We start from the raw sequence: 70,855 nt of genomic DNA on the forward strand, positions 1-70,855 counted from the left end.
TACAACCCCTACTACATACATCAATCCTTTCAACTGGAAGACCTAAGTTATCCACTAACTTCTTCATATCGTAAAAATCACTTGGCATTATGTTATCAGGAGGCATTGCTTCTCGCATTACTTCAACAAAAGAGTTAAAGCAATTCTCGGACACATTATGCTCGCTTTGATATTTAACAATCTTCTTGTCGCGATAACCGAGTATGATTGTCACAACCTCGCCCATAAAGGTTCATCTGTTGCTTTCAACACTTCCAACCGATTAGATGGAAACGTTTCATTACACACATTCTCATCAAAACCTGTTACTCCTATCTCTTCAAATTGTTCAAGTCTTGGAGTAAAACTAGTACTTGCATGGTTTGGATCTGAATTATGACCAGCTGCATCAATCACCATCCTCTGGTATGGGTTCATTTGGTCATAATAGTTACATTCTTCCCTAACTGAAAATTGGTCACTTATTCGATATCCTTCATCATATATAAATGGTTCACCATGACAAGTCCAATTATATTAGTTCGGAGTAAACCCAAATCTACAAAGATGTTCTCTAACTGTATCACATACATGAAATTTACCATTACTGCACTTTCTACACGGACACCTTAACTTATTTCCATCCATCAACTCATATTTACTACTAGCAAAGTCCAAAAATAGTTCCAACCCAGTACGAAACTCATCGGTCAATCCTCGACGTCCAGGTAAGTTCTTATTATACATCCAAGCCATGTCTCTTTGCATTGTCTATATAAAAATAACAAAATCTCGTAAAATATTAATGCCAAAAAAATTTCGATATTAAAACCATAAAATTCTAAAAATTAAAATTTTATTTTTGCCTAAACAATTATTTTGAAATTGAAAAAATTAAAACAATTGACTTACCCAAGTATTTGACTGAAATCTGCTCAATTTGATGAGAATTGCAACGTTCACTTCATCCGCGAGACTTTCAAACGAATACGTACCTACAAAAAAAAATTGACTTCAGATTTTATTTTTTTATAATAATTTTTTTCCCCAATTTTTTTTAATAATAATTTTTTTTTCGAATTTTTTTCCCAAATTTTTTTTCCTTCATTTTTTTCTTCGGTCGCCGGTCGGCGCGCCGGCGAGTTGGACCTCGCCGGCCATGGCCAATCTGGACCTCGTAGCCGGATCCGGACCTCGCGGCGAGGTCCGCGGCCGCAGCTCGACCTCCTCGCCGCAAGGTCCGGCGGCGGCCATGGCGCTCGACCTTGCCGCGAGGTCCAGGCGCCGCCGCTCGACCTCTCGCGGCGGCCATGGCCGCTCGACCTCGCCGCGAGGTCGGCCGGCCGCCGCTCGACCTCTCGCGGCGGCCATGGCCGCTCAAGCCTCGCCGCCCGGATCCGGGCGGCGAGGTCAGCTTGGGCCGGCGCCCGGATCCGGGCGACGAGGTCGAGCTTGGGCCTCGCCATGGCCGCGCCGAACCTCGCGGCGAGGTCCGGCGGCGGCCATGGCCGCCGACCTCGCGCCCGGATCTCGGGCGGCGAGGTCGAGCTTGGGCCTCGACGCCCGGATCGGGTGGCGAGGTCGAGCGCCATGGCCGCCGCCGGACCTCGCGGCGAGGTCGGCGGCCATGGCCGCCGCCGGACCTCGCCGCAAGGTCCAAGACTCGGCCCCATGGCGAGGCCGATCGGCCTCGCCCGGATCCGGGCGAGGTCGGCGGCCCCGCCCATGGCCGGCGAGCCTCGCCGGTCGCCGGTTGCGGACCGGCGACCGGCGACGAAGTCGAAAAAAAAAAAGAAAAAAAAAAACTCAATAAAATAACAAAAATTTGAAAATAGTTTTGCCCAAATTAATCACACCACTTACCAGTAGAAAAGGTTCACCGAGATAGATTTTTGCGCGTGCGGAGAGATTTATCGAGAGGAAGGGATAACAGCGAATAGGGAGAGGAAGGGAGAACAGCTAATAGGGATAAGAGGAATTAGCAGAGAGAGAGAAATTGGGTCTACAAGTAGAGGAGAATTAGCGAAGAATAACAATTCGTCGCTAATTCCGTCGCAAAATAACCACGAATTTTTTTTCGTGGTAAATTTCGTCGCAAATTAGCAACGACATTTATTTTTCGTCGCAAATTAGAAACGGAAAAATATTCGTCGGCAATTTCGTCGCAAATTAGCCACGAATTTTTTTTCGTGGCAAATTCCGTCGCAAATTAGCGACGAATGTTTTTTCGTGGCAAATTCCGTCGCAAATTAGCCACGAATTATTTTTCGTGGCAAATTCCGTCGCAAATTAGCCACGAATTTTTTTCGTGGGAAAATCCGTCGCAAATTTTCCATGAATTTTTTTTCGTGGTAAATTTTGTCGCAAATTTGCGACGATTTTTTTTCCGTGGCAGATTCCGTCGCAAATTAGCCACGAATTTTTTTTCGTCGCAAAATTCGTCGGAAATTTGCGACGAATTATTTTTCGTGGCTAATTTGCGACGGAAAATATATTCGTCGCAAATTGCATCGCAATTAGCCACGAAAAATAATTCGTCGCAAATTTCCGTGGCTAAACCCTTGTTTTTTTGTAGTGTTGCTTGCTTTTGGTTTAAGTTTCCTGCAGACAAAAAAAGGAAAGAAATGGAGCGTTGCTTAGCAATCATTTAGACATGCGATGCTTCTGCTTGTGGTTATGTAATTCTGTGAGCATGTACGCATGTGCTCTTGTATGAAGTCATGCATGCATTGTAAGCGCGATCTTTTTATGTTAAGGTCTGAAAAATACTAGATAACATTCTATTTATCGTTCCTTTTTTCTTTTTGGTACGGACTTAGGACTACAAGAAAAGGAGCTACTCCTTAAAGAGTCAAGTGCTACAATGACTCATGACAGACAATGTTACTTTTAGTTTTTGGTCATTTTCCTTGAGCATCCCTTGGCATGTATTTGTTTTTTCCCTTTTCCACTCTGCTCTTCTCTTGAATAATAGATGTGAATGGATATCATCAGGAAACTTTGTTGTGACACTATTAAGTCATTTTTTACAAATGAGGGTAAACACGGCGGTGAAGTGACCGGCTGTTCGATTGATTGCATATTATGTGAAAGCTCATAATTGTCAGATGCATCCTAACTCTAGTCAAGTATGTTTAATAGGTCACTATTTTTAACTTTTGCTTTTAAATTACTTTGTTACCCCTCTCTCTATTATAACTATCGAGATGCTTTTTCAAGTACTTATGTCTCTGTCATTTGACGAGGATCTTGGTAGATCTGCAGAACCATATAAGGATAAAAATGTTAGAAATAAGAAAAATAAGAAAGGAAACCGATCGGAGGAATCAAGCCATCAACAACCGACTGATAGAAAGAAATCTAGGCAAGAAATGATGTCGAAAATGACGGAAGAGGTAGGCATTCGTATGCAACAACAATTGACTACTTTCGCAGATTTTCTGCTTACGGTATCGTCCAGTTGAGGTGCTTGGTGCTGTAAACAGGTTGCTGCTGATTATAAAGCAGCTAGTTTTGCTCCAGATATTATGGAGCGTCGAAGGATGCAGTCAGAGACACTTTCTGCCGTACTTGAGATATATTTTCGTGTTCTGAAGCACACCATGCAGTCAATTGTGCCCAGGTGATTTCATGTGTCAAATAAATTGTTTATGCTTATGATACTATAGAGGAATATTCAAACATGAAAGGGCATATTGGTCTTGGTGCGCAGTACTGTGTCAAAGCAAATGTTTTATCAGACACTGAAACTTGGGTTTCAATATAGGCCAGGTCTTCAGATTGACATAAGAAAATTCGTAGGACAATATTAAGCTGTAGTTCTCAATTATGAGTGATGCTGTCCATTTGCTGTATCGGTTTACTCTTTCTCTATAATCAACCTAATATTTGTACTTAAAGTTGAATTCGAAATTATCTTTGGGGATGATGTCTAACGGGATACTGTGATCACTTCATTCTTTTTGTTTGTTTTGCAGACCTAATGGAGATACTGGTACAACTCATGTGACTGAGGCTCACCCACTCCTTGGACCATGTTTGGATGGTCTAGCAAAATTTTCTCACCTGATTGACTTGAATTATATTGGAGATCTCATGGATTACCTTAAAAAGCTCGCATGTTCTGGTGGAAAAACAGACAGTTCTGGAAAATGCCTGACTGTATCGGAAAGACTTCGCTGTTGCATCAGTGCTTTCAAAATGATGAAAAACAATCTTGATGCTTTGAATGTTGATTTGCAAGATTTTTTTGTTCATCTATACAACCTCATACTTGAATACAGGTCTGGAAGGTTAGCACTTCTATGTTGGGTGCTCAGTACCTTGCTCTCAAGTTTGTTTTCTGAACTCATGCTCTCATGCACTTTCAGTTACCTGATTTTATTATAAAAACCACAGTTCTTGATGCCGATGACTTTGTTTGGAGAAAAAATAGCATTCTTTTTATCATGACCACCACACTTTTTACTGTGATTAATATCTGATGTCTGAAGCAGAGATCATATACTTGCTATCAAGTTCGTTTTCTGGGTTCATCTGCTCATGCACTTTTGTTCACATGACTTTCTTTATAATAGTAGTCCTAGATGTTAGGCAATGACAGAGAAACGCGTGAAACCAATAGTGACTTTTTTATCATGACCACCAGAATGGCGAAAGCATCTTTCTCCCTTTGTACTGTTGCTCATTGATATCTGATGTCTAAAGCAGAGATCGGGGTGAGGTGCTAGCTGAAGCTCTAAAGATGATGTTGTGCAATGATAGGCAACACGATATGCAGAAGGCTGCAGCATTCATAAAGCGTTTGGCCACATTCTCTTTATGCTTTGAGTCTGCAGAGTCCATGGCCGGTATCCTCTTGGTTTATGCAATGCCAGTTACTTTTTTTCTGTTGATACTATGATTATCATTCTAATTGTTTACTTGTTTGCCCTTACATTCAGCCTTGGTCACTTTAAAGCTTCTTCTCCAAAAGAATATAAAATGTCGGGTTTTGTTGGAAAATGATCCTGGAGGTGGCTCAGTATCATGTTCTGTTGCGGTAAGCAATTTACTACCATGCAAAACCTTAATCGATGAATGATATTGGATTTAAAATGGGGATGGACATACTTATGCATGTATATGTGCAGTCCGGAAATCAGGAAACATCTCCTCATGTACGACTTGAGTTTTAACCTCATGTCTTGTAGCAGAGTGAGATTGACTTTCACCATTTAGCTCCAAGCTGGGCCCCTGGAGAATGTTGTAGCTTCCAGCCTTACTACAAGTGTAGCTGTTAATGGAGCCTTCACCACCATTTCTTGGTTTAAATTTTTATGATTTTTGCTTTGCCTACTGACCACGGTCCGCATAAAAGAAAAGAAATCTGGAACTTTACTAAGCGTTCTTGAACAAGATGGCTGCTCAATTAAATTTGTTGTTGCTTTTTAGTTCCATGTTTCTAGTTGTCATTGTAAATGTCTATTGAGAAGCTATAGTGGTCGTTTTTCTGACGAGCACTGGGCGAGCTTGACTTACATGACTAGAGTGCACTCTTATACGCTTTACCCTCTGTTTATGCTCTGCTCAATACAGGACCAATTTCTTGCATGATTCTGACATATCAGATCACTTAGGGTGCGCATGGCAACGATTCTGTGCCCGAAAACTGATTCTGCTCAGAAATTATTATTTTTTATTTGATGCCCGAGAACAATTTCTAAGTATTTGAAGGCGTTTGGTAACTGCCCAAAATTTCTATTCTTAGAATAGAAAAAGAACATAAATGCGTTTGGTAACTATACAAAATTTCTTTTTATTAACAATATTTTGAATTTTTTTAATATTTCTTTCTTTTTTTTCCTTTTTTTTTCTTTTTTTCTTTCTTTCCCTTCCCTTCCTTGGCCATGGTCGGTCACCGACGATCGGCCACAGGCCAGAGCCGACAAGGGCGTCGTAGCCGCCGCCCTTGCCGTTATGGCCCTCACCACCGCCCTCGCCGTCACAACCCAGGCGATGGCGAGGTTGGCCTCGCCGGATCTGGGCGAGGTCGAGCCTCGCCCAGCTAAGGCGAGGCTAACCTCGCCGTCGCGACCCCTTGCCTGGGTCGAGACGGCGAGGTCGGCCTCGCCATGGCTGGGTGAGGTCTCACCGTCGTGGCCGCGAGCCGCCCTCGCCAGCCCTGGCCTATGGCCAATCACCGGTGGCCAGCGACAAGTCAGGAAGAAGAAGAACAACAAACCAAAAGGGAAGAAGAAAATCAAGAAGAATCAGAAATAGAAAAATTGTTCCCAAAATCAAGAAGCTACTTTTTTTTGCTTCTTGATTCTGTTCCAAAACTGATTCTGGGAACAATTTTTTGCAAATTTGTGCCCGGGCACAAAAATTTTAACAAACGGATTTCTGTTCCCAAACTGATTTTGGGAATAAAAGAATAGAAATTTTCACTATTTGGCAACTTGTCAAACGGGCCCTTAGTTTCATTTTTCCCCCTTGAAATGCTAAGTAAATTACGAACAATCTCTCTAATAGCAATTACTGTTTTGCAGAAATATCAACCATATGCCTCGGACCCTAATCAAAGTGGTGCACTAGCTTCCGTGCTTTGCGAACTCAACCTTCTAACAAAACATTATCATCGGACTATTTCAACTTTGGCTTCCGGCATCTCTAACTTGAGTGTTGCTCCTACCCAAGCTCATCTCTCCATGCTCTCCCCACAACAAACTTTTCTAAACTTATCACTTGAACGGGAATCCTTCAGCGTGAAGAGCAATGCTGTGAAGTCGAGCAACAAGAGGAAACGTGCTAGTGAAAGAGTGGCAGCATCCAGTGTGGCCCAAGTTCTGGAGGAAGCAGGTTCACTCGATGAAGATGAGGTGAAAAAGAAGCTATCAGAGCATTATATGCTCCTGCGCGACATTAAAGAGAATGAGAGATTGAGGAGTGAGTTAGATCGTACAACGAGGGCACTGAGTTTTATATGACAAATACAAGAAGCAAAAGAAGCAAAAGAGAAAGCGAAAAAACCATGTATCTTGAATTTATAGAAAATCGGCCTCTGCCTACTGCCTAGATGGTAATTTTGGTAATGGTTTATTTTTTAAAAAAATTTTGGGTCACTTGACTGCATCCATTCATCTATCTTTTGCTCCCCTAACTAAGTTTCTCTTATTGGTGTTCAATTTAAATCCCCAAACTATATTCACCATTTGATATTGTAAGAGCTGGACAGAATCAGCAGATTGTTGCGAGAATAACGGGTTCTGAGAGACGTGGCGTATATGCCTCCCTCACTTTGTATGGCACGGGCAGCCCGTTTCCTCGACCCAATTGTTAGTGTAACTGTGTAATAGAAACTTTAGCTAATGTCGAGTAGAATCTCATATATCACTTTTGTAAGTTGGGTACCCTAAGAATTTGGAAATGATATTGATCACCTACGTAGATACTAAGGCAAGTTTCTGATTGATAGAACTTATAATTGCATGTAAGGCAGGAACTTTATCGTCCGGAGGGGACTGGTCCCTCCGATTCAGCACGATATGATTCTATTACTGATGGCAGTAATTCAGCAATTGGAAGAAAGACTGGTAAGTTTCAACGTCTCCTCTACCGATGAAAAGCCTCTTCTACATTAAGGATTATGGATAATGATATGGTTAAAATTATGCGATAAACACCTGTTCGGCATCATGAACCTAGTAGAATTCGACATTCAGCAGGTAATTAGATTGACCTGGAAAACTCAAGAATTTCTGTAACCCTACTACAGTGAAAATTACTCTCTAAAGGCAAATCTCATTTTCGAACTTATTCTTCGACAGCATAATATGTATAGTTGCTGGCAATAGTGACTGCGATAAAGAATAGCTGATCGCACGTGACACAACATGGTCAGACCCTGCTGGCGTCCCTTGGAACGAATATGCTTGCAACGCAAGTCGTGGTTGTACTCGTACTCTTCTAATTCCAGCATCTTGCTTCAATAAAACAGGCACGGAAACTGAGGTCTCAAGGTAGGGCCGCCGGAACTCACGGACGCTTCGCTTAAGTGATCTGCGCCAGGTTGCTGTAGATCGACGTCCGGCTCGGTTTCGATGCGAAGCATATGATGTCGTCAGCCACTCGAACGAAGGTGTTCCCTGCGTCCAGCTCCACGTCCGCGCCCTTGAAATGGAACGTTACAGTGGGAATGCCGGGCCCGACGTCTGTCCCGGCCCGGTAACAAAGTGAATCAAGAGTTGAATGTTGATAAGGTGGCAAATTGTAGAAAAATTAGAAAGCCCTCAGTTTTGGTTTGCATGAAATATTTATTGAGCAAAAGTTTTCTTGTTTTCTAGTGATACGTTATTTTTCTAAGATACACGGTACTCTCCAATCAATGACAGGAAAACTACCACCAGGGATTGTTTTTTATTTGGTCTGTACCACCAGGGATAGTTTAAGCATCACATTAGATGAATTAAGATATCTACTTTTCTTGCATGTGCGCTATCCATGCTAAAATCACATGCTATGATTGTCATAACAGGCCACGGAGTTAATTTTGAATCATAAAATCTTAAGAGAAGCTTTGTGGGGGTTATGCACAAGCTTGTTGATATATTCAGAATTTTTGCATGTATTTCATATGTCAATTTTGCATCAAGATGTTGTGACTTATGCAAAAAGAATCTCTCTCTCCCTCTCTCTCTTTGATTGAAACTTTTGTATGTGCATATGGTAAAGAATTTAGAACTTTCAACTCTGAAAAAAGATATTTGTTATATTTACTTGCATTTCTTAATGGGATGTCACTTGAGAGCTAATCTAGAGTAATTGATTTATAGTGTTCAATCCCCGAGCTTGATCAAATTTGCGTACTGAAATTTCTGCAAAGGTAGTGGTTCTGTCAGTTTGATAGATTTTATCAGTTTCTATGATTAACTCATATCCTAGATGGACTCAACATCCCTTGAGCATCTTTTATCTTAGCCATCGCTAAAACTTTCTGCAGTTCCTTGGTAACTTGAGGAATCTCAGAGATTCATATGCAGCTCTGGCTGTTGGGTTGACTGAAACGGCTTCCGGCGAACCCTCCTCTGTCACGAGAATAATCTCAGAATGTGAATCTGCATTAACATTCTTAAATCGCGACCTTGGTATTCTTTCGGCCTCCATCACACGTGAAAGAGATGAGGGTGTGCTCTCATGATTAAGTTGTCTAGGGAGAAGTTACACTCATTGTTTTTTGCTAATGAGTTCTAAATTGCGCCACCTTATTCCTATTTAGAAAGAGATGCAATTTCGTGCTAGAGCGACCACATTTGTATAGTTGGTGAGATTGTCAATTCCCTGTATATTGGACTTGCTGCTCGTTGGCCTAAAGAAAGAAATTAGGTGGGCTTGATTTGGACATGGATTGTCACATTTTTATGTAGATCTTTGGACTTCGTTTGTGAGAACTGCTCACTATCACGCATTAGAGCTTGTTGTGCTAGGACTCGCCAACTCCGGCTTTGAATTGGAGATGAGAATATCGGAAATACCCGCCTTACCTTTTATTTCGATTTTGCAAACGCCTTTTCTATTTCTTGAGTCCCAAGCTTGCATCCAAAGGCTGTGTTTGTTTGGAGGAAAACATTTTATTGGAAATTGTTTTCTTCATTCGGGAAATGACTTCCGCAGATAAGAAAACTTAGGCCTTACTAAAGAAAAGAACTTTTTAATTGAAAATGTGGGAAGTCATTTTGCAAGAAGAACACAAAGGACGTCTCGTAGGCTCATTGGAAACAGTCCGACTGGAGCGACTCATCTTCCATGGGGAACTGTGGCCGCCAGGTCCGAGTCCAGACCCGCTCGATCTCGAACCCGAAGGAGCTCTCATCCATCGCCTAGATGTGCATCTCTCTCTCTCTCTCTCTCTCTCTCTCTCTCTCTCTCTCTCTCTCTCTGTATTGGATTTTGTTGAGCCCCATGATTTCTTCATGCTCTTATCCATTTTCTGGTGAAAGATACATGGAAACTCGTTCATTTGTTCATTTGCTCTCTACTGTTGGTTCTGCGGATATTGGTGGAGCTGGAAGATCAATTTGGATTGGTGATGCTTGTTATTAACATGCCCACCAACTGCTTGTGAAAATTTCTCAAACAAATCTGAATTAAAATCGTGGTTATCTTGCTGAAGTAGTTATTCACTTGAATTGGAGATGTGTCAATCCAACTCGTAACTATCAAACAAAGCATATAGATCAAGCAATGCAACAAAGTGCTCCAGAAAAGAAAATTCGTTCTTTGAGAGAAAAACACAAATCGATTTCCTATTTCAAATGTTGGAAATTATTCTCCCAACTCGTTTTTGTAATTTTGCCAAACATAGGAAAATAACGTCATTTTCTTGAAAAATAATTTCTTAGAAAATAATTTATACTTCATTGTGCTTTCCATGAAATAAACAGAGTCGAAATTTTGTTATGGCACGCCAAGTCACATCTTACAAAAGTTTATATTGTGCTTTTACAAATGGAATTGAAGGCGTGGAGTGAGATAGGGGCGGAGGCAAGGCTGTCGTAAGATGAGAAGAGGCGTGGAGCGAGGGAGGGCTGGCGGAGGAAAGGCTGACAAGACTAGGGTTTCTTTCTTCTTTCTCCCTTTTCTCTTTTTTTTTCTTCTTTTTTTTTTATAGATTTACATTTTCACCCTTAATATTTTGAAAATTTATAAAATTGACACCGCGCGTGTCAGAATCACGTGTCGGCAGCGTGTCCGGCACGTTGACCACGTGTCGGAGCGTGTCCGAGTGTGTTGGATGCGTGTCGGACACGTGTCGGTATCCGAAACCGACACGGAGGCCTCCTGAACGTGTCGGTGCTTCATAGGTGGTTATAGTCATATCCCTGCACGTCTAAATTTAAATCAAGCATACGGTTGTCACGATATCTGTCCCAGTAGGTGATCCGAGGCAAAAAGAGAAGAAAAGGAAATCTCGGTTTTCCAGTAGAATAATGATGCCGTTCCCTTTAGCTGACATTCCAACAAGAAGTTGGTTGGCACGTCTTAGATGGAAATTATTCGAACATATTCACAATTCACATAATCTATAAATTATTAGTTGTGTCAAAAAATGCACTGCTGATATTTCATCAAAAGATTCAGCAACCTCACCCATCTAAGAGAAATTTTAAGGCTTGTTGGTGATGCTTTCTTCAGTGACCGAAGTGAGGCATGGATCCAATCATCTACCTTATTCGTGGCTTCTCGCTCCTGCAAAAGGGAGATCGAGGAAATGTTGAATCAAAATAATGTGCATAGATCAGCATTGACTAGTTACCCCATGCATGTACACATGCAGAGGCCCCTTCTCATGAATACAATAAGGACTCCAGATGGAGAACAAAATCACCATCAGCTTACAAGAGCAGATATGAGCAGATAGAATGTCTTCCCCTGTTCTTCCCGAGAAGCACCTATTGATGACATCCAACCTGTCAAAAACAGAACTTTTTAATGATAAATATGACATTGATTGAGAGAGTGAGTTAGCCGGGATTTACTGCTAGCCACTCAAACTGTCAACATAGCAGGACTTTATACCCTCTTTTATCCACTGGTAACATGTGTGTAGACTTATACCTTTAAAGAGGGAATAAAGTCCTGCTATGTTGACACATCCTTGGTTCGGTAAAAATGCACTTTTTTCACTTGATTTTCTTTTTTTCTTTCATGTTGTTTTGTTCTATATAACCAATTCATCATCTTTCCAAATAAGAAAGTTTTGGAGGTTTCTTGGTATTTTCAGGATAAGAACATTTGTGCATGGACTGCTAGACAAAACCAAACAGAGAACTCAACAAGAAGATGGAGGAAATGGTAGGTCAAAACTAACCGACTTTGCTCTTTCAACATAGGCAGCTCAGAGTATTGACCAATGATTGCTGAAATTATCGCTTTATCACTAGAATCTACTGTGTGTAGAGCTGCTTCTAGGGATGGCAATTTCTGAACAGTGTCAAGAATATACAAAGAGAAATTAGACAACCTTAGGAAACGAGAGCGAAGATGAACATCTGTTGTCCGCACAAGAAACACAGGTCACTCTTACAAATTTAGCATTGGCTTAGCATTCCCAAATTAGCTACAACAATATAACAAAGCGTTTTCACTTCTATCTGAGGTTAATTTCCATGAGCATTCCTTCTTACATATTTCATCTAGGAAACATGAGGAGGCCATCGTTCGACAGGTCTAAACCATCTTAGGTTGAATTTCCCTGGTCTTACCGCAAACAGGTATATACTTGAAGCTTTCTTGAATGTGCATTCACTTCTAACTCTTTCATTTGGGCACATCCACCAAGCAAGCAGTTCTCTCAGCTACACTGTCTAATTTCCACATCTGATGTTTTATCGCGCAATATTCACTGATTTTCTATGTCACTATAGCTATCGGTATCAATGTGGTCCTGTATTTCCAGCCAACATAAAAGACCAAGACTCCAAATGCACCTCACCATTAGGAAGAGAACCACCGCATCTCAATCCCCTCCCCTTTCTCCCAGGGAAAAAATAAAAGTACTTGAAAGCAAAGGAATTCATTTTGTGACGAAAGGCTTCATCAGGTATATGGAAGAAAAAGAATCCATCTACATTTGCTAGGACATCTACCACTTGTGTCCCCCATAGATTTTGAACTGCACTCTCCGTCAATTTAAAGGGCAATTTCTTGCCAACGAAATAGCCAACAATACACTCCAACCACATCGGGTTAGTATCCTCTAGAATTTCCTCTGAGATTCTAACAACCGGTTTTCCATCTACCATAGATGGAGGAATATAGGACAGGGAATACCCCTTCACCGCTGACTTAGCAACAGCTGCCAATGAACGTTGGGTTTGCTGTGTTGGGTCCCTACTAGGTGGCTTAGCCACCACTTCATCTCTGCTATTTTGCCTAGCAACAGCTGAGTCATTTCGAGGATGCTTATACAGATTTCTTCCCCGGCTTCTGCTTCGCCTAGAAGGCTTCTGTACCTGCTGGGTTTGGGCATTAGAGGTACCCGGGACATCTAAAGCAGTAGGGGGATTTATTGCCATAGCTTCCACCGCGACCGATTGGGGCCTGCTACGTCCGCGACTACCGGGACGTTGTGACTGACGAGCCACAGCATCGGAATTACCAGTTTCCATTGAAGCACCAGGGACATCAACTTTCGCAATTTCCACAGAAGGTGCGATTCTCTGAATGGCTTTGGATGAGCCAGTCTTAGCAACAGAATGATGCTTAGGGATCTTTGAGAGTACCTTGCCTTGCACAGGTTCTGCCAATTCCATAGGTGCCTTTGATTGAGGGAGAGACTCCCCAATGCACTGATTTCCAGCCATGGCCAAGCTTAGAACAGAAATGCCATGAGCAATTCGAAGGGCAAACCAGAAGGAAGGCCACAGAGAATCTTGACACACCGATTAACAGGGGTCTCGAGTGAATACCACCGATACAACACAGCAACTGGCCAAGCCCAGAACCAAAATCAAACAGAAATGCCAGTCTGAATGACTAGAATCGAAGAGAGACCAGTCGGGTGAACAGTAGCCGAAGAACAGCAACGAAACCCAGAAAAACCCAGAACTGCAGACCCAACTACCAGAGGCCACCTTATGAGAAATCCTTCGGACAAGAGGCAATCTAGCAACTGGCGAAGCCCAGACCCAGGGAACAACAATATTCGACTATCTGAACTACCAGAATCAGAGGAAGAAACCAGTCGAGTGAATAGGGACTAAGAACAGCGAAGAAACTAATTCCCAGATCTGTTTACCCGAATAACAGGGGCTTCCTCAAGCGAAATCCTCCGGTCCAGAGTTAGAACAGCTGCTGGCGAGGCCCAACACCAAGGAACAGCAAGAACCGTCGGTCAAAGAGCCCAACCGTCGAAAAATATTGGACAGTGGCAAGATCACTATCCTTAGGGTGCCTATGATACTCCAACAGTGGAACCCGGCATTGAAGCTCAACAAAAACCAACACCAGGCTCTCCCGGTCTGGATTAAATTAAGGAACTTCCCTTATGCCTTGTGGTCGGCTTCGGGCATCAGCGCGGTGGCCAGTCCAATTGGTAAACCGCTGCATGTTGATATGCAGACGGAAAAAATGAGAATGCTTTCCTACGCTAAAGTGTGTGTAGAGATCAAGGCGTCCCAGCCTCTTCTTGATTCTGTGGATGTTATCTTAAATGGGGAAACTTGGTCGATAAAAGTGGAGTATGAGTGGCGCCCAATATCCTGTATGACCTGTGATACTTTCGGCCATAGGTGTGCTACTCCCACTGAGGCGCCCATGGAGAGTCCTAAAGTCAGTCCAATTCCTGATGCTGCTATTAACAAGCCCTCTCTCGTGGATGGTGCTTGGCAGACGGTTAAAAAGAAGCGGCAACCAGGGAATCCGTCCTCTGCATTGGTGCCCCCCCCCCCCCACCCGGTCTCTAATGCGCCCACTCTAAGTCGTGCTAATGAGGTTGTTAATACGTTCCCTGTCCCAGAACCTGATCTGTCCTCTCGGGATTCTTCTGACGCCTCCTCTGTATCAGAAGCTAATGAAGAGGACTCAGCCAGCAGTGTTGGTAGTGATAAGGAGGGGGACTCTTCCTCCCCTGGCCCGACAGTTAGATTGAAGGTGCCCCTACGTGATTCTGTCATTCCCGCTCAGTCCAGGGACGCCCCTAATGCTGACGGTAATGCGCCCAGGGGTATTGACCCTATCCAAGGCGATTTTGTAGCCCCAGTGTCTGCTCCAGTGGAAAACCCCAGTGCAGCTTCCAATCCTCCTTCCACCAAGGTGGCCAAACCGAAACCAAGAAATCGGGGCGGCTCTAAAAGGCGGTAGTCCCATCCTCTTATCTCTATATGTTTTTTGGTATTTGGAATATTAGGGGCCTTGGCGCCCCCCTTAAGCAGGCCGAAATTAGAGCCCTTGTTAGAGCTCATAATATCTCTTGTATTGGTATACTTGAGACAAAAATTAGTCCGACTCTTTTTGAAAAAGATCTCTACTGGGCTTTTACCTGGCTGGGTGTGGACTGCCAATTATAATTGTTCTCCTCGTGGAAGAATTTGGATTGGGTGGAAACCTCATGAGGTAGACCTGGAAGTTATCTCTTTGTCCTCTCAAGTTATCCACGGCCATGTCCGTATTTTGGCTCTCAATAAGACTTGCTTCTTCTCGGTTGTGTATGGGGAGCATACCTTTATTGCTAGGCATTCTCTATGGGCTGATCTTATTAGGTCCAGCGAACTTTTTGAGGCTGAACCTTGGCTGGTAGCAGGCGATTTCAATGCAATCATATTCAACTCGGATAGATTGGGTAGTTCTAATACCTGGATACCGGCGTTTGATGAACTTGGCCATTGTTTAGATCAAGCTGGCCTTGATGACTTAAGATATATTGGCCATCAGTTTTCTTGGGCGACATCTTCTGGTGTCTCTCGCAAGCAAAGGAAAATTGATAGAGCACTGATTAACGATCAATGGCTCAGCTCGTTCTCCTTCTCGGAGGCCAACTTTCTAGCCCAAGGAGTCTCTGACCATACTCCCATAATTGTTAGAATTGCTCTCGCCACCTTCTCAAGGAAACCATTCAAATTTTTCAACTGTTGGATGACTCATCCTTCGTTTCCTACGATTGTAGCTCAGGTTTGGGATTCTCGCATTGGTGGAACCCCCATGTATGTCCTCTGCCAAAAACTTAAACTGCTCAAAGGGCGTCTCAGGCAGCTCAATAGGGATTCTTTTTCGGATATCTCAACGCGTACTTCTCAAGCCAGGGCTGATCTTACGTCCACTCAAGACGCCCTCGCTTTGGACCCTCTTAGCATGGACTTGGCAAACCTGGAAAAGGAGCATCTTCAGGTATTTTCGGATCTTAGACTCCAGGAGGAAAGTTTCTTTAAACAGAAATCAAGGATTAAATGGTTGAAAGAGGGGGACATGAACTCCAAATATTTCCACCATTTCGTTAACAAGAGACAACTTCATAATCGGATCCTTTCGGTGTCGGATGATGATGGAGCTGTTCTCTCTGACCCGAGATTGGTTCACAGTCATATCGTCTCATTCTTTGAGACTCTTCTTAAGGCGAACTCTCCAACCTTGCATCCTACGTGTGTAGAAGTTCGGGCTGTGGTGGATCGTGCCCTTAGTGCCGATCAGATTCTCTTTCTCTCTAGAGAAGTAACTGACATTGAAATTCGGAACTCTTTGTTCTCCCTTGCAAAAGGTAAGGCCCCTAGGCCCGATGGTTTTAATGTTGATTTCTTTATATCTTCCTGGGAAACTGTGGGTCCTTCAGTTGTGCTGGCCATTAAGGATTTCTTTCGGTCAGGATCGCTTCTAAAGGAGATCAATACTACGATTCTCACTCTTGTGCCGAAGATTCCTAATGCCTCGTCTATGAATGATTTTAGGCCTATTGCTTGTTGCAACACAGTCTATAAATGTATTACCAAGATCTTGGCTAATAGGCTAGGCTCTATTCTGCCGTCCATTATTAGCAACTCCCAAAATGCTTTTGTTAAGGGACGGAGGATAGGAGACAATATTCTTCTTGCTCGGGAGCTCTTTGCAGGGTTTCATCATGAGCCTTATCGGCCAAAGTGTGCAATTAAGGTTGATTTTCAGAAGGCCTATGACACAATAGATTGGGCTTTCTTGGAAACGGTTTTGCAAACCTTTGGTTTCCCTCAGTTGTTTGTTAAACTTATCATGGAGTGTGTTACCTCTCCAAAATTCTCCATTGCTATTAACGGGGAGTTACATGGATTCTTTGCAAGTGATAGAGGTATACGTCAAGGGGATCCTATGTCTCCCTACCTTTTTACACTAGTGATGGAAGCACTCTCTGGGATTCTCGACACTCAGGCGCGGCGTCCGGGTTTCAAATATTTTTGGAGGTGTAAGCCCATGGGTTTAACCCATTTGTTCTTTGGTGATGATGTCCTATTATTTATTGAGGGGAATATAAACTCTTCTACCTTGTTGAAGGAAGGCCTTGACCTATTTTCTAAGTGGTCTGGATTGAAGCCTAATGTCAACAAAAGTGACATATTTTTCTCTGGTGGGACACCGGAAATTCGAGGACAGATCCGGAATGTGTTTGGCTTCAATGAAGGTATGATTCCCTTTAGATACCTTGGGGTTCCTATTATCTCGACCAGGTTGAGTAAGGCGGATTGTATTTCATTAGTGAACTCCATTACTGCACGTGCTCGTTCTTGGTCCCAAAGATTTTTATCCTTTGCTGGCCGATTACAACTCATTAAGTCAATCCTTCATGCTATTCAAGTATTCTGGGCAAGTGTATTCATGCTCCCACTGTCTGTTCTGTCTAGAATTGAATTGATCCTTAGACAATTCCTCAGAAAGGGTCCGAACCTTGGCGTTGGTGGGGCTAAAGTCCCCTGGTCTGATGTTTGTCTCCCTAAAGAGGAAGGTGGCTTGGGTATTCGTAGACTCCTTGATTGTAATCATTCAGCAATGCTCAAACATATATGGACTCTTTTCACAGATAAAGAATCTTTATGGTGTAAGTGGATTCACTCCACCTTTTTGAAGAACAAGAATTTTTTAATAGCGCCCAAGCCGACTTGTTGTTCTTGGGCTTGGAAAAAAATTCTCGACATCCGCCGGGATTTTCAAATGTTCTTCAAATGGCAAATTGGTGATGGTGCAACCACATCATTCTGGTTTGATTCTTGGCATCCCAAAGGTCCTCTTTCGGATCTCTTTTCCAATAGGGACATTTATTGCTCTGGTATCCCGAGGGAGGCCTCTGTTCGGGAGTTCTTTTCCGGTTCCTGGCATAGCTCGTATATGCTTCAAACCTTCAACTCCTGGCCGGATGCTATCCCTGATCTGGATGTACAGAGACTTGATCGATTACTGTGGAAGGGCCACTCGTCGGGTATCTTCTCTGTGGCCTCGGCATGGGAGCTGATCAGAATCAGCAGACCTATTGTCCCTTGGTGTTCCTTCGTTTGGGACCAGAGCATTGCGCCGAGGTATGGCTTTTTGTTGTGGCTTATATCACTGAATAGGCTCCCAACACAGGTCGTTTTGCTTAATTATCGCAGAATATCGGAAGGTGTTTGTGCCTTTTGTAAATGTAGACCTGATTCTGTTGATCATCTATTTTTTGGGTGTCCTATCACGGGTACCCTTGCACTACTCTGGGCGGATAAATGTAATCTTTCTTGGAGAAACCAGTCATGGCAAGATCTCCAATGAGCCGTCCGTTTCATAGGCGGTCACAATTTCCACCAGCGAATTGCTCGCTTCTCATTTGGAGCATTATGCCATATTATCTGGACGACACAGAACAATATCCTCTTCAGAAATCAACCCCTCTTTGTGCCGGCCCTACGGCAACATCTTGCTAAGCTCATTAGGGATAGAGGTTTGTCATTCAAACCTGTTGAAGATAATCCTCGCAACAGAAGGATCCAAGTCAATTGGGGCATCTCGCCTACCATCTTTGATTAATCCTCATCGGTTGTTGTTGACTCTCTTTTGTAGTCGGTTGGTCGTTTTTCGGCCCTGCTGTATTTTGCGTTTGATGCTTTTGAGCTCACTATCCGTTACACATTTGCACCTGTTAGGACACCTTGGGTGTTGTTTCAGGTACGAGGTTTTTGTGTTTCGGTTACATCATATGTAGGTTACGCTTTGAAAAGTCAATATACATCTTACCTTACCAAAAAAAAAAAAAGGAATTCATTTTGTTGTTGTAAAACATTATGAAGAAATTATCCACCTTTCAGCATATCTCATTCCGTCTAAATGACAAGCTTCATAAACACCTCACCTAAAGAAACAAAAGTAATGTATGTCCCCTTCTATAAGCATAGTAGAAAACTATTCTGTGAGCCCATCAGTCGATAAATATTTATGCTTGTATGAGAGATCAGCCATAAGCTATCCATTTTGCACTCCCCCAGACAATCTGTAATGGTCCAAATTGATTCTTCTCTTGATCTCTATTCCAACCTTGCCATTTCCCATAAAACATGATTATATGGAGTGATGTCAAGTTCAAGCCCATGTAGCGATGAAACCTCTCTTTCTAATTTTATTCCACCTTTTCTACAACACTCTTCCGGTAAGCAATCTGACATTTCCCTAGCTCTGAGTAATTAAATGAATCGAAGGACAAGGCAAGATAGATGCTTTCCCTAATAAGCGCTACTTGTAAAGGTTCTATTGGTCTTCTATACTTCGTTTTTCCTTTTTCTCTGACAACTTCTTCACCTTTTCCTTTGGCCACTACAAAAAAACATGTTTTTTGTGACAAATTTTGCGACGAAAAAATTGCAAAAATCCGTCGCAAATCGATTTTGCGACGAATTTAGCGACGGAAAAAATTCCGTCGCTACTAGGTCGTCGCAAATTTTTGCGACGGAAAATTTCAATTTCCGTCATAAATTTGCGATGGAAAAAAAATTCGTCGCAAAGTTCGTCGCAAATATTTCGTCGCAAAAATTTTCCGTCACAAAAATTTTCCGTCACAAAAATTGCGACGGATTTATTTTTCCGTCGCAAAATTTGTCGCTAATTTGGCGCGAATTTTTTTTTTTTTGTAATTTGCGACGAACTTACTCGTGGCAAAATTCGTCGCAAATTTGTCACGAAAAATTTTGATTTTTGCCATGAACATTATTCATGAACAAATTTAGCAATGATTTTTTATTAATTCTTTAGCGACAAACTCTGCGACGAATATCGTTTAGGGACGAAATTAGCGACGAAATTTTATTTTTGTAACGAACTTTTATAATTTGTGATCGTACGATAAAATCATTTATTTTATTTTTCGATTTTAAACTTAATTAAAAGCAAAATTAATTTCTGAAATTTATATTTAACATTGATTAAGCACTTAATAACATCAAAATATTATAATAATATGAAAATGAAATACATTCATCTACATTTTCCACAAGAATGACATAAATATTTTTCTTTATAGTACACATAATGAGAGAATAAATAATCTTGCACAATAACTAATCTTGCACAATAAATAATGACGACAGAAATGAATCAAAAAAGAATATCCGGCTTTTAGCGATAATCCCCATCATATAAATACTAAACAAAACTACTAAAGATACGGTCCATGTGTGATGCTCACTTCCTGTTCTAGTTTTAACAGATGCCGGTTGAAATGTTGTTGCAACCTCTCATTTGCATAACTTATGCAGAAATTGCATCAACAGCCTCTTCACTGTATATGCTGTACTTCCGAGGTTCTACCTGCACCAAAGTGTTATCTTAGCCATAATTTTCTGGAATAGATAACCAAAAAATAAGAGTAGGCTTCATTAAATCTGCAAATTCACACTGCATCTTCAAATTCCAATACCAAGTTAATCACCATAAAATTTCATCATACTCACCGAGGCATATCTTACAGATGCAACTCAAAAATGGGCAAGAAGAGAAGTTACAAATATCAAATTCAAAATCCAATAAAATCCCAAAAACTACAAAATGAATAGTCAAGAAAGTATACCAGTAGATCAAAGTGCAGCATAAGTATGGCAACCAAAGGTTTTTCATCATCTGGAGCACTTCGTAGATACAAAAGCAGAACATGCATTGCATTGACCATCTCTTCATTGGCCTACTTACCCAAGAAAGATGCAACATCCTTCCTCCTGTTATTTCAAACAAGAATACTAAGTATCATGCCAAAACAATGTAGAATAGCTTAGGTTCAATCTGCTACTACAGGTTCTCGATATGTTTAAGTTACTTCCTCAAAACCAAAACCACACTCTCCAACATAATCAGGGGAGACCAAGGTACTAAAGATATATAGATATATTATAAAAGGACATCCAGGTATTTCATACCTTGTAATCCCAATCCCTTTACCGTGAACCCTTCAAAGTACATAAGTGAAAATCCATTGCTACTGAAATGAGATCAACAACACGAAATGGTTATGACAATCGCCATCTGTACTAAATGATTACTTCACATAACATTTTAGACAAAATATGTCCATCCTGATATGTCTAAGTTCACAGTATATTCTCTGTAATGATTGACTACAAATTACATCTAAAAGTACTTTAACACATGAGACAGAATAAATTCTATAGAGAGCGGAGTCTGCAAGATAGCCTAGATCTAAATTAAATTGCAAACACTGCATCTTTAACTAAACATAGATTTACTTGCAACTCATACTCTATAGATGGACTCAACAGAGTAAGCAAATCTTCACAATTTAACCGGTGGTCTGATGAGTTTTACTATAGGTCCCATAAATTTGTAGTAGATCCTCAATAATCAGATAAAGTATATAAAAACAAATGCCAAGCGCAATGTCTATACCTTGAGCTTAATGCCATTTCCAAACTACACATCACCAGTGACTTTCAAGCTATCCAACTCAACTACACTGGGAATAGACTCGAAGCGGCTCACAAAACTTCCCAACTGAAAAAGGCAGATATAATGAAACATGACATTAATATTCGTAATAGGCGGAATAAGAATACACAACTAAAGTAACCTTCACCTTATCAAATTCAGGTCCCAACTCGATAGAAGGATCTTTGGGATTAGTTCTGGCAGCATTTCTAATTAGAACTCCATTGGATGCGGTATATAGATCCAACTGCATATGAACATTAGAGTAACATAGCCTTCATATCAAGTACAAAATGCAGATTGGAGAGTGTTCTGTAGTTTGTAATACCTGGAGAAGAAGTACATCTGAAGATGCATTCAGTGGAAAATAACGGGATGAAGGGACGGAAATCTGACGACGTGGTCGTCACCGACGCGGTCCCTGGCCTCGGTGACGACCACGTCGGGGGCCTTGTCGCGGTGCTTCGTGGTGAGCGCCTGGGCGATGCAGAGCCCGCTGATCCCGCCCCCGACCACCACGCAATCAACCAGTCCCCCGCCGGCGGCCCTCGGCTGGGAGATCGCGGGGCCCTCGGCGACGAAGCACCGGATCCCGGCCTCGCCCATGGCCGCCGCTCGCCATCGCCGTCGCCGTCGCCCAGATCTGCACGAGGTCGAGCGGCGGCCGACCTCGTCCAGATCTGGGGCGAGGGAGGGCTTGTGGGCGCGGAACGAGCGTATGGCGACGGAGGAAGAGGCAACGGCGGCGGTGGCGGTGACGGAGGCCATCACGGCTGGCGGAGGGGAGGAGGGAGCGACGTAGAGGTATTTGGCGGAAGAGGGGGGATATGAGGAGTAGCAGAGAGAGAGAGAGAAAAATTGGGGTTAGGGCGGGCAGATTTGAGAGATTGGCGAGCAGCTTGCGACGGATTTTTTTTTTTCGTAGCAAATTGCGACGGATTTTTTTTTCCGTCGCAAATTTATAACGAATTTTTTTTTCGTCGCAAATTTGCGATTTTTTTTTTTTCATCGCAAATTTGCGACGGATATTTTTCCGTCGCAAATTTGCGATTTTTTTTTTGGCGCAAATTTTGCAATATTTTTTTCGTCGCAAATTTGCAACGGATTTTTTTTCCGTCGCAAATTTGCGATGGAGTTTTTTTCCGTCGCAAATTTGCGACGAATTTTTATTTCGTGGCAAATTTCGTCGCAAATTAGCGACGAAAATTATTCGTCGCTAATTTGCGACGGAAAAAAAATTCGTCGCAAATTAGCGACGAAAAATTCTCCGTCGCAAATTTCCGTGGCAAAATTCATATTTTTTTGTAGTGGGCGGAATTTCTGTAACAACTTCTAGTACCAAGCAATAATCACAAAACTGAAGTAAAAGCAGATGGATACCGCTGAGGGGACAAAGTGAGTTGCAAGGCCACATGCAAGCATCTCGGCTCCATCCAATCTAGCGCCAGTAAGACCAAGACACTCCCCTGGCACAGATAACAAAGAAGCATGGTGGAGTTTAATATTTAGACAAGACAATGGGGTAACAAGTCCAACAGAATACCAATAACATGAATACGTGTAACTTCCCCAAGAAAGTACGAGAATGTATGAGCTGAAATCTAGTGCATGACATTTATCTTTATTATTACAAGATATATGAGCTGAAATTTAGTCCGCAGGAAAAATGCTTCTTGCATGTCAACATCAGATTCAGTTGCAAACCAGGTGAATCTATTATTTTGATAGAAAAGGATAAAAGATCAGCGTAATCGACAAAAAATATCAGATTAAAGATGTGCATATTAGATTCTTCTCTCTTCTCAAAACTATATTCAATAACATAGAATCTTAGATCTAAATCTATCAAAATCAACAACGGGAATCTCTTCAATAAGTTCTCTTGTGCAATTTCTAAATGCTATTAACAATTCAAGTCAATCCATCAATGGGATAATTTATGATTTATAACATCCAGATCCCAAAGCCACAAATGGAGCGGCAGCAGAAGCTCAAAACATCTGAACACAGCCCCACTTATGTGATTCATCTTTCAGCTTTAAATGGAAAAAAAGAGAAAAAAGAATCAATGTGTATCTTCCTGGTGGGAAATTATCCATCTTCTATAAAGGAGGGACTGAAATCAAGGTTTTTCTCAAAACACCAGAAAGAATGTTGTTTTCTTCTCATCACCATCCAGGTTATAATCAAAGTGTAAAAAATGGATGGTCGCTGAAGTGTGCCAACCCTGCATTTCATTAAGTAGCATCAACGAGCCATATAATCACTATTATGTATCATTTGTTGCCTCCATCGATCGCAATGTTTGTCATCTCAACACGGTAGCAAATCTGCTACATCTGCAGAATATTAGATGGATGCCCACCAGCTTAAGATATGTTGATTCAAGAACTCAAAAGTTTTGGTTGTTGCCTAGGTTTTTGAAGTCATCCGTAGTACAGACTAGCACTAGCAGTAGAATGCTCCTGTTAACAACCGCACCTCTAACTAATAAGGATTATAACATACTTCCAGAAGTTAGAAACTTTTAATCTTCAATGAATATTGATTGGTAAAACAGATATGACAATAAAGGGCCATTGTCTATTGTTGACCATTACCAAAATGTCCCAGGAGCCTTGACAGGAAATATGAGGCACCTGTGTCTGGCAAGAGACACAGAGCTGTTTCAGGCATAGCAAAAACCTGCAATGGGATTAAGCAAGCAATGCTGATAAAAAAACTGCTGGAAATCCTGCTAAGAATGATGTTTAGGGAACAAGAAGCTGGAAAATAAACAACCACAATAGCACCCACCAATTGCTTGCTTACAGGAAGCACTCAATTCGACACATATCTGCAGTATTGGTTAGATACTCCAGGTTATGTAACCAATTGCTTAAAAAGTGGTAAAAGGTACTGGGAAAATAACCATTTTATGCATTTTAAGAAATGCCAATAGATATATACCGTCTCTTATCCATTAAGCAAACGACAATTTCAAACTCGTTAAGTGGAGTCAACTGAGTGGATCCTTTCAAGTCACTATTTCAGATAACATAAAGGTACATTTAAGTGCATGTACAGTAAATTTAAGCTAGTCTTGTGTTGACTTCTGTGGAATCTTGCCCACCTATATATGTATATCATCCTAGTATAAAGCCAGGGAAACGTTCTCTATTCTAATACGTGCTCTTGACGGACTAAGCATGTTCATGAAATTCCCGGATGTTGCCCAATAGTAGAAAATGGCAAGCTATGCTCCATTGTACATTCTCCCCAAGAACCCCTAACCTTCAATGACACTAAAGTTTGTCATTCAAGGTATAAAATTAGGGTCTGTGCTTGAAGAGTGCCGAACAATGTAAGGATAACCACTTAACTATGTATTTTCCTTCATGTTCAGTAATTACTCTTTTGAGCATCCAAACTCTCATATTCTTCTGCTGTCACCTTATTTGTGGGGAAAAGTGCCACAAAAGTCCTAAACCTTTTGCATTAATGCCAATTTAGTCCTAAACCTTTTTTTAATGTCAATTTAGTCCTAAACCTTTTTTGGTGTCAATTCAGTCCTAAACCTTTTAAATTGGTGCCAATTCAGTCCTAAATCTTTTGTTTTTGTGCCAATTTAGTCCTTCCGGCCAATTTAGACCGGAATTTGCCGACGTGGACGCTTGCCAGCCGGCGACCGGTTACCGGCGCCGACGTGGCACTGACGTGGACAAATTAAATAATATTTTAATATTTTTTTTGAATTTTTTTTTTTTCCTTTTTTTCTTTTTTTTCCACTTTTTTTTGGGTTTCTCCTTCCTCTGGCCGGTCGCCGGTCCGGCGACCGGCCAGAGGCCGGCGAGCTCGACCTCGCCGGCCACTGGGGAGGGCGACCTCACCCGACCATGGCGAGGCTCGCCCTCGCCGCGGCCTCCGACGAGGGCTCGAGCCTCGCCCGACCATGGCGAGGCTCGCCCTCGCCGCGGCCTCCGACGAGGGCTCGAGCCTCGCCCGACCATGGCGAGGCTCGCCCTCGCCGCGGCCTCCGGCGAGGGCTCGAGCCTCGCCCGGCCCGCCGGCGAGGCCCAACCTCGCTAGATCCGGCGAGGTCGGGCTTCCCCCAACCATGGCGAGGCTCGCCCTCGCCGCGGCCTCCGACGAGCTGCCGCGGGCCTCCGGGGCCGAGCCTCGCCATGGTCGGGGAGGCCCGACCTCGCCGAATCTGGCGAGATCGAGCCTCGCCCGACCAAGGCGAGGCTCGGTCTCGCCGGGCGAGGCCGCCCTCCCCAGTGGCCGGCGGGGTCGAGCTCGCCGGCCTCTGGCCTCTGGCCGGTCGCCGGACCGGCGACCGGCCGGAGGAAGGAGAAACCCAAAAAAAAAAGTGGAAAAAAAAAGAAAAAAAAGGAAAAAAATAAAAATTCAAAAAAATATTAAAATATTATTTAATTTGTCCACGTCGGCGCCGGTGACCGGGCCGCCGGCAGGCGTCCACGTCGGCAAATTCCGGTCAAAATTGGCCGGAAGGACTAAATTGACACAAAAACAAAAGGTTTAGGACTGAATTGGCACCAATTTAAAAGGTTTAGGACTGAATTGGCACCAAAAAAAGGTTTAGGACTAAATTGGCATCAATGCAAAAGGTTTAGGACTGAATTGACACCAAAAAAAGGTTTAGGACTAAATTGGCACTAATGTAAAAGGTTTATGACTTTTATGGCACTTTTCCCCTTATTTGTGTACCTCCTATCATCCTCCTGCTTCAAACACATGTTGACGACAGTAGGAATGACTGATTTATTTGGGTCTCCGACTCTGTGTGCTTCACCGAATCTAATTCACCTCACTTCTAGTGATAATAATCCTAAATTCTTTTATTTGCTAAACCAAACCCCACATGATTGGGCAAACGATCATATTATTTCAAAATACATCATGATGATCTTTTCTCAACCAGAATATACAACAAGGGACAAAAGTTCTATTCTATGGGAGCCGTCAGTTAATAAAAAGAAATGCACCAGCATTTTTGGTAAATAATTAAGCTGCAGATCAGCCAGAACTAGTGAAACGGAAAGCGAGATAATGACATCAGCAAAGCGCCTAACGCCAAAGAGATTCTTTTTTCAAGGAATGCACTCTCTAAATTGGACAAGCTGAGAAGTAACCTGTGCGCTACCACTCACCATTGACTGCCACAATACAACAATCCCAACGTTTTTTTTTTGGGTCAAGCAACAACCATCCCAACTTGACTATAACAAAAGGTTTTTTTAACAAATAAAAAAGAAATGTAAGCCAACATAAAGAGGGAATACCGAATTTTCTGTTGCCACGCGTAAACTACCATGTATGGAACAGCCAGCCCCTACTCCCACGACAATGCCATTCAATATTGAAACCTTCATTAAAACCAGCATGTGAAAAGTAAGACTGAACATGTAAGTTCAAATGAAGATTCCCTAGATATACTGACATCAATGTCTCTATTATGAACTCCCAAATAGATACGCACGACAATATCAAATTACCTGAGGTTTACTCTATGTGGCCATCAGATAATTTAAAGTAAAACACTTTCCAAGAGACAATTGCACATGACTTCCAATTTCCTAGCACATTAATAAAAACCAAAATTATCATTGACATACCTTTTCCCAGTCCGAATGAACACCATATAAATTGCATATAACAGAGATCAAGCCTGGTCTAAAACTGATGGACGGCATGATCTTTTTCATAGGTTAACGAAGGATGGATTGACAAGATTGACGCTATAGACAAGTGAAACTTCACCTTAAAACAAGGGAGAACTGGATGCTTAAGCGCATCTACTTATAGCGAGATATAATTCGGCCCTATTTCTGATTCGCAGTTAGTATGAGATGAACCATAAAACAACTAAAATGATCTGTACCATTGTTGATATCATGCACAAGAGCTGCAACATCACCACCAGCACAAAAAGCTCCCCCCTTGCCCTACATAAACAAAAACACCAACAAAACAGTCATCACCGAGCTCAGAAAATATGTAGGATTTTCAAATTGAGAAAACAAAGTATAATTCCATATGTACTTGATGGGAACTAGATTTGGATACCGACTAAAAGCTTTAGTTTCTTTTATCAGATAAAAAAAAGTTTGGATTAGAATTATAACTCGAGCTAAAATTGATGCTTTTTTATTAGGAAAAACAGTTCAGGCCAAAGTTGGACCCGAGTTAAAGTTTGTACCTTTTTATAATATTAAATAAAATTCATACCAAAATTGAAACTCGAGTTAAATTTTGATACTTTTACAAGGGAATTGAGCCTCCGGTAAATTTGGAAAATGAGTGTGAGACGAAAGCGATTGATGCTCCAGATGCATGCTCTGAATTCATCCATGAATATGACATGCCACTTTGTGAAATAGTTTAGAGAAGAATTAGATTTGAAGGGTTGATATGTGAATTAGCCCCACATCTTATGTTGACCAAAATCTCTTCAAGATAATTATTCCCACTCAAACCGTGAATTATCAAATGAATTCATCTCTAGAATACTACCAGAAAAACGTTTTTTTATAGTGTGAAATATAAAGTTAATTACTTTTCCAAATAAAATTGAAAAAAAAAAAATATATATATATTTAAATATATATATACAAAAATAATAATAATAATAATAATAATCGTGTACGCGTCTAGCGAGTGCTTGAGCACCGGTATGTAAGTCCTGAGGAAACTTGTCTCCTCCTATCGGGAGCAACACTCAGATGAAGCGGATACACATGAGTTCGGCCAATTTCAACCGTCGGGATCACGTGGGTCCCACATGGAGCCCACACAAATCAACGGCCCATATACAATGGGGCCATAATCACTGATCTCACTCCGCGAGTGCTCTTCTGCCGCGGGGAGGCCAGAGGTTTGTCCACGCGTTGGCGCATCGCATTGGCGCCCCCAAACTCCACTGGAAAGTTCCGAGCCTTTTCATCCCTCTCTCTCTCTCTCTACGCTTTGAACTTTTCCACGGGAGACTTCTATCCATTGACTTGGAAGGACACTGTCCAGAAACGAGTACTCCTCCATGGATGAGAGAATGACTCCCCAGAACGTCCGCGTCTTCTTCAGTTCCTCCTCTCTCGATCCCTAAACCCCAACACACACACCTCTCTCTCTCTCTCTCTCTCTCGAACATGGCATCCGATCACTCCCCTCGGCTCAAGGGCGTCGTCATCATCACCCTCCCCCCGCCGGACAACCCTTCGCTGGGCAAAACCATCACCGCCTTCACCCTCTCCGACGACCCCCCTCCCTCGCCGGCCCAAGAACCCGATCGCCCCCTGACCCGTCAACCAGATCTCCCCGTTCGACTCCCCCCACGAAACCCCGAGCTTCGGTTCTCTCTCAGGAGCCTCTTGCTCGGCAGCCCGAGAGCGGTCTTGGGGTTCCTGGGTGTCTCCCTTTTCGCCTTCTTTCTCTTCGCTTCTCTGTACTCGAGGACCCTCCAGGAGCTGCGCGACTCCGACGAGGACAGAGAGAGGGATACGTTTGTTTTCCCTCTGTTCCCTAAGTTTGGTGAGGGTGTTTTGTCGGGGGATGACGTGCAGCTCAAGGTAGGGAGGTTCGTGGGTTTTGATGAGGAGAGATTCATGGCGTCGATCGATGGTCGCGCGAAGAAAAACCAGAGGGGGCCTAATTTCGTCGATTCCGAGGATGTAACTGATTCATCTGCTATTTTGCCCGTCAGGGGCAATGTGTATCCAGATGGGTATGTCTTGAATTTCTATTTCTTAGTGTTGTATCTTCTTGGTTCTTACGCATTACGTGGGGATGTTTTTCGTTGAATCCTTCTTCCTATATCTGCGGGTTCGGAGATTAAGCATTTACTGCTGAATGAAGGAAGTATGAGGTTTCTTCTTTTAAGTTGTTGGCAAATTCTAACTATAGGAGTTGTGATGGGGCAAGTGAAGAGTAACTACTTTTTAGTCCTTTTTTCGTAAATGAAGAGGGAAGGGAACTTTTCACTTTTCTAATAGGTCTGGATCAACTTCTTGGAGGCGCCTCAAACTTTCGTAGTGCATTTAGCTTATATGCATAGTGAAGTTTCTGGTGTAGATCGTGTGGCATCAAACATGCAACTATGAAATTGGTATATAGCCTCACCACACGGGATGCAAGGTAGTCCAAGGATTTCTTGAAGCAAATATCCAAGTCTGGAAATGCTTCTTGAGAATAAGATAACAAATTGATCTAGTAAATTTGTATTGAAGTAACTGTTTTGAAAGAATGGACCTATATCCCTGCTCCGGCGACGCCATAACATTGTTTTAGTTGTTCCTTATGTTGGACCGGTACAGTTTTCTTTGGCTTTGTGCCCTAAGCTATTCCTGCGAATCTCACTGAACAGTTTCATGAAGTGAAATTCGGCGGGGCCGAAACCTGAATACAAACTTCTGTTTTGATTTATCTGAGAAGCTTGCATATACATGTCTAGCTTATGACTTTTAAAATGTCCATAATGCGAATCATGAAACATATAGACTCATTCTTCTCAAGAAAATTTTCTGTCAGGGCATAAGATGATTTTATCTCTTCCTTTTATCAAAGCAAGAATTTCTAATAATAACTTCTGTTGTAGCTTGGTGTTACTTCTGTTTTCAGTTGGGTGGGATTAGTGCTGTAAGTGTATTCCTCCGCTTAATAGTTTTGGATTTTCACTTAGATGTGGTCTTATAGAAGTATAAAACCTACCTTTGAGGGGAATGTGATACATTAACTGGTTCCGAGAAGTGTCATTGACAATCCTTTTCGACAAAAAGCAAACAACTAGAGATCACCAATCTCACGTTTTTGTATATCTTGCTTGCCGCGATATGTTAGATAGTGGAAGATTTACAAGTTGTAATATTTTTCTCGGATACATCATTAGCAAGCAAGTACCTATGTGCTTCGCCGTGCTCGATAGCATTAACTTTGAATTTTGCTACTAGTACTAAGGGCCTCCATTGATTGCATGATATTGTTATTGCCAAGGATGTATTTCGTAGTAGTTGAATCTATAATGCTTAAATTGATTCTGTAAGAGTAATCAATTAGCAGATGATTTTCTCGGTAATTAGTATTTTTTCGGGCGTGTTTGGAGCACTAATTTCTCAAGCATTCTGCATGATATATTGCATTGGCAATTTGAAGAAGCCACGTTGGTTTATCAAGATATTGTCAAAACATTATTTCTGTTTTGTGGTGGACGATCTGGCAACATATGCTTTTTTTGTTTATATTTACATCTTCCATTGTCTCTTGACTCGTCTGTTTCTCAAATCCTCCTTACTTATCAAGCTGCGAATGCAAAAGGCTCAAAATAGTGAGCTTGCCTTTGTTTTTAAAGTAGTATATTCATATTACTGGTTGTTGAGCAGGTTGTATTTTACTTACATCCTGGTTGGGACTCCTCCAAAACGGTATTATCTTGATATGGATACTGGGAGTGATTTAACGTGGATCCAATGTGATGCTCCGTGTAGAAGCTGTGGCAAGGTATTGCTAAGTTAGTTTTACTGTTACTAGTTTGCTGAACGATTAATAAATTGCATTATTTATTTAATTCTTACTGAATCGTTCAATAGAGGTGAACTTTAAAAAAATGTGTGTTTGCTTTTGCTTAGGAGAAAGAGCAAAACTTACTTTATCTTTCAAAATTTGAAATGGAAACAGATATATTTTAAGCTTTCAGAAAACATAAAAAAAGTATACGAGGAATCAACATATCAATATCTGTATGTTTTGAAAGATTTTAGATGTTTTATGTTAGTAAGATTCAAATTTACTGAGCCTTGGGAAAAGAAGAGCCAAATGTGCTTTAAAAAAGTCTAACCAAAAAAACTCACTAAATGGGGTTTGTCAGAGGTCGTCAACCAACCTGAGAGCTAAGAAAGGATCGTGGGAAAAAAGCAACTTGCAAATCCATCTTCCACATATTTTTATTAAAAGGATGGATCAATATTCTGTCATATTTATTCATGTTCCCTTACTGATGAAAACACCCTTTAGGGTGCCAATGCTCTCTACAACCCAAAGGGAGGCAAAATAGTACTGCCAAAGGACTCGTTGTGCAAGGAAGTCCAAAGGAGTGAGGGGACTGAATATTGTGAGACATGCCAACAGTGTGATTATGAGATCGAATATGCAGATCATAGTTCCTCCATGGGCGTTCTTGCAAGAGATGAGCTCCATCTAAGGACTAAAAATGGGTCGTTGGCCAAAGTAAATGTGGTTTTCGGGTATGCCTCTCTGTGTTGTTGCATGCAGATTGCTTGTCTGTATGATTTTTACTAGATGAAATGCTAATATGTTTGTATCTCATGTTAGGTGTGCATATGATCAGCAAGGCCAACTGCTAAACACCCTGACAAAGACGGACGGAATATTTGGTTTGAGCAGATCTAGAGTCAGCTTGCCTTCCCAGTTGGCAAGCCTTGGAGTGATTAACAATGTTGTAGGCCATTGTCTCTCCTCAGATGCCTCTGGAGGGGGTTATATGTTCTTGGGTGATGGCTTTCTACCCAATGGGGGTATGTCATGGATCCCCATGATGAAAAGTCCTTCTACGTGAGTATGGGCATCTAGGGTACTCTTTAAACTGCCGCTTTACTTTTCTGATTGATTTGGATTTGTTTGTTTGTACTTCTGAAAAGTCAAAAAGTAACTTTTCTTACTTTCCTGCCAAAATTTACAATATTATTCAAATTTTAATAATTATGAACAATTTATATCTGAGTCTACATGTCAATATAAAACGATTTTAAAAGGTTTCAGGCAATTTACATTAAAAAGAATTCAAAGGGCATGCACGGTAAGATTTTGAATAAGTCGAAAGTGAGAAGTAAATCACTTTAAAGGAACCTTTTTGAAAAAGCCATATTTTGTTGGGGTAAACGCATGCGTTTTACCTCCAAGGATTTTGGATTTGTGTTGTTAATCCCCATTTCCTGTTTCTCATTCTCTTTGTCTGTGTTTAGATGTTTCAATGTCGTTGTTCTTCTTTTGAATGAGTCCGTTTTGCATTACTTTGCTCCGGCATCCATTCATGGTCCGCTGTCTCTTTCCAGCAACTTATATCAGACGGAGATTCTCAAACTGAGATATGGGAGCAGTTCACTCAATTTTGGTGGTCAGAACAGTGGATTAGGGCGAATAGTTTTTGACAGTGGCAGTTCTTATACATACTTTTCCAAACAAGCGTACTCCAACTTGGTTGATTCTGTAAGTCCTGTTGTCAGTAGCCACTCTGGCAATTAATCATTTCATCTTGGAATTCACAGTAATTTTAGTTTGTCTACGGAACCTCTGATGCAGCTTAAAAGTCTGGCTAGCATGGGACTCAGCCAAGATCAGTCTGATGATACACTGCCCATATGTTGGCGAGCTGAATATATTATCAGGTAGAAGTAAAATGAGAAAGATATTCTCCTCTCCTTCGACAGTGCAAATCTATGGCTTGCTATTGGAATGTTTAAGGCTTTTTAAGATCTTATAATCCTATAGCTGTATTTAGCATCTTTTTCAAGAAAACAAAATTAGCTAAAAACCAATGTTTTATACCCCATTTCATAAAGCCATGATTGACAAGCTAAGATTGAATTACTTCTTGCTATGAACTCTTTCATGTTTCAGATTGCAAGTCTTTCGAACCATGTATGAGTGGCACAGGAAGTAATCAGAAACACACAAAATACTAGTGGAAGTAGAAGGAAATGGTTAATGGAGAGATTTAAACATTTTCAACTTTAGAAGCTGTTTACCCAAATAAATATTTATAGGTACTCAGAATCTATAACGGATTGCAAGAATAATAGCTATTGACTCAGCCCCGTGGAAGTAAATGGCAGTATAAGCTTTGTTTGAAGTAGATGATCAGATCAGAGCACATGGGTAATGGATAATTGGACGCTACATAGTGCTCTTCTCTTGGTTCTCACAGCCTATTAACTAATAGCGGTAGCAATAAATTGACTTTGTTCTAGGTCCTTAGGTCCCTCTGTCCAGAGAGCGAGCTTTTCTCTGGGTTTACAATTATTTATCTCTTGCGTCTCTGGAAATTTCTTCAATGAATGTGATGTCATTAACCTCAAGAGTTTGTAAGATAATACTGCATTGGTGTCTGAAATTCTCTAGATCGATCGCTGATGTGAAGCACATCTTCAAAACTTTGACCCTTCATTTTGGGAGCAAATGGTGGATACTATCCACGAAATTTCATATCCCTCCTGAAGGCTATTTGATCCTCAGCGTAAGGGGCAATTTCTATATACCCTCTTTCTTTCTGTGTACATAGAGCTTAATTTTCTGCGCAATGTCTACGCTCCTTGCTTGGCAGAATAAAGGAAATGTGTGCTTGGGCATTCTTGATGGAAGCAGGGTGCTTGATGGATCCACAAACATACTCGGAGGTATCGCCCTTTTTCTTTTCGGAGTCCAAAACACAGCATGCCGCTTCTTTAACAAACAACTATGAATAAAAAAGCTCATTTTATGGTCCTCTTAAAGATCCATGGACTTTTGGTGTCTACAGATATATCGCTACGCGGCAAGCTGGTGGTATTTGACAATGGGAACCACAGAATTGGGTGGACTCGATCTGACTGTGTCAAACCGGAAAAGTATCAGAGCCGCCCGTTTATATGAAAGATCAAATTCTCATCGAGACTGTATCCTCCTGTATATGATGATTTTGCGAGGCTCATGTCCCTCCCCACATGTGCGGCACGACTGGGTTATTTATTTGCGTAATCCTATATTGAAAAGGTGAGTGAAGATAAGAAAAACTAATTAGCTTGTAAATATACATTAATGGTATAAGTGGGATCTCAAGCCTCTATGTATTTCTATACATATAGAATATTACTATCTCTTTAGCCGTCGAAGTAATGTGCCAGTTAAATTCGCAGAGAATTCTTATCTCGATTGGGCTGGTGCGACCCAGTAAGACAGCACGGCCATGCCCGACCCAAGAGAAAGTAAATAGGGTGATGGAGAAGTTGGGCCTCGGGCGGGCCTGACTAATCCAGGCAGTCACGAAGCTAGTTCCATAAGCCCATGTCCAATTAGTGGGCCTAGATATGGTGGCCTTGTTAACTTGCTTTACAAAGGCCCACTTGTGAATTGTGGGCCCCAAGCCATCTTAAGGCCCAATCAGGAGTCTAAGATAATTCATGTATCATTTCTGGGGCAGGCTGGGCTTCGTAACTGCTTCGGAGTCATTTGGCTTGGAGGGCCCATGGGCTTCCTGGACCACGTGTTGGCTAGAACGGGCTCTAAAAGGCTCAAAGCTGATTAAATGTGGTCTCGGAGGCCCAGGGGAATTCACAGTGGGCCTTTTGGCCACTTCGGGCCCAAGAGCTCTCTAAGTGACTGTTCTGGGCTACTGGGTGAGCCACAGGCCCATCTGTTGGTTAGAATGGGCCCTAAAATGGCCGAAAGCCGATTGAATTGGGCCTAGGAGGCCCATAGTAATTCGCAATGGGCCCTAAAATCAAGAAGTGCCAGTCGAATTGGGCCCAGAAGTACCAAAGAAGTTGGCATTCGGCGTCCTGGCCATAATGGCAGGCCCAAGAGCTCCCAAAGTGACTAATGTGGGCTCATGGGCAGGCCCTTGGGCCTCCAGAACTGTGTTAATCAGGATGGGTCCTAAGAGGACCAAAATCTGATTAAATTGGGCCTGGGAGGCCCATGACAATTCGCAGTGGGCAACTGAGAAGGGTTAGGGATTTAGGGAAGGTAATCGCAACTTCGGAGCCGAACCTGCTAGTTAGATCCAAGGCCCATGAATCCCGACGGAAAGACTAAAACACGAAGGTCAGGCAAGATTCCCAATCGGGATTATATTTTGTCGCCGAAGTGTGCACGTATTCTGTCCTCTTTTCTGTTTTTGTCAACCAATAATTACCCTTTTTTTTTATAATCGTGTATCTTTTTATCTGTGTATTCGGACAAATTACATGCATATAATATATTTATCTCATGCCTGAATCAAGTCAGCCATGATACCTATCAGCTAATTTTGAACTCTAAAATTGAGATATGAAAAGAGAGAAACCCTTGGACAAATCATCAAGTTGCTCAGTATGAGCTTCCAATTTGAGGGCGAGCAAAATTAGGAAATAAAAAAGAGCCACGCCAAAAGAATAACAAAACGGAGACAATCTACAGCTAACAATTCTTAGCTCATCACCATGACCTGAACACTTGACTGAAGGGCTCGACTGCCGAAGAACCTAACATCAACATCTGGGTCCTCGTTCAGCTCGACCAAACACGGACGAATAGTCTTCTCCACAACCTGCAGTTTATTTTCAAGAGCGCCTATGTCAATAAAACCCAAACATTAATTATGCCAGTAAATCTTCCAGCACAAATTAAATGTGAGGAAACAATCGCATCAACCTTCCAACTCCTTGTGGGCAAATTTAATCTCAAAGAACCATGATTCCAAAACAAAACATTAAATTTCTTTATTCTACTTTTAGATAATACTAAACGTGAAGAAATTTAAAGCTTTACACAACAAATATGCTTCGCTGAGGTAAACACGGATGCTACTTACAGAAGGATCGACTAGAGGAATAATAGACTGCAACACCTTTGCCGCATTGAACCTGATATTGGGTACCCTGCCACGTATGAGTACTCTCAGCCCATTTCTCCACGCAACTCAAACAATCATATAAACAATGGAGAGGCATAAGCTCTGTAAAGAAGCAAGAAATCAGGCGCGGTTTTAGACTAGAGGAATAATAGACTGCAACACCTTTGCCGCATTGAACCTGATATTGGGTACCCTGCCACGTATGAGTACTCTCAGCCCATTTCTCCACGCAACTCAAACAATCATATAAACAATGGAGAGGCATAAGCTCTGTAAAGAAGTAAGAAATCAGGCGCGGTTTTACCTATCTTTTGAGGAACTAATAACCACTGGCAAAAGTTTTGAACAAGTGATGTCGGATCCCATGACAGGAGCAAGCAGAGATATCACATGAAGGACGGTCATCCGATATAGATGGTGCGGGTTGTTTATCATGTCCAAAACCTGTCCACAAATGACAAGCTATTTAAAGGCATCCTTATCCTCATACAAGAAAATTGCAGCAAAGAGCAACCTAAAATAATACCTCTACATTATCTCCCGTGGTAATAATACCACGCAAGCAGCAAGGAAAATTCTAATTCAGAATGTGACGAGACTCTCATGTATATCTTATTTATCCCATTTTTTAATAAAAAAAAATTTTGGTCAGAACTTTTTTAATAGTTTAAAAGCAACAGCTGGAGATACCTGTGGAACTATATGTTCCATTGCCCATTCTGGTCCAAATTCTTCTGCAAGGCGCCTCACATTATTAGCAGCGGCATCTCGGATACTGTATACCTACAACCATCACAGACTCATTAAAAAGGATATGTTAAGATGCTTCACATGGCACCACATTCCTACAAGGATGAATGACATGGTAAAGAGATTCACAAGCATTACCCCATGCACAACACATGTATATACAACACTAATTATAGCAAGGAATCACCTTATCTTTCAGCCACTGCATGCATAGAGCACCAAGTTCATCATCAAAAAATCTAACACCCAACTGACTAACCAGCAGCGGTATGTACTCTATGATGGCAAGCCTAACCCTCCAGTGCCTATCCTCTGCAAGTTCAACAATAGAAGGTAATAGAGACTGGGAGAGCAGATCAATTCCAATCACCTGCAATTTAGCATTTCCCAGTTAATGAATAGTACAAATCCCATAGAGACAGGTGTAGGTAAAACAATTACTGCATACACACCTTGACTGGCCATGCAAATATTTGCTGGGAGATGATAATTAGTTCTCTACACAACTAATGGCAAAGAATGCATCTTGAAAATGTAAAGAATTTATCCTAGATATGTGAGAGGTATAGTATCCTTACTCAAATATTTTAAAGAAAGAAACTTCCTATAATTGGTAATGCTTAAGGAGTGTCCTTACAATACCCTTAAACAAGACCTACATTTATCTAAAGCAATCGAAGCGCTTGAACTATAGATCATTTATGATAGTCACAGCTAATTTACAACCAATCACTAATCATAATCGTCAACATGAGCCTATACAGGGCAGCACATTTCTGATTTACCATACCAAGCACTGCATAAGCTCTGTGGTTCCGATAGTTTCTAGTTCCAAAAACACCACAAATAAATGAAGACAAATTTAAGATATGAAGCTCATGCATGGTTGACATGCCAAATGGACCACACATCTAGATCTAAGAAGTCTACACCAAGGACCAAGACATACCAGAACTGTCCCTGCAGTCTTGCCTTAGAAGTTCTACTTTAACTAACATGTTCGAACTATCTAGATACTAGATAGTAGAGGCATGAAAAGTCCTTCCATGTGACGGATATATTTATCTGTTTGGTATTGACTTATTTTTAAGTACTTTTTTCGTTTTTTAAATCTTGCAACCCCTACATTTTGTCTTTTATTCGACACAAAATATCTAAAATCATTCAAAACATACAAATATTGGCTTGTAGATCTACATATAATTTTACAAAACTTAACATAATATTTTTTCAATTTTTTTAAAAAAAGTGGAATTTGCTTATAAAAGCAAATGAAAACGGGGATTTTCGTCAAAGACATTATTCCATATTTGGAGCTTTTTCACTAATATTCATACTCCAAGTCCACTCATTTAAAATATCGCAAGTCCCAGATAAATGTGATTCAACAATCAATAAGGGATTCCACAGACCTGGTTAACTTGATCAAGTTTGCTAATGATATTCAGTCGAACATCAGGAAATTCATCTTTCAGAAGAGACAAGAATATTGGCACTAGCTGTTCAATTGTGGCATCCTGCAAGGAAACAGGTTAACCCTTTAATACTAAGAAGTGCAGGCAGACATGGATGAAGTTAAAAGGGCTTAGTACACCAACACGGTATCTACAGTAAAACCTTTATAATCAAGCTTAATCCTAACATAGTTTGCGAAACCAACCTTAATCCTAACACATTTGAAAATTTTTCACACTAAAATCAGATCTGAAAATAGGTCAATTTGTGCATCACAGGCCTTTTATCACCCCAAGACACAATTTCCAGGAAAACATGAAACATAGAAAAAGAAGTAACTGGATTTGGTTGGAGATTTCATAAGCTCATGAAAAGTAGTCCGAGCTTCTTTTTTCCCCTAATATGTTCATTACTGCATGTGGGCTTCCGGCAATACTATGTATCTAAAAACAAAACAAATGGAATCGTGAAGGAAAGCCTCAAAAGGGGGTCAGACAAATTAAAACTGCAGGACAAATTCACGTCAAATGGAAAAAAGAAACTGCCTACATAGAGTACCATCACTCCTTGAGCTGAACTGGAAATGGATAATGACACAAATGACCCCTAAACTTTTGCCTAATATGCAATGTGGTCCCTGGACTTTTAATTTATTCAATGTGTTCCCTCAACATTACCCCAATGTGCAATATTGTCCCTGAACTTTCAATTTGTTGAATGTAACGTTTGGTACATTTTTAATTTAACCCCTGAACTATATGAAAATGTTCAATGTTGTTCTTCCATTAATTCTAGTTCAGAAACAACATTAAACATTTTCATATAGTCCAAGGATCAAATTGAACATGTACCAAAAGTGTATGGATCACACTGAACGATTAAATAGTTCAGGAACAACATTGCACATTAGGCTAAAGTCCAAGAACTACATTGAACAAATTAAAAGTTCGGGGACCACACTACACATTGGACCAAAGTTCAGGGACCATTTGTGTCATTTTCCCAACTAGAAACATATGGCAAGTACCAAAGAAAATTCATGTGATGAGAGAGATACAACCTTCCCTAAAACTGGTGCCATTCCCATTATAACAGAGGCCAAAGCAGACCTGACATGCTGTGATGAATCTGTCGACAATTCCAGCAAAAGAACAGGACACTGGTTTAAATAGATAACAGCCAAATAGTGAGCTTTACTATGATTATTTAATCACGTAAAGAAAGCGCTGGATCACCGACACACCTACACACAAGGAAGAATCTACTGAATTGCAAGTTCAGGATTGAAAATCCTGCATAACCTGGTCACTTTTCCTGCTGCGGCTATACGCACTTCAGCCTCATTGTCACGAAGCAGGCGAACATATGCAGGAACCAGGTGCATTACAAAGATTTCATCTCAAAATTTATATGAAATTTTAATGAAAAATAAAAAATGAAAAACAAAGAGAGAGAGAGTAGTGATAATTGTTATGGTTATGAACACTATATAAAAATAAATGCATCAAATTCACCATTATCAAAAGTTCTACTACTTAGGTAGCTCGCTATGAAGCAGAAGATTTAAAATGCAAACAAAAAGCTCAGCAACATAAAATGATTAATGATTACCTAGTTGGTTCAGGACCAACAGCTTCACATAGCTCATACAATTCATGGGCAACCATGTAACGAACACGCCAAGACTTATCCTATTACAGAAAAAAGGTCTAGATCATGAGAACTTAGCCTGACCATAGATTAACTTCCACTACCGACAGTATATAAGAGAACAAATCTCATCCAAATGTGCAAAAATAACTCAACAAATTGTAAATGGCAACTGCCAATCACCAATTGTCATTAAATTAAGTTTCCCAAAATGCAGCTTCTGAAAGCACACCAGAAAAGGCAACAAATTTTAGTAATACATTTAGCTGGTTTGCCTCTTCTGGAATACTGTTAAAGATGCGCCCACACTCTTGTTAAAGAAAAAAATGAAGAAAAAACCAAGTTTATGGAGCCCTAAGTGGAATCATCTGCTCATAATTATAAGAAGCTGTCCTAGACATTATCAACCAAATTGCTTTTATAAGTCTGCTTTCATGATCTTTAGAATTCTTTCTGTCCAAAAACGTATCATGTGAAGCATCTGAGAGGCTGAGACAGCAAATTTTCACAAAAAGATGTAACCGTGAAGAGGTAATTTGAACAGCTCTTGTGCTTGCTAAAATTAGATAATTGCTAGCATGGCAATATCTTCTCAAAATGGATCGACGTATTGTGTAAAAGAATTGCGTAAGAACAGAAGTGCACTTGTCTGCTATCCAAAAGAAGTATAAATATATGTACATGTATGAAGCCATACACTTGCCATGACTAGACATATCATTGAATAAAGGTACAATGATGAACTTGAACACTACAAGGAGAACTGACCAGAATTACATTAAGAAGTCATGAAACAGAAAAGGTGTACCTGGGAGAAATTAACCATGACAGGTAGGATATGGGCCACAGCGTCTTGAGGTCCCAACAACTTCCCAAGAGCTGCGCACCCTTCAACAGCCAGTAAGCGCACAGAATCCTGATCTGAACCAATTCACAATATAAAATGAACTCCAGTTAGTGCAATTTGAGGGGAAAAAGGACAAAAACGAAGGAAGAGAAATTCGCTGCTGCAATGTGAAAGCATAAAGCATTTGAAGCACAGTCTGCACCAACAAGGATAACTAAAAATGTAAGAACAAACCATACTGTCAATTTCTATCTGCTTTGTACATAATTAACATGTACTTTTGCAAATTACAACCCACACATATGTCCAAGTAGCCTCTTATTACGCAATTTTACGGATGAACTCACATCCAATAAAAGCTGCAGATTAGGCATAATCTTATTGATAACCAAAACAAGTTAAAACGAAGCCCAAAGATCCGTACAGGCAATAAGTTGTTCTTGTACCTTGCAACAGAAGAAAATTCTATACAGATGATAAGATAAGCTAACATTAGCTAAAGGGGATAAAATACTAAGACATTTTATCTGCAAAACCTATCAAACACCATAAGAATGATTGGCGTAATTAACTACACTTGAATTCAATACGTGGGATACTAGTATAATAGTTGAGAGCACAACCATGCCAAAGAACTGTAATCATAAATATGCAATTCTATTTCTTCAGTGCAAATATACCACCGGTTGTCCGACAGACTATAGATGCAAATTCTATTTGCGGTTATGCATGTATTCTCAATAGGGTTAAATCATAACTGAAAGATATCCAAAATAGCAACTTTGCAAAAAGTATTTGTTGATAACGACACATATGTGAGAATTTGCATACCATCTTGCGTTAGATCCTCGAATATAGACAGAATATCAGTTTTCAAATGCACAGCTTCAACAGTAGGAGCAAATTTCCTAAGGTTTGTCGCAGCAGATCTTCTGACCATCGGCATGTCATCTTGACATAGCTGACTGTATATTCCTCGCAGTTCCGTTTTCAACGCCTCTGGGGCACTGGGGTAAGCAACATGAAACAAACCAGAAGCTAAAACACGAGCTATGAACCATTCACCAGCAGCCAGCCTCCAGAAGTGAGAATCATAAAGAAAGCCGGGTATCTTTCAATCGTTGTGGCTTGAGTAAATCATGTGATGAAGAAAAAAGAAACAATAACAATGCAGAGTTAATCAATTAACCACAGATACTTTAACGCATTTCATTTGTTCACCTTGGAAGTTTGAAATTACTCCTTTTTGCGTACCTATGTTCACATCTGAACTATTAAAGGGTCTCAAACACTACGAAACTAATCTCTGAAGCAGGCACATAAGAGGATGAGGTACGGTTTTTCAACTATTCACTTGGCAAGATGTTTTCTCCAAAAAAAGGAATTGTAGATAAATGCCAAAGCTTCATCTGGTTCTGTCTGTTCTAGCTTCCCGCATCCAACTTACAAGAACAAAAGTACAACTAGACCAACATAAGCATCTGTACGATAAGAGAAAACAAGGTACCTTCATCATGGGAATGAAGTAGTCGACCACATCATGCTCCCTCATCTGATCCCCAATTCTACACAGAGATGCAACTGCCTTGTCCCTCACACGGGTTTCCTCGACAGTACAAAGTGTTTCCAGCGGCGTCAGCAACACATTAGCATGCTCAACACCTCCAACATACGGGATAAAAACACCCAGTTCTTCTGCCATTGCCAGAAGCACTTCATCATCGTCATCATTGTTCTCGCCGAGAAACGGGATCAACTCCTTCCGAGTCCTCTCTTCGCCAAGCACACGAGCGATGGTAGAGAGCCGACGGATAGAGTTCAGACGAAGTTGGATATCCTCATTCTTTAGCTCGTCTATGAGCACTGCAATAGGGTATAATGGCTCCTCAATCATGGCCATCATCAACTCTCAGGAATCTTCAAAGCTGCTAGTAAAAGAACAAGTTGTTGAAGAATCTGCCGACTAGTTAACGAAGAACCACTTCCATCACACACAAAACGTGACTAAACTAAAGAAGAACGACCCCAAGAAATCTTCCTCGCTTGCACATGGTCATAGAAAATCAGTAAAAGGAACTCAATCAACCTCCTCCACAAAGCGGTTCTCCGTAAGTGGATCTATATGCCCATACCCAAAGAGGCACAATTGCGTTCCGATCCCAAAATCTAAAAGGAACAGGGGGTACGAGGTTCCGATTCCGCGATTAGATTAAGAACATACGAATGCGAAACACGAAGGCATCGATTGGAGAGAGGATCAGATCGCGAAAGCGAACGCAACGTTCGACCATCGATCGGTCTTAGGATATGGGAACACGATCGGTGGTGGGAAGATGGATGCGGGAGGAGCATGAAGAGACCGTACCTCTTAGGCCGTCAAGATGGAAGAGAATCGCCGATCGGCGACCGAGAGAGATTCGCAGATCTTACGAACCGATCGAGAGAGAGATCTGTGATTGTTCGGGTTCAGTTCATTACGAGATCCTTTTCGCTGTGCGCATTTCTGACGTGAAAATTCGAAGAGTTCGAATTCCGAACGACGAACATCTCCGAAATCATTCCCGCCCGTACGGCGGTTACCCGTTTTTCGCTCCATCCGACCCGGAGTCTTCGGATCCAATCGTTCTAAGGTGGTCGTAGCCAGGGTGGGCCGATTTCCACCTAGAACTAAAATTGGGAATCGAACCATAAGGGTTTCTAGAATCGGAAACCGGTTCACTTGGTCTTAGATAGGGGTGTCAATGGGTCGAATCGAGTCGGGCTTTTCTTGATACCCGACCCAACCCGAAACGTACATGGTCGCGCTTGACCTGCCCCGCCCCTACCCGAGACCCTATTCAACATTTACCCAGGAGATGGGTCGAGTAAGGTCGAGTAAGTGCCAGTGCCACAACGCCAAAATCTCACCAAATCCTGCTCAGTCTTTCTCAAGCAAGAGACGAGTGCAGTGGCTATGGAGGGTGCGAGTATCTGCAAAACCAAGAAAAAGAAAAATCACATCCAATTTAGACTAGTCAAATAAAGCTAACGCAGGGGTGGAGAAGGCGGGGTGAGGATGACGGCGGCCAGGGCAGGGCGAGGATGTCGCCTCGGCGACCGCATGCTAAGAAGGGGAAGCGTGGATGCCAGCGGCGGCGAGGACGAGGCCAGATCGAGAGCCGCAAGGCGGGCGGCGGGGGCGAGTGCGGCGGGGGTGGCCAGAGGGGGGTGGTCATAGAGGAGGAGGAGGGGGGAGAGATCGACGTAGTTAAGGCTCGAGTGGGGTTAGAGAGGGAGAGGGAGAGAGAGAGAGGGAGTGGGTTTGGTGGTTCCGTCTAGATCTAGTGTGACATTCTGAATTTCGATCCATTTTCGAGATTTATGAAACGAATATTTCTTTCATGCACTTTTAGTTAAATCTCACTCGGGATTGATCACTCTTGAGAAGACTAACCGTTAGGAAATGGCTAGCTAGAAATAAAGTACGTGGACCTAAGAACTTGACCATGGATCGACACTTCGACCATAAGAATTAACGAGGAGATATTTTTGGCCATTATAAGCCGATCCAAGGATGGTTATGGAACGATTTGCAAATGTTGTATAATTGGATCATGGGTGATTCCGCTTGACCATTGTATGAATTTCGAATGATCCTAAACCTAATGCGAACGATCGCGTCAATTGGAATTAGTGATTGGCCCTCGCAATTACATGACAACCGAGGTCGCCATGGCTTGAGTTAGGGGTGTCAACCCGATCCGACCCGACCCGGACATGAAATTTTCGTATTGGGTCGGGTTTGGTCTTAACTTGTTTGGGTAATAGTAAAAACAAGGCTTCAGCCGAGCCTGCCCAAAACAAGCCCAACAGAAACAAACAAGAACCATTTGTTCTTCTTGCTCCCAAGCCCACCCGAAACCCTATCATTTTCTTCCAGAGCTCCGGATCTAGAACTGGCGATCGAGTAGTGCGACGCAAAGGCAACTGGCGGTGACGATCGGCGTCTTCGCTGCCGGCGCCACCCTGATTGCGACCGGCATCCACCTCCCCTACGCCAACGTCGCTTCTCAGCAAGCCCACGCCAAAACTCGTAGCGACTTCGTCAAGTCTCACCTCCGAAAGCTCCTCGACGATTGACCCTCCCGACCCGCTGCCCCCGGCCCCACCCACAAGTGACGATTTCTCTCTTCCAGTGAGCATCGCCGTCTTTCAGTTAATCCCCGGCGAGGTCTGAATTTGCGGTGTTCCTGCTTCTTCAACGGCATGGTGCTTTGGGTGTGTTGGATTGACTTTGTTTTGAGAGTGGAACTTGATTAGATCAGCTCCAAGTTGGCTTTTTTTGCTTTTGTTCGTCGAAGAGTGGGGAACCCATTTGTTGACTCACTGTGCCTTTTGAGGTGTTCTATGTGCCTTTCGAGGTGTTCTATGTATGCGTGTTCATCTCATTTTGTATCAGCCGATTTTGCATGTCATACCAACTGTTCGATAAAATTACTGAGTCAAGTGATGACCCTGCAACGACCTTGTTATCTTCATACGACAAAGAGGATCATTAGGTGCCTTTATGATTTTGGGTGCATCTTGTCCAAAACGTAGGAGGAGCGACGCGGTTCAGATCTGAAGAGATCTAAGGAAAATCACCGTCAACTTTGACTCGGTTTCGCAATCAAGATTCTGAAGGGAAAGTGATCGTTGGCTTCATTCATTTGCGGAGATTTCGGCGATTCCGGCAAAAACTAGTGTCTCTGGCCCCACTACGCCACCTTCCACAACCTCAACGCCGGCATCGGCTTCCAGGCCCTGCTCTTGCCCGTCGCCTTCGCTTTTCTGTGCTGGTGAGAGTTTGACGATGTTTGTTTGTTGGTTTCGTTCGTTTCGGTGTTTGACGAAATGTTTCTTCCAAACAACATGTTTTTGAACCGTAGAGTAGTCCCATTACTGTGTTATTTTCTTTATTCAACCCGGCATGTTTGTACAACGATGCAAAGGCCATGTTTAGTCATCTGTCATTGCATAGTAACAGTTGCATAGATAATGGTTTCGTTGCATAGTTTTGTTGATAGCATATAGCGATTATTGGGCAATGATGGTTTTTGTTGATTCTGGAATGTTAATTATTTTTGCTGATTGCTAGATGTCTTTGTCGACGGATTCTAGCCACACAAATAGAAGGAAGAGATCCATTATGTGGGATCACTTTAAAAGGATTCCATGTACAGACAAAAACCAAGAAAAGGCTGAATGTTTATATTGCAGGGTCTACATTGGTTGTTCTAGTACTCAAGGGACTAGTTCAATGCATCATCACTTAGATAGATGTAAGGAATATCCATATGCAAACATTAAGAAAAGGCAAAAAAATGTATCGGGTCAACCTGTTGGGGTTGGTAGTTCATTTGGTCCATGGAAATTTGACCAAGATGCTAGTAGAAAAGAATTATCTACCATGTTCATTCTTGGTGAATTACCTTTTAAGTTTGTAGAAAATGAGGGTTTTCGGTGTGACATTCTAAATTTCGATCCACTTGGTATTTATGAAATGCATAATTTTAATAACGCACTTGTAGTAAATCTCGCCCAGACTTGATCACTCTTAGGACACTGACCAATAGGGAAAGGCTAATTAGGGATCTAGATTCGTGCGACCATAGAACCTGACCATGGACTGACTTTCGACCATAAGGATTGTCGAGATGATATTTTGGGCTAATATAGACCGATCTAAGGATGGTCAGGGATCGATTTGCGAATGTCGTATAATTGGATCGCGGGTGATTCCGCCTCGCCAGAATACGAAATTTGCGAACGATCTCAAACCTATTCCAAACGATCGCATCCTTTAGAACTAATGATTGATCCTCGCAATTACATGACAATTGAGGTCGTCATGGCTCAAGTGAACTTAAATGTGGTTCGATTTAGTATCGACCACGGGTCGAATGTACGAATTTTCCCGAAAGCCACCCGTTAGTTTGGGATAAACTCAAGTCGCGTTTATTTGAGTTTGTCATTAAAGAGAGACTGAGTTTGGGTGTTGAAAATTTTGAAAGTCATGACAGAGTAATTGGACGACGTCGTTATTACCGTGGTCAGCCTTGGATTTGTCCGAATTCGTCAGAAAACTGAAATTTTGACAGGAAGTGAAAAATGACCGTTTTGCCCCCTGGGATTTTGTGAAGGCTAAGTATAAAAGTGGAAGGGCATTTTGGTCATTTCACCCCCACTTTAGAGATATAAATTTTTGGACGACTTTGCCCCTGCACTTTTTGTGAAATTCCTATTTTACCCTTGGATATTTTTTGTAAGAATTGATCTTGGCCGTTGGTTTTTGGATAAGCTTAGATCTTGGCCGTTGAATGGAAAGTAGAGAGGAGGGTAGGATGGTAATTTTGGCTAGGGGTAAGTGCACCAATTATTGGTGCCACTTATTTATTTCCTTTTTCCTCTCTCTTTCTCTCTCTCCCTCGCATTCCCACGCCAAAACCCTCTCTCTCTCCCCCTTGGCCGAACCAACCCTCTCTCTTCCCCTTAGCCGTGTTTTGGCCGGAGCCGTGCCAGATCACCGCGTGCTCGCCGTCCGCCGTGCGTCCGACCGCCGGACCGCCGTGGCCACCGCGTCCTCGCCGCCTTGCCGCCCCCTTAATAGGCTGTTCTTGCTTGGAAATTTCAAGTAAGTGACACCCTAATCCCTATTTAGGATATCGGGTATTAACGGGCTCGTTTAGACACGGTTTAGTGTAGTTTTAGGGGCTGTTTTGGATGAGGGTTTTTATGGACGAATTTGTGGTGATTTGGTTGGTAATTAGAGGCTAAATGAGGGCTGAGTATGGTTGGTATAAGTGCTGCAAAATTCGGTTTGGTGCATAGGGTACATAATTTGGTTCGACTCTTAATTGTGTGAAATCGGGGTGTAGTGCCGTGTTTGTTGTGCCATGGTTTTTGTGATGAAATATGGCATGTTATGTGATGGTTATATGTATGTTACATGGGCTGAATTGAGATGGTTGAATTGAGTGCATTTAATTAATGTTCGAGTATGTGAACGTGTGAGATTTGAGGCGTGTGATGTGCGTATGATCACTAAAAAGCCCTGACGCGTGTTTACGCGGGGTACAGATAAAATATGGCGTGTTGGCATGTTCGCGTGTTCACTTAATCCTTAAGGCGTGTTTACACGGGGAATTGAACCGGCCTGAGGCGTGTTTACGCGGGTCATGATACGAATGTGGAGCCTGAGGCGTGTTTACGCGGGCTATAGAAAGAGATTGAGAATGAGATGTGTGATGTGGCAAGTGAAAATGAGATCGGGCCTGAGGCGTGTTTACGCGGGTCGCGATAGGAATGTGGAGCCTGAGGCATGTTTAAACGGGCTGTGGAAAGAGAATGAGAATGAGATGTGTGATGTGGCAAGTGAGAATGAGATCGGACCTTAAGCGTGTTTACGCAGGTCATTGGCAAGTTTAATGAAAATGGTGTGGTGGTGCATGATGAGTGTGAAATGCGGAGTTTGGAAATGCCATGTGTTCGACATTTGCTTTTGGGCATGAGATTAGTTTGGAAAGAGCATGTGGTTTGAAATTTGTGAATTTGAGACTAACGTGCAGATTGTGTGTACTAAGAGCCCAGGTAAGTGCATTTGTGTGCATGTTATGTGTTTATTGAGTGATATTGTGTTTGGACTTGTCTGGAGGTACGTGATAGCCTAAGTGGGGTTTAGGCTGTCGACTTATTGAGATTCGTCTCATAGTTGTATAAATTAACCTTTTCAGAACCCCGGCCTGGACCATGAATCCTCCACCGCCACCGCCTCAGCGTTTTGGGCATACCTATGCATACCGATCATGCAGTAGTAGAGTACCCTATAGATGATAATATAGCTTGGATTAAGCACACCACAGTAGTTTGGGTAGATGTAGGACTACCTCTTTGGTAAGCCCACACTTATACAGCCTGGTGTTTCCGGGAGGGTTTGAACGAGTTCGGACCGGTTCGTGGTTTCGATGTCCCTTTCGATGGAGTGAGAGATTGGGACCCATCGACTATACCTCCTCCTGATGGGGAGATAACCAGCCTCGACACTAGCCTCGCACAGTCAGGTCATCAGCCTGTACCTGCAGAACCCGAATCCACGGTGGCTGAGCCTGAGCCGGAGCCGAAAGAGTCACAAGCAGGGTACGATCCGATGGACGTGGATTTAGGTGAAGAGCCTGAGGGGGAGCTCGAAGAAGAGGAGCCTGAAGAAGAACCTGAGAGAGAACCCGAGGAGGAACCAGAAGAAGAGCCAGAGGAAGAACTCGACGAAGAACCGGAGGACGAGCCGCCGATTGATGTTCCAGACGATTCTGATGATGAGATTATCGAGATTGAGGCGGATTCTGAGTCTTCAGAGGAGCAGGAGGATCAGGGAGAGTCAGATTCAAGTTCTAAGGAGACTGACTCAGAGTGGACACCGTCTAGAGGTCGTAGGGGTTAGTTGGGGGTAAGGTAACCTTTTTTGAAGTGCCCCTTTTTGAAGTTAGTTTATACCCAGACTACTGGTCCCTTTTGATGTTGGTGGTGCGAACTTTAGAAGCCGATATGCGTGTATAATATGTTTATTGTAAATAGTATGTAATGTTATAAGTTTGATTTGGTAATGAATGTATATTCTCCCTATTGCCCCTTTCTAAATATTGTCTGGGTGTATGTTTGCTTCCGTTAGTACTTTATCTATGTGTATTTGGGGTCGGCGACATCCTGAGACGTCGCATTATTTCGACCAAGCTTTGGAGTGTCGCGCGCTCGTCGGGGTTCGAGGCGTGACATTCGACGATTTGTGTATAGAATCCAGTCAAAGTTTTCAATCCCTACGCGTAACACGTTAAAGAGTGATTGCTATGCATTATACGTGAAGGAAAGAAGAAAATTGATGAAATATTTTGTCGACACGTGTCCTAGAGTTTGTTTGATGATCGACACATGGACCTCTTGTCAAAATTTGACTTATATGTCTCTCACTGCTCATTTTGTTGATGCTAATTGGAAATTGCAGAAGAAAATCCTAAATTTTTGTCAAATCCCGGGTCATTCTGCCAAAATAATAGGAAATGTGATTGAGAAATGTTTGACTAGTTGGGGGATTCAAAGTATTTTTTCCATCATTGTAGCTAATGCAAGTTCAAATGATTTAGAAATTCAATACTTGAAAAGAAGACTTAACTCTTGGAACACTCTGGTATTGAGAGGTGAGTTACTCCACATGAGGTGTTTTGCTCATATACTGAGTACGATAGTGAAAGAAGGCTTAAAAGATATAAATGATTTCATTGTTAAAATACGTTCAGCTCTACGTTATGTGAGGTCTTCTCTTGGAAGGTTGAGGCGGTTTAAGGATTGTGTTGAACTAGAGAATATTGAGTCCAAGAGTCTTGTATGTTTGGATGTGGAGACTCGTTGGAACTCGACATATATGATGCTGGAGGCGGCTTTGAAGTTTCAAAAAGCTTTTTTCTTATTGGAAATTCAAGATAGCAAATTTGTTGAAGAACTGTCCAAGGCGAAAAGGTTGCCTACTAGTGATGATTGGAATTATGCCCGTCACCTTCTTCCTTTCCTGAAGTTGTTCTTTGATACGACTTCAAAAGTTTCGGGTTCTTCTTATGTCACTAGTAATAATTTGGCAAATGATGTCTATGGGCTTTTTGGGATGATTAATGAATATTGTGAGAATGAAGATAAAAGTTTGCAGGAAATGGCTAAAAGAATGATGACCAAATTCATTAAGTATTATGGCAATGTGAACAATATCAATCTTAATTTGTTCATTGCTTGCATACTTGACCCTCGACATAAGTGGGAATATGTGAAATGGTTGATTAATGATGTTTATGAAAGCAAGCAAGCAGAAATTTTACATGATAAAGTAACATCATCGCTAATATCATTGTACGAGCAATACTGCACTGGTAAATGCCCCCAAGGCAACTTGAGATTAAAGGGTACAAGGACAGTAAATGTGTCAAAGTCTCCCGTGGTTGGTGCGGACTTTATTACTGCAAAGTATCTTAGCCAAACGGGACAACAAATTTTGGAAGAAAAATCTGAATTGGATAAATATTTGGAAGAAGGATGTGAACGTTATAGCCCCGACTTTGATATCTTAACTTGGTGGAAAGTTAATTCTTCGAGATATCCTATCCTCTCTTCCATTGCTCGTGATATTTTGGCCGTGCCCGTTTCGGCTCTAGCATCAGAGGCCGCATTTAGCACAGGAGGTCGTGTATTCGATGTCTTTCGTAGCTCCTTGACCCCAAGAATGGTGGAGGGTCTCATATGTGCTCAAGATTAGCTACGATCCTCTCCACTTTCACTTTCAATTGAGGATGACTTAGAAGAACAAGAAAATTTTGAGTCAAGTCAGAAAACATAATTGTGGAATATTTATTCTTTTATATATTACAATGGATACTTAAGTTCTCATTTTGATTGTGAATTTAATGCAGAGTGTTCAACTACAATTATGGAGCCGAACTCGATATCAGTTTCTCTTGATGATTGACAAAGTTGAAAATTGGTACTTGCTAAACCAATTTTTTTATTCTTATTGCAAATTTACTTTTTCATATTCAAATTAGGCATTTAGCAATTGTTATCTTCTTCATTTCTTACTTGCAAGTTGACCTTACTGAAGAATGGTTTTTTTTTCCAAATCTCGGATGTGGGGTTGTTATCACTTGCTTTACTTTTTTATCATTTCCTTTCTTTAATTTGACTGGATGGGTCTTTTTGCATCTATGGATGACATATTGTAGTGATGCAATAGAAATAGAGAAATGTGAGTTTTTGCATATTGAAATAGAAAGATGGTGCTTGCTGAAATCATGTAATGCTTTGGTGAGATCCAATTGAGATTTTGAGCAGGAAGTGAAGTAACTTGTAATGCGCCTTGTTCTTTTTCTTCTATGAGCAGGAAAGCATAGAGATTTCATGTAATGCTTTGGTGAGATCCAATTGAGGTTCTGAGCAGGAAGTGAAGTAATTTGTAATGCGCCTTGTTCTTTTTCTTCTGTGAGCAGGAAAGCATAGAGATTTCTAGGGAGAGAGACAACAGAATTTTTTGCTGTATATTCATTTGTCAAACTCTTTCCTTTTTTCGTATGCATGCTTACACAATCCCAGAGTGAAAGCGTGATGATAAGGTGAGATGTGACAGTGTCCTAAGAATTCCTTTGGTTTCATGAGATGTCCTAAGAATTCCTTTGGCCTCATGAGATAGCTTGGATTTTCTTTTCTTTTTTCAGTCTCATTGTGTGCTGTCTTTGGGAGCAACTTGATGAAACCTGTAAAAATATTGTCGGATGCATACAGGAACGCGAAAGGGATTTTTCTTTTTCTTGTTTACTCTACCCAAGCCAGTGATTTGTAAGGTATGGGATAGCATGAAGATTTTGAGCAAAATAAGATGCTGATAAAGTTATTGAGAAAATGAATCGACCGCAAGAAATGATTAGTAAACCTCTAAACATGAACCCGACCCGACCCGAACACGATCGGATTGTGCGGCTATATCATGTTCGGGTCTTGTTTCGGGTCAGGCCAAGTACATATATTCATTATTTCGGGTCGAGTCGGGTATCATGAAAACCCGACCTGACCCGACCCATTGACACCCCTAGCTTGAGTAAGCTTAGATGTGGCTCGATATTGAATTGGCCATTGGTCGATACGCGTAATTCCTAAAAGTCGCCCGTTAGTTCGAGATGCACTAAAGTCGATTCGATTGAATCTGGCTATTGATTAGAATTTGAATTGGGTATCGAAGTTTCAAGATTTCCACAACTAAATTGTTGAACTTGGTCTCAGTAAGCGTGGCCAACTATTGGATTACTCGGATTTATCGGAAAAGTGTGATTTAGACCAGGTATTGAAAAAGACAATTTTGCCCTTGAGTTATTTGAATTCATTTGAAAGGTTGAAAGATAAATTGGACATTAATGTTTTGCCTCCAATGGCCGAAATTAGAGGTCCATTGTGCCCCTACTCGTCTTTGTTTGTTCCCTTTTTGCCCTTGGATATTTCTTCTAAAAGATTGATGTGAGCCATTAGATCAAGTAATGAGATTAGTGAGTAAATCCCAGCCCTTGATTGAGCTTAGTGGGGTTGTTAGTGGTGAAAAGTGGAGGTAGTTGACCTAACAAGACTCTCCCTTTTGATAAACTTATTCTTTCCTTCTCTTACTCTCTCACTCTCTCTCATACACACTCCCTCTCCCTCTCTCTTGCATTCGGCCGACTCCTCTCCTCTCCCTCCTCACGAGCTGCTGCTCGCCAACCATTGCCGGAGCCACCCAGCCGCCGGCAGCCACTCACCGCCGTTGCCGCTCGCCTCTTGCACCCCCTACCGTGACACTCTCTCATTCCCTCTCTTTCTTACTCACTCAGCCATAACCACCACCAACCGAGATCACTAGCAACACCCCCGACCACCTGAGCTGCCGTCCGCTCTTGCTGCTTGTTCACCGGAGTAGCCGCTGTCGTGCCAAAGCTCTGCTGCCCCCCTCCCTTTGCTTGATAATCTTGCTTAGGCTCCCTAGTAAGTGCTCCCTAAACCTTGATTAAGATAATGGATTACTAATGACATGTGTAAGGGCAAATTAAGGGCTGTTTAGATGTGGTTTAGTGGATGGATGAGTTTGGTTGCTTGTTGGTTCTTGCTTGGTTGATTCTCGGTTTGGTTACTGCTGCCTCTGTATTTTGTTATTTTTATGAAGACTTGTGTGGACCGAATCTGAGAAGATGTCATTCATGAAAATTGTTCCTAAAATCTTGAAGCATAAAATAAATTAAATCTGGAATTTTTGGAGATAATTTGGGGTCATTCGGAAGTCCATTTTTGGACCGTCTCAAAACTGTCGAAATTACTGTTTACCCGACCTTCTTATATTTCCGAATTTTTATAAATTTTTTCAGGTCTCTTTTCAACAAACTTCCTTCATGAAAATTGTTAAGAACACTTGTTTCTATCACATATAAAAATTTAAAAGCTTTTTAAAGATATTTGGGTACTGATTGAGATACATTTGGAATGCCGGGCGACCTGTCCAAACGAACTGATTTCTGTCTGATTTTGAGTAACAAAAAGAGGTATTTACAGTCGGAACTGGGTTTCATGCTCCCATGAAAAATGTTTATCAAGATGTTTTCTATGACATATCCAAAATTCATAATTTTTGGAGTTGAATTACTATTTATTTCAAAAGGATTTCGGTTGTTATGCAGCCGCCTAGAATAGCCCCAGTTCTGTGCAAGTTCGATTTTTTCTCTCTCTCGAGGACTATTCGGTGTTATTATTGCATATGAGAGGCGCGGCTTTTTGTTAGATGAGTAAGGAATTTAGTGGTATTTGACTAATCAAAAAAATGAGAATTGGTTTGAGTGCTTAAATGCCCGTGTGATCACATAACGCCATGATGCGTCTTACGTGGGGATTAAACCCGTTTTGATGCGTTTTACGCGAGACGATACCCGATTTATCGGATGCCCGACGGGGGCCCTGATGCTAATTGCGGTGGAGGCCGGATTGATGCTTTTCATGGAATGTCGTCTTGATGCGTTTAACGCGGGACGTTGCCGTCGCCGACGTAGTGGGACGATGCCCGATTACGCAGGAAGACCGATAACCTGATGCGTTTTATGCAGGTTCGGGGGAGCCCGAGGGGCCGTTAATAATCTGGACTTAGTGAGTGCAATGTGCATTATGGAATGCCATGTTTGAGACTAATGTTGGGCATGTCTAGATTATTAAGTGTGTTATGCATGTTTATGCCTCGATTTTGGTTGTTATACTCGATGAGCGTTTGCTATGTTGTGGCAGTTCTCTAACGTGCAGGGCTTATGTATGTGCTAATGTGAGGTAAGGGCGCCTATAATTGATATGGTACATTGATTGATAGAATTGCATATTTAGAACTGTTCGGAGGTACGCGTTAGCCTAAGCGAGGCTTAGGTAGTTACTTATTGAGATTTATTCTCATTGTTGTATCCCAAATATTTCAGACCCCCACCATGAACATGAATGACCCATCGTAACACTTTGGGGTACCGATGCATATGGAGCATATGTTGACGGAATACCCGGTGGGAGAAGATAAGGTTTACATTAGGCATACTAGTACTGTTTGAGTAGACGAGAGCGAGACCTTTAAGAAACCACATACCTTTTTGGCTTCATTCTATCAGGACGGAGACGAGTTGTTTGGTCCACTCCGGAGATTTGATGCTCCCCCTAATGACGGAGTAGGAGAGTGGGACCTCATGGAGATCCTTCCACCGGACGGAGTTGTTACTAGTCCGAACACCGGTCCTGAAGATTCGGATCCCGAGTCGGAGCCTATGGAGTCTGACCCCAAGCCGGAGCCTATTGAATCCGAACCCGAGCCGTCCGACGACATGGCTGATCCAAGATCGCCTGAGTATTTCGAGTCCGATCCGGGGATGCCGCCTGGGTATCGTGGCGGTGAATGATAAGTTTAGAAATCCCGACTTTTGAGAAACCCTCTTTTGATTAGAGGAGTTAGGCTAACCGACCACCTAACCGTTTTTGTTACACGTGGTCCGTAGTTAGTTGCCTCATAGAAGGCTTACAAATATATATGTTGTTGCTGACGTTGTGTTTATAAAAGTGTTTCATTAATGTGTATCAAATGTCTCTCTACTATCCCATTTAATTGTATGTTGTATAGAGAGTTCGAGTTTGCTTCCGCTTGCGTTATCGTTGTGATTTGATTGGGTCGGCGACAAGTCATGGGATGTCGCACACTTAACGACCTAGGCGGAATGTTGCGTGCTCGTGGGGATCGAGGCATGACATCTATGGTTTCGTCACATAGAGAGAGAGGAGAGAGTAGGGAGAGAAAGGGAGAGAGAATAATCCGAAAAGGCATTTTTTGGTGGTCCTGACTCTGAGGTGTCAATGGGTCGGGTCCTACCCTACCCCAACCCTAATAATATATCCATACCTAAAAGCCCTACCCGAAAAGACTAAGGCCCAACCCCAAAATACCCCAAATTTTAGGGCCGAGCCGAGCCGACGCAAATCGGGCAGGGTCGGCTCAGGTCTTTTTGACACCCCTAGTCTTAGACTTGCTCGAAAATGTTCAGCCCAATTCCTGAGTGGGTCCAAGAATTGTCCTTATCTTTTTTTTTTTATTCTTTTTCTACTCCTTGCAAGCTAATAAAGAACATATGTGTCACTTGCTCATCAAAACTTACTACTCATGTTTTCCCCCAAAATAGATCCTACAAACAAAATAAAGAACAGATAGCACGGTTTCCGATGACAAATCAAATTAAAAATGAGAGGATGACCATCTCCAATTTTATATTTTTTGGGTCAAAGATAATATTCATTTCATTAGCTAGGATAGAGTATGTGACATGTCTAAACAAAGCAAATCTAAAAGAAATTTCGGGGAATTAGACAGCCAGTCCGAAGGAAGAGTCTTTTTACGATTGGCTTTCACGATCTAGTTCACTAAATGATTTGCCTCTCTTGGAAAATGGGCTATGGAGACAGACTAAAACTAGCCCAGCAAAATCTTGCAATCTTCTACCCAGGTCCGTATTTGCCATGGGCTTTCTAGTTGAAAGTGCAGATCAGTTGCCCCCTGCAAATCACGAAGACTTTTCACATGGGAGAGAGCTTCGGCCAGAGCTAGGTTTCCACTCCGATCATTGATGAAGCTCGACACGATTTCACGAAGCCCGATAATTACGCCGTTGAAGTCCCGACACACTCCAACGATTGATCCTTCTGTCGATCCCTCTGTCCACGACCCATCAATATTGAATTTCAATACCCCTCTTGATGGCGGAATCCACTTTGCAGGTAGATTTTGTGGACCATCATTCTTACAATTCGCCTCTCGATTCCACCTCATGAAACTTTCCTGCAGAGCAAAGGCTTCATCCACAACCGATGTAGGATCCAGTTTTGGAGATTGGAATATGAAGGCGTTTCTTGCTTTCTAGAGCGACCATAATACTCTAGCCAGTAATTCTCTCCTCTGTGAGTTTTCGGTTACTTCGAAATGTTGGAGAACCCACGAATCCATTCTCGTAATCTTGTTCTCCATGATTTTCACTTTCAATCTGGGATCCGTCCAAATCCCTTTAGTCCAAGGGCATAATAGAAACAAATGTTCTACTGTTTCTCGCATTTGGTGACACAATTGGCATATAACGTCAGTGTCACGACCCGAACCAAGACCGTGAGACTCGGTCCCGACCTCGGTCTAAATTCGTGATCATCCTTGCTTTGGGGTTATTGATGCGACATCCCAGGCACGTCGCCGTCTCGTTCTTTTTTATCTTTAGTTACAAGCAAACGGAAGCATTTACACTTGACACCCAACAACAAGAACGTCAAACAACCGAAATGGGATAGGAAACATATTTTACAAGCACACCATTAATTTATATGATACGTGCATATTTTACAAGCCCTTCCACTACGGGCCTTGTTCATTTACATCCGGTCTAATACATACTATCCACACGGTCAGGGTAGTTCTAGCTCCTCTACCACGGCTCCTTCCTCAAAAAAAAAACAAAAGTCAGTCTTCCTCGTACTCGGTAAGCTACCTACGGCCCACCCATAATCCCCTCGGGCATGGCGTCATTGGCGGCTCCAGGTGGTCTGTCAAAGTCAGGAAGGGGTCCAAGCAAATCTCCGTCAAACCAAAGAACCAAGCTTCATAACGGTTGGGGACTAACTTGTTGGCGTCCTCTTGCACCCAAATTGTGGTGGTACACTTACGATATGTGATTTCAGATTCTACATCGACTATATCGATTACTGACACATGCATTTCTATAGGGAGCCCATAATGAATCGGAAGTGGTGTAGACATACCTATGAATCTAAAAATAATAAAGAGTGAGTCATAACTCAGTAAGTAAATTCACTAAACTTCGATTAAGAGGATGCCTCGCCATTGAACAAGAGATCAACCATTACCGTTTCACTTATCGATGGCAAATCAATAGCAAAGATACGTTTTACCTTGCCTATATGTTAATCATGTCACACGCATCATCCATGAGAATATCAAGCATAGTATTTAAACGTTGCATGCAAGAATCAACACACGAGATTTATTTATTCTTAACCGAAATCTATTGGTTCTTCCGGAATTCACCAGGCATCCGAAATCCATCGGGCATGCAGAACCCACTGGGCATTCGAAATCCACCAGGCATCCGAAATTCATCTGGCATCCGAAATCCATCGGGCAACGTCCCGAAATCCATCGGTGGCGACTTTAGTCACTCGTGTGATCATGCAACAAACATCAAACAATCCGATTTCTTATTTTGTTAACGTTAGTCCATGCATTCAAGGCCCGAAGGGATGCTGTGCTCGTGTAATTCATGACTTATAAGGCAAATGCCAAACATGCCGGTCACGGTCTAGGGCTCGTGGCTCGATCCGCCATGCCGAACACCGGCTTGGAGCTGAGCTTAGCCTGGATCTACTCGTGACCAAGCCAAACTCGGTCCATCACGCCACAACATGGGTACAAGACCATACGATGCCCCTTTTCGTGGCCCGATTGTACCTTGACTCACGGCCATGATGCAAAAATAAAACAACACTTGTGCAAGCATGAATCACTATAAGTAAGGTCATCAATCAAGCCCAACTACGCAACAAAATATCCTAACCAAGGAGTAGGGAATTCACTTACTACTAGTGTCAATGGGTGATCTTAAAGGAGTGTTCGGTGATGGTGAGTATGCGGATTTGAGTGTGGATGAGAGGGTGATAAGGAGAGGAATGGCGTGCAAGGTTGAGGGAAAGAAGAGAATAGAATGGAGGCCCTTTTATTTATAACCCAAGTCCTAATGATGATCTTGCCAAATGGACCAATTACTTGTTTCAAGTTGGCGCCTAATGAGGGAAGGGAAATCTTGCAAGATCTTAGGCCTAATCATTGTTGGTTCCATTGTCTTACAAGTGTCTTACTTGTTCTCCAAGCCTCTCATTAGGGTCATTATGCTCTAAGTTTAGGTATGTGACTCATCCCATTCATTAATTGTCAGAACAACACCTAAGCTCCTAATGATAGCTTTCCAATAATTTCCATTGACTTGGTCTTCTATTTGTCTAGTTCTCCAAGTTCCTTGGGCATGTGGCTTGTCTTATCCCTCTAGAATTCTCACGAACACTTCAATAATTGGCTAGAGACAACTTAGAAGATAAGATCTTCACTAATGATTAGCCTCCAATTATTGACTAAGGCTGACTTAGTCTACTTGGCTTCTTGTTCCTCAAGTTTGGGCGTGTGACACTTGTTCTTGCCTTTTAAGAACACTCGATAACTCACTAAGGACAACTAACTTATAACTTACCTTTTTCATTAAGCACAACCTCCAAAACCTATTATGATACTAACAAAGGTAAACTAAGTAAATGATAATTTTATGTGTCTAAAAACGATCAATCATCCTATTCGGACCAAGGTTCGGTGTAGAAATGTGTCCAAGCATGACCAGACATAACCAAGCCAAAGTCCGAGCTGAATGGCGCAAGGCCAGACCCGCCAGACTAACCAGGCGCATTGCATGTTCAATCGGGCCTGACCAGGTGTAGGGCCTGGCTCACAGTCGGGCCGCACGGGTGCAGCGTTGGACACAAAGCCGGGTCGCACAGGCACTGGGCCAAACGGTTGGTGTGCCGAGCGCATGACTGAGCCACACGATTGACGGGCCAAACACTTACATTGGCACACGGCCGGGCATAATGCATGGCCCGTGGCCAAGTATGATCGGCACAGGACTAGGTCTGAGCCGAAACTGATGGGCACAAGGCCTGGCACAAGTATTAAGCATGGTGACTGGCACATGGCCGGGCATGGGGCCAGCTCATAGCCTGACTGACGGGCTCATGGCTGGTCCATGGCTGGGCACAAGGCCTGGCTTGTACAGCCGACACAAAATCCAGTCCGCGACCAAGCCACAAGGCTCTTGGCCTGGCACATGGCCTGTCCATGGTCTACCCAACTCAACGCATCGATCCATAGCCGATTCGCGATCGGTCCACGTTCGAGCATCAACAATCCATGGTCGACCCTCGGTTGTCATGTAGTCACGTGGACTCGATCACGATGGCATTGGTCCATGGCCGAGCGGAATCACCCGCGACCGACTCATGCCCTCCCGGCATCGATCCATGGCCGTTCGATATCATTCCACTGCCGACCCTTATGGTCGAGCGATCAATCCATGGTCGAATTACTCTAATCAACTTGCGTGATTGGGGAGTAATTTCACGGCTGATCACTTGGCCAGTTCATGGACAATCCTTTGATTGAACCATGACCGATTCTTTAATTACCCGTTCCGACAATACCAACTAATCTATGACTGACCATCGATTCGGTCCGCACACCAATTCCTTGGCCATTTTCTCTTGATCGATTTGGGGTCCAAATCGTGGATGTCACAGTCAGGTAAAGCCTTCCTTTTGTAAAGATTTTCTTTTGTTGGGATTGCGTTCTGGCATGCACTCCATAAAAACAATCGAATTTTGGGATAGGAGTTTAATTTCCATATTGTGGTCCATATTGTTCGGGGGACTTGGTATGAAGAGGATGTTTGAGTTGTGTTTTGCTGCTGTGCTTCAAATTGTAGCTTTTTGTATGCACTATTAACAATAAAGGTCCCATCTTTACTTCCTTTCCACACCAGTTTATCCTTTCCTGCATTTCTGCTCAGTGGTATGGACATAATTTCATCTACTATGTTCTCTTGAAAAAGATCATTTAGTTTTTGTTCATTCCAAACCATGTCTTCCTGATTAATCAACTCCCTCACAATTGGGAGTCCCCCTGATTTTCCAATCCTCCTATCACCCCAGCTGATAGCCATTTATATTCTCGTATGCATATTGTTTTTCCATCACCCACTGACCACTGTACGTCATTTACAATAGAATCTTTGCCCATCAATAAGCTTCGCCATCCCCATGAAGGCCTGGATCCCTTACCTGCATTCCACAAGTCCCCTTTTGGGTAGTAGATACCCTTCAAAATATGACTCCATAGGGTTGAAGGCAATTGCGAAAGCCTCCAAGTTTGTTTGTCCAGCATCGTCTTGTTAAAGTCTCGAAATCCTAACCCTCCATTATCTTTCCTTACTTTGAGGTGCTCCCATTTCTTCCAATGAAGTCCAGTTCGAGTATCATTATATTTCCACAAAAAAGATGCAATCTTTTTCTCAATGGCTTTACACACTAATTGGGATCTTAAATATGGACATTGCATGTTGGGAAAGAGCTTACACCACCGTTTTGATTAGAACTTCCTTTCCGGCCTTCGGCATTAACTTTTCTTTCCAGCCCTCCAATTTCATGTTCACTCGCGCTAGAATCCACGCAAACATTTTTTTTTTTTCTGACCCCAATCCAGGGGAATGCCTAGATATTTCCCCGTCTTTTCAATAACTGGTACTCTCAATTCATAGGCCATATTCCTTCTAAGATCCTGTGGGCAGCCGGTGTTGAAATAAATTCCATACTTGTTCAAGTCAATCGCCTGCCTTGAAGCGAAGCAATATTGGTTCAAAATCGCAGCCAAATTTTGACATTCTGAATTTTTTTCGTCAAGGAAGAAGATAGCATCATCAGCAAACAACAAATGAGTTAGTGTTGGAAAGAATCTATTGAGCCGAATTCCTTTTATACTTTCATTCTCTACTGAACTATTCAAAAGATGAGACAGGACATTGGCCAGAATTATGAATAGGTAAGGAGGTAGAGGATCTCCCTACCTAATCCCACGAGTTGGCTAAAAGTACTCAAGGGGTTCCCCATTTAATTTCACACTAAAAGTGACCGAGGAGATGCACTTCATGACCATTGATACCCACTTATCACAGAACCCCATTTTAGACATCTACGCTGCTAAAAAAATCCCATTCCATCCGATCATATGCTTTTTGCATATCTAGCTTTAAAACCGCCTGAAATTTCTTCGCTCTTTTCCTGATCCTTAACGAATGGAGTACTTCCTGGACTATCAGTATATTGTCCTGGATTTGTCTACCACTAACAAAAGCACTTTGTTCCCTAGCAATAAGATCAGGGAGGTACAGTTTTAGACAGTTAGCCATCACTTTTGAGATAATCTTATAATCAAAATTACATAGACTTATAGGTCTAAACTAATTCAAACTCTCAGGATTAGGCACTTTAGGAATCAATGAAATATGAGTCATATTCAACCTAGGATCAAAGGTACCTGACTCAAAGAAATTTTCCACCAGTTTGAGTACATCCTGTTGGATAATATCCCTATTATGTAGGTAGAATTGGCTATTAAATCCATCAAGACCTGGAGCTTTCGTGGCTCCCAACTAAAATACTGCTGCTTTCACCTCCTCCATGGTCACTTTCTTTGTTAATTCTTCATTCATTCCTTTTTGAACCACCCGAGGACATTGGTCTAGTATTAGCTGAAATTCCCTATCTCCCACTGCGATGTATAGGGTCTGAAAAAACTCAACCGCATGTTGTTTTAACAAGCTTGGATCGCGGCACCAATTGTCATCTCCAATCGTAAGCATAGAAATCATGTTTCTTTGTCTTCACTGAACAGTCATGACATAAAAGTATTTAGTATTTTTATCTTCCCATTTTAGCCAATTAATTCTAGACCGCATGCTCCAGTACATCTCCTCCTATCTCCATAGTTGTTCAATTTTCCCCGTGATCATCTGAATTTTCTCTTTGTTGGACCCCTCATTTCTGTTATTAGTAATCTCGATTAGCTGCTGTTTAAGAGTCTCAATTTGGCGATAAGCATTTGAAAATTTCTTTTTACTCCAACTTGCCAATTCACCCGAGACATTTTTAAGCTTACTTACAAGGCTCTCCCGGCACAAAGGTGGGTCATCCCATATTGCTGATACCATTTCTTTACATTCCTCATCCTCCAACCAGTAAGCTTCAAACTTGAATTTTTTTCTACTTTTAACTGGATCGGAGTAAAGTGAAAGAAGAATAGGGCTGTGATATGATCCAATAGCTGGCAATGCAAAGGCTTCTGCTTCAGGAAACATGACTCTTCAGTCTATATTGCAAAGGACTCTATCAAGTCTCTTTTTAACTAATGCATCCCCATCCCTGTTGTTTGCCCAAGTAAAGGTGCATCCTTTGCCTTCAACATCCATTAGAGAACAATCATTTAGGAATTATTGAAATGCAACTAACCTGTAATGGTCCGCCGGTCTTTTTCCATTCTTCTTCCAATAGTAAAGTATCTCATTGAAGTCCCCCATACACACCCAAGAAAGAAGATTTCTGGAATGGATACTCTTTAAATGATCCAAAAGTAAGATTCTATCTTGAAAGTTTGTAGGTGCACGTAGAAATGTCGTTCTCATGCTCCTTCCACTTCCTGTTTCCTTGCAAATCATATCGATATACTCCCCAAAACTAGATACCAACTCCAAAGACACTTCCTCATTCCACATAACCACTAATCCCCCTTTAATTCCATTTGGATTCACTACTACAGAACTTTGGAATTTGAGATTTCTCCTCAGCCACTCTACAACTATTTCTTTATTTTTTTGTCTCCATGAGAAACACCATGACGGGCCTTTCGTGAGCCACTAAGGCTCGCAAAGCCTAGATTGACAGGGGTGTGCCCAACCCCTGACAATTCCAGCACAAAAGTTTCATATGTCACCCGGTGGCTTATTAGGGCTAGCCACCAAAGCCCATTCAAACAACCCTCCTGCAACCTGAATAGGAGCATCATGTAACTGAGTATCATCAAAGGAGTGAGAGTTGGCTCCCTAACCATCATACGGATTAAACCTTTTCAGTTTCTTTGCCATTGGGGTTTTTGGCCCTTTTCTGCCTTTCTTTGCAAACTTACTGTCATCCTTCGTGATTATGTTTGGTCTTGGATAATCCAATAGCATAAATTGAGTACCATGATTATCTACTAGTACAATTTCTAAGCATGGTACTGGGTCATCTTGCTTCCTTTTAAGTGTCAAGTCGGCTTGTTGAAAGCCACATTGTTGGGGTGCCAGAACTTCCGCATTATCCTGCTGCATTATCTCTTCATTCTGAACAGAGTGTTCCGGTGTTTCCGAGATGGTCTCATTCTTCTCAAATATAGGGACTTCTTTACCATAGAACACTTTCCAAGAGGGGCTATATTTTCGAGCTTCCACTTTCAACCAATGGCCAAAACGTCCCCCAATATTTTCCTCTAATCCCGATTCCTTGTATGGTATATCTTTGCAGTAAGTTGCATAGTGGACAATCCTTCCACACGAATAGCAATAATGCGGGAGTCTTTCATATTTGAAGTCTATCCACCATTTTTTTTCCTGAAAAATTCATCACCCTACCTGGCTTTAACGGGGCTGGCAAATCCATATGCACTCTAGCTCTTCCTACTTTACAAGAATTAGCACCTCTTGCATCCAGCTTAACCTCCAGCACTCTCCCCAGGTTAGAGGTTGCATTACATATTGTTTTTTCATTCAATCTCTCTGGGGAAGCTCGTGAATATGTACCCAGAATGCACAATGTGAGAATTCGTAGCAATGAACTGGTATGCTATACTTACATTCTTTCAAAATCAGCAAGTTGCTAGAAAAGGACCAAGGCCCAGTACTTAGTACTTTTCTTTTTTCCTCCTCCGAGCTGAAAACAAAGAAAAACAATCATTGTTCTAAGGGTTCGCAAATGACACTTTCAGTCTTCCAGGCCTCTTTCATAGTGGATTGAAAGGCTTGGAAGTTAACATTTGGCATCGAATAGAGCTTCCCAATTAGCATCAATTTACATTCCTTCAATTTTTCCTCAAGGACTTCATCACCAATATCTGCTTCATAATCCTCAGACCACAAGTCACCCAGTTGTCTACATAATGCAGCCAATCTGAGTTCATGATTAAACTCACCTTCCATTGATGTGGTGAAAATGTAGGAATACAAAGTGCAGCAATAAGGATTTACCAACCCAGCTCTCAATAAGCACTAAAATCAATTTATGCTACCTTCATAAATGTGGGTTGTTTACTAACAGGGATCAGGGTTTCTCTACGCAAAAATGCAGGAAAAGAAACGACGTAGACAGTATGGATTTGGTGTTGGGATTGAAGGGGGCTCAATGACAGGGATGGCTATGTTGAGATTTAGGAAAGGGTTGGAATATTTGTGAATAACAAGTTAAAGGCGCAAGAAACTTCGAGAAGAGACCTACCAATCTCGAACGGGAGTCTATAAAGTTGCTAGTTGTCGAGGTTGGTCAAGACCATCTCCAATTGAAATGAAAGGAAGTAGAGATCATCACCTTCCAAGCTCAGAATGCAGGCAGTCAGGATTCTAGGATCGCGACACATTTTGTCTATGTCTTTTCCATCACAAGTCTCGCTGATTTCTGGTGGTTCGAGTGAGTGAATCCACACCTGAAATTGGGAACCGCCTAGAATTGACCGGTTCAACCCAATTCTTTTGCCCACCCCTACTTTTGATTGGTGAATTGAGGAAAATGCAACCAGATTCTCTTAATGAACAGTACTTAAAAGTTACTACTTGTCACTCATAAAATTGTCCGCGTGGCATTCTTAAACTGCACTTTCGACTTAATCGAGTACCTTTCTTTTACCGACGTAACCTCGCTAGTTACAAAGAGTGAATTAGTAATCAATTCAAACCTTTTTTTTATTATAAACTTAACTGTATAATTAAGTAGTTGTTTAGGATTTAATTGGATAAATTGAAAGATTCGGAACTCAATTGTACATTTCGGTAAAGATTTAAGACTTGATTAAATCAATTGAAAGATGTAATATGCGATTATATTTCGTACATAAGATTTAGGATTTTTAATGTAGTTTGCCTGGATATATTACACACGACCAACTATAAACGAGAAGGCCCCAAAAAAATGAAACTAGAAAGTAGTCACGAATTAGGTGATTTTAATTAAAAGTACATATGTGATTTAGGAGTAGGGAAAGGGCGATTTATGAGCAGGATTTTCAAATTGTACTAGTCACCGTATAACACATCTATCTAATTGAAGAAATTCTCATCAAACCTTAATTGAGGAAAAGGTGAATCTTTCTTTATATATAACATATACATATGAATCTTGTGTTTTGGGGCCTATGCATGCATATGTCCCGAAAAATCTAGGCAAGATGACACTAACTGTCCCTAAACTTTGACTTAATGTGCAATTTGATCCCTAAACTTTTAATTTGTTCAATGTAATACTTGAACTTTAGGCTAATGTTCAATGTGGTCCATGAACTTTTATTTTGTTTAAAGTCATCCAAGAACTTTTGGTACATTTTCAATTCAGTCCATAAACTATATGAAAAGGTTCAATGTAGTCCTTTCGATTAATTCAAGTATAGGGACTACATTAAACATTTTCATATAGTTCAGGGACTGAATTGACCATGTACCAAAAGTTCAGGGATGACTTTGAACAAAATAAAAGTTCATGGACCACATTGAACATTAGCCTAAAGTTCAAGGACTATATTGAACAAATTAAAAGTTTAGGGATCAAATTGCATATTAAGTCAAAGTTCAGGGACTGTTAGGGTGCGTTTGGCAACTTGTTAAATAGTAACTGATTCTGTTCTTTTTTTCTCAGAATCAATTTGGGAACAAAAATCTGTTTGTTAAATTTTTTGTGCCAAGAATCAGTTTTGGAACAGAATCAAGAAGCAAAAAAAAGTAGCTTCTTGATTCTTGAACAATTTTTCTGAAACTGATTCTTCTTGGTTTTTTTCTTTTTTTTGGTTTGTTGTTGTTCTTCAGCCCCGCCACCCGCCGGCCACCAGCCAGGGCCGGCTAGGGAGTCGTGGCCCTCGCCGGTGGATGGCGAGGGTGTCGCGGCCCTCGCCGGTGGCCAGCGAGGGCGGCTCGCGGCCACCACAGCGAGGTCGAGCCTCGACCAGCCAAGGCGAGGCCAGCGGCGAGGGCCGCAATGCCCTTGCCGACCCTGGCCTATGGCCAATCGCCGGCACCGGCGGCCGGCCATGGCCAAGGAAGGGAGGGGAAAGAAAGAAAAAAAATAAAAAAAAGAAAGAAATATTTAAAAATTCAAAATATTATTAAAATATTATTAATAAAAAGAAATTTTGTGTAGTAACCAAACGCATTTATGTTCTTTTTTTATTCTAAGAACAGAAATTTTGGGCAGTTACCAAACGTCTTCAAATGCTTAGAAATTGTTTCCCGGCACATAATCAAAAAGAATCATTTCTGCCCAAAATCTATTTCTGGACACAGAATGATTGCCATGCGCAACCTTAGTGTCATTATCCCAAAAATCTACTTTGTTGTTTTAAACGTTTAGAATTCATGGATCACATAGATATGCTAAATTATTTAATTCGAAAAAAATTCATAGAATCTCATCCTTAATTGAATCATTTATCCGTTCATTCCTCCCTCCAATCCAGTTCTCAATGTCATGCCATCTCGTTCTTCTTCCTCGGATCAACAGTTGTTTACAGAGACGCGGACTAGATTGGAGGACGATGTCAACGGATACATCAAGCATGCTCTGCACCTAATCTGGCAACCAAAAATCGCAACGGGTGTCACCGACCCCGGCTGTAAAAGCTCCCGGATTGGAGACCCACCAGTTCAAAAGATCATTACAAGTCTAAGGAACAATAGCTAAATTGTGGAAAGAGATTCAAGCGATTGCATATCGAGGGCAATCAAAAGTAACCAGTCCGTGGACAACAGCGATTCATGTATGGGGTCCTCGGTTTTCAGCTCGTGCTTGAAGAACATTATATCCATTCCGGAAACTAAAGTATTTGAATCACACTGACAGAAGGAAATTACAGTAACTTCCTCTAAATGGAGAAAAGGTCCCTTCTTTCTGGTTTGTTTCTCTGTCTGAGACTTATATGATCCATACAAGATCCATTCAATGGCGTGTGCCTATTCATTCCAAGCTGGGGGCCACCTCAGTCGGATTGGACTCGAACACATCTGAGTTAGCGTCGGGTTCTTCCAGGAACTCCCGCGATTGGACCGACTCCTTGTAGGCTGGTGTATCCTTAAAGTCTGTAGCTCCTTCATTGTATGTTGTGACGGCAATGCCACACGCAATCAACTATCAAGAGAAAATTAAAGAGGCACGAATTAGACTCTCGAGCAGCCAAAGTTCTCTCTCTCTCTTCCCGCAGGAGTGAGCACCTCAAACATGGACCGGGTGGGTTGACAACACAACACATCCACCAGTGTGAAACCAAGGAGTCCAACGCATTCGAAAACTACTCTATGAAAGGACAGTACAACGTAGAAAGGTGCAAGCAAAATGTCTGATAAGGTGAGTCAGTAATATGCAAACTAAAGTGTTCCATTTTTTCAGGATTCTGCAGCTTTCTCCTTCTAATTTTATTGCGCTGCTTATTTAGCAAAGGAAAAAATGATGCCAGCTAATTGAATTTGACCTTCAGGGTTTATCAATTCAGATTTAACTGCGAAATACAGGCGCGGCATGCGATTGATGCTACCTCTCTTCTTCAGTAACTCATGACTACCCTGCTACCACATATAGACAAACTTCTGCACATTTGTGAATGTCATATATCCAAAGTCTGGTTCAGAAGGCATTGGTAATTAGCCAACACTCATTGAAACTCCAAGAAAACTATTTGATTGTCATGTCAAATCAATCAACTAATTCAAACTTGGAAAATTTATGAAAAATTCGAGGTAACTTTCAATGCTGCTACTAATATGTCTTTAAAACTTTGAGGTGCTCAACCTTAAACACCAACTTAGTTCGGATGCCATGGTATACATGCACTGAAACCACGGTTGTAACAGGCTATGCTGAGGGGAATTGGGGTAGCGTCTTAAATTGTTCTAGTGCAAAAACTTAAACTAGAGTTAATTGCTTCTCATGTCTTACATCACACTATGCCGTCACTTGAATCCGCCAGCAAAAGAGTTCGTTTTGAGTTCCGGTGTTCAGGAGGTCAAGGTTCTAATATAGACACAAAGACTTTCAGGCCTCTGGAGAAATGTCTGCCAAAAGAGAACAGAACTCCTAAGCCACCAATTTCAGAACAAGTCTTCGACTACTTGAAATCTACCCATCAACAAATGCTTCTAAGGGGAAAAGAGAGACTCTCCAGGGATAAAAGGCCCTCCAGAAAGAGCTTTTACACCGAGTTATAGGGTTGTTGTACACTAGCCAATCAACTTCCGAGGTCATTAACTACTAAAATAGACAGTTTTTTTTTTACTAAAATAGACAGTTTAAGAGTACATTCTCGAACAATCACACAGGGCCAGAGAGTCAATTAAGCCACTGAACTATAAGAAGATTCCATTGCAAAAGTTCAAATGAATTATCAGGACTAAGTTAATGGGTGAAATATCTAGAGCCTTTTCAATCAACCGTGAGCAACATGAAGTGCTCGGAAAAAGAGAAGGCATCCATGAAAAACCATGACTCCTCAGAACTGAATCTTCCCCCAAAAACTTCATCCATTCAACCGCATTCATATGATTATATTATGATCTTGAAATTTCGGTCCTATCAACGTCAAGAATAAGCATAAGTACCCGAAAATTCCCAGGACTTGACCGAGTGCAGTTCAATCATAAAACTCTATGATCGAAATAATAAAGTCCTAAAGCTTTTTCAACAAATTTCCTATCAAGCTAAAACTTTGACGACAATTCTATGGGTGGCAGCGCGATTCAAACGATGGGATTATTGAAAGAACTCGATACTGCAAACACTTGAAAACTACAGCGCCTGATCGCTCCATGGAAAAGTCAGGACCGAGTTTCACTTTTACACCAGTTTTTGGGGCTCTCTGCGCATGATAAAAGATTACGACTTCACAAAATCAGTCCCACAACTACTGGACTAGATTGAGCTTCGGCATAAGAAACCATCAGATACCAACGATATACAAAACACATCAACCTGAACCCGGAACAGAGTCCACACGGCCAAAGAACAAGCATTCGAGTTACTCACCGCGAAACCGATGCCGAAAGCCCACATATACTGCACGAAGAACCCGAGAGCGTCCCACTGAGGGCCCTCCCAGAAATCAGGCTTGTCCCCAGGAAGCTCCGGCAGGAAATACCCGTCGTCGCCGGCGACGCCGGAGCTCCCCATGGCGCTGCTCTCGGGCCCGACCCTCTCGACCTCGGCCGTCCCTTGGCCTTGGCCGTAATCTTCGCCGTCCTCCTGGTCCTCGGTGGTGGTGGTGGCGGTGCTCCTCCGGTTCTTGCTGTCGAATTTGCCGGTTCTCGAGGGAAGCTTCTTGGCCGAGGCTATGTGGACGGTTCTTCTGGGCGTGAGGGGGAAGAGGAGGTGGCGAATTGGGACGGTGGTGGTGGCGGTGGTGGTGGTGTGGAAGATCCTGCCACCCCCATCACCGCCGTGGACTACCGTAGCTAGAGCCATGAGCGAGTGGCTGAGAGTGTGAACTGGGGAACGTGAGCGGGTGGATAAGAAACGGATATCAAGTCGAAAGATATTTCGATCAAAAGAAAAGAAAAAACTCGTAAGGAGAGTAATCCTGGCGTCCTAGGTATCCTCTCCCTTCGGGAAAATTTAAAAAAAAGACCCAAAGTGGGGCCATTTTTTCAAAATGGGGTGCAAAGTGAGCATGGTGCCAAATAAGGGCTTGAAGTGGCTAATCAGTCTCAAATTGGGGCCCGAAGTGCCCAATTGGTCTCAAGTTAGGGCCTGGCTTTGCCGGCCGGTCAAATGCTCACCGGCCGGCGAGGAAGTTACTGTTCCGGCGAGGGCAGTTTTGTCCAGATAAAATCTGAATCAAAGGAAAAGGCAATTTTATAAAAACAAAACTTGCGTTTTTCTTTTTCCAACCCCAACCCACTTCTGATAAAAAGAAAAACCCCAATCCACTCTGATGAACGAAAGGGATGACCTGAAAGACTGAGGCGGTGGGTGACCGGCGGTGCGTGACCGGTCGGCGGCGTGCGATCGGCGGCGGGGGCGGCGACGTGTGACCGGGCGATCGTGTCTTTCCTTCACCCATCTTCTACAGCTACAAGAACTGATCCTCCGTTCGTGCTCGCATTCGAAGGGTTGACAGGTGAAGTTCCCCGCCTCCGCGACATTCTCTGCTATTTTTCCCTTACCAAATTTGCTCTCGGTTCCTCTTTCGG

The 70,855-nt window shown here is 42.1% G+C and overlaps 6 protein-coding genes and 2 pseudogenes across 12 annotated transcripts in view; 4 read left to right on the forward strand and 4 right to left on the reverse strand.

Moving 5' to 3' along the window:
* The first annotated feature begins 3,170 nt into the window (after positions 1-3,170).
* Positions 3,171-7,108, forward strand: LOC115680445 (nucleolar complex-associated protein 3-like; annotated as a pseudogene).
* A 3,950-nt stretch (positions 7,109-11,058) lies between these two features.
* Positions 11,059-28,268, reverse strand: LOC130138914 (3-hydroxyisobutyryl-CoA hydrolase 1-like). The gene is given in 10 exon segments (XM_056314495.1): positions 11,059-11,205; positions 11,345-11,441; positions 11,828-11,940; positions 22,750-22,835; positions 23,970-24,054; positions 26,655-26,738; positions 26,868-26,933; positions 26,935-26,948; positions 27,254-27,317; positions 28,212-28,268. Coding segments are annotated over 10 exon segments (813 nt in total).
* On the reverse strand, positions 19,888-21,833 carry LOC115666721 (uncharacterized). 2 transcript variants are annotated; one of them, XM_056314296.1, is made up of 4 exons: positions 21,518-21,651; positions 20,844-20,905; positions 20,501-20,645; positions 19,888-20,241 (listed from the first exon to the last, which is right to left on the reverse strand). In XM_056314296.1, the coding sequence occupies exons 1-4, from the start codon at positions 21,574-21,576 to the stop codon at positions 20,238-20,240; spliced, it is 270 nt and encodes an 89-aa protein (XP_056170271.1). In that variant the 5' UTR covers positions 21,577-21,651; the 3' UTR covers positions 19,888-20,237. The 2 variants fall into 2 exon arrangements, with proteins under 2 accessions (XP_056170271.1, XP_056170270.1); XM_056314295.1 differs by lacking the exons at positions 19,888-20,241; positions 21,518-21,651 and adding an exon at positions 21,698-21,833 and having other exon boundaries at positions 20,342-20,645.
* Positions 28,269-28,309: 41 nt separating the features above from the next.
* On the forward strand, positions 28,310-34,247 carry LOC115680373 (aspartyl protease APCB1). Its single transcript, XM_056314571.1, has 9 exons — positions 28,310-29,092; positions 30,744-30,861; positions 31,375-31,604; positions 31,693-31,932; positions 32,433-32,586; positions 32,680-32,765; positions 33,499-33,613; positions 33,701-33,773; positions 33,896-34,247. The coding sequence occupies exons 1-9, from the start codon at positions 28,518-28,520 to the stop codon at positions 34,006-34,008; spliced, it is 1,704 nt and encodes a 567-aa protein (XP_056170546.1). The 5' UTR covers positions 28,310-28,517; the 3' UTR covers positions 34,009-34,247.
* Positions 34,248-35,396: 1,149 nt separating this feature from the next.
* LOC115680374 (serine/threonine-protein phosphatase 2A 65 kDa regulatory subunit A beta isoform-like) lies at positions 35,397-42,820 on the reverse strand (annotated as a pseudogene).
* A 7,070-nt stretch (positions 42,821-49,890) lies between these two features.
* LOC130138915 (zinc finger BED domain-containing protein RICESLEEPER 2-like) lies at positions 49,891-55,153 on the forward strand. The gene is made up of 2 exons (XM_056314496.1): positions 49,891-50,664; positions 54,869-55,153. Exons 1-2 carry the CDS (start codon positions 49,891-49,893, stop codon positions 55,151-55,153), a joined length of 1,059 nt encoding a protein of 352 aa, XP_056170471.1.
* A 12,209-nt stretch (positions 55,154-67,362) lies between these two features.
* LOC115680413 (uncharacterized) lies at positions 67,363-70,215 on the reverse strand. Its single transcript, XM_030604222.2, has 2 exons — positions 69,693-70,215; positions 67,363-67,805 (listed from the first exon to the last, which is right to left on the reverse strand). Exons 1-2 carry the CDS (start codon positions 70,125-70,127, stop codon positions 67,635-67,637), a joined length of 606 nt encoding a protein of 201 aa, XP_030460082.1. The 5' UTR covers positions 70,128-70,215; the 3' UTR covers positions 67,363-67,634.
* Positions 70,216-70,429: 214 nt separating this feature from the next.
* LOC115666035 (uncharacterized) overlaps positions 70,430-70,855 on the forward strand; it is a 4,659-nt gene continuing 4,233 nt past the window's right edge. For all 6 annotated transcript variants that reach the window (XM_056314836.1, XM_056314839.1, XM_056314834.1 and 3 more), the window contains exon 1: positions 70,430-70,782. The gene's annotated coding sequence lies outside the window, so the exon portion shown is untranslated. The remainder of the gene's footprint in view (positions 70,783-70,855) is intronic.

The sequence above is a fragment of the Syzygium oleosum genome, unplaced genomic scaffold (genome assembly GCF_021117445.2).
Source record: "Syzygium oleosum isolate NSW1041296 unplaced genomic scaffold, Sole_v2.1 Sole_v2.09, whole genome shotgun sequence".
NCBI classification, from domain to species: domain Eukaryota; kingdom Viridiplantae; phylum Streptophyta; class Magnoliopsida; order Myrtales; family Myrtaceae; genus Syzygium; species Syzygium oleosum.

Bases quoted from the DNA above. Each gene is read 5' to 3' on its own strand.
- LOC115666721 (XM_056314295.1), bottom strand. From the start codon at position 21,726: ATGCATCTTCAGATGTACTTCTTCTCCAG. The intron at 20,906-21,697 runs GTATTACAAACT...ATCTCATTTCAG, and splicing joins CAGATGTACTTCTTCTCCAG to TAGCAATGGATTTTCACTTA. The intron at 20,646-20,843 runs GTATGAAATACC...TTGAAATAACAG, and splicing joins AAAGGGATTGGGATTACAAG to GAGGAAGGATGTTGCATCTT.
- LOC115680373 (XM_056314571.1), top strand. From the start codon at position 28,518: ATGGCATCCGATCACTCCCCTCGGCTCAAGGGCGTCGTCATCATCACC. The intron at 31,933-32,432 runs GTGAGTATGGGC...GTCTCTTTCCAG, and splicing joins ATGATGAAAAGTCCTTCTAC to CAACTTATATCAGACGGAGA. The intron at 32,766-33,498 runs GTAGAAGTAAAA...GAAATTCTCTAG, and splicing joins CGAGCTGAATATATTATCAG to ATCGATCGCTGATGTGAAGC.
- LOC130138915 (XM_056314496.1), top strand. From the start codon at position 49,891: ATGAGGTGTTTTGCTCATATACTGAGTACGATAGTGAAAGAAGGCTTA. The intron at 50,665-54,868 runs GTTGGTGCGGAC...TCATTCTATCAG, and splicing joins ATGTGTCAAAGTCTCCCGTG to GACGGAGACGAGTTGTTTGG.
- LOC115680413 (XM_030604222.2), bottom strand. From the start codon at position 70,127: ATGGCTCTAGCTACGGTAGTCCACGGCGGTGATGGGGGTGGCAGGATC. The intron at 67,806-69,692 runs GTGAGTAACTCG...TTCTCTTGATAG, and splicing joins CTTTCGGCATCGGTTTCGCG to TTGATTGCGTGTGGCATTGC.